Here is a 65383-nt window from a genome sequence, read left to right as displayed (position 1 = left end):
TGAAATGAGGGGGTACAAGCCGACAGGGTGACCTCTAGACCCATTTGTCTCTCTCTCCTTGGTACCCTGTGCCCCATGCTCATGGCTGGAGCTTGGGAATCTTCTCCCTGCCTCAGTTTCCCCTCCCCAGTGGGCACCCTCTTCCAGGCAGTTTTGTGCCCAGGGCAGCAGGGGAAGTGGGGGCTGTGCCTCCGGGCAGGGCAGGGAGGAGGGGAGGGAGGAGAAGCGGCTCTCGGGACCTGCTGCCCTCCGGGCGCCCGTGGCACCCGCGGGGAAGCGGCGACAGATGTGCCCCAGGGCTGGGGCAGGGGGCTCATGGGCTGTGCCACCACATCTGCCACGCCGCTCTCAGCCCCTGAGGAAAGCAGATGTCCTCCTCCCCTGCTCAGAGCAGCCCGCGGGACGCTGGGTGGGCTCTCTGAGCCCGCTGGACTGAAAAGCTCAGGGGTCGTTGTCACCATGCTAATTACGGGTTGGAAGTGCCCGCGAGGGTCGCGCTGGGCTCCGCGCCGGTGGCATCTCCCGGGCTGAGGCCGGCTGGCTGCAGGGCTTTGGCACCCCCTGCAGAGGCGCAGGAAGCCGTGCCGGCGGCTACCGGAGCATCCTGCCGCGATTTCCTCTGCCGGAGGGGGCTGGCAGCGGCTCGGCCTCCTGCAAGCCTTTCTGTGCGGGATAAGTGTCATGAGAATTGGAGCTGGGATAGTGGCAAGTGTGGCTACCACGCTGTCCTGTGCCGTCCCACTCACTCTGCCTATATCCATTGCTGTGGCTTGGGATTGGGGAATTACAGGAGGGTCTGGGATGGAAGTGACCTCAAAGATTCATTCCAGCCCCCTGCCATGGGCAGAAACACCTTGCACTAGCCCAGGGTGCTCCAAAACCTGTCCAACCTGGCCTTGGACACTTCCAGGGTGGTCACAGCTTCTGTGGGTAGCCCAGACCTTCCAGAGTAGAGGGGATCCTAGAGGGGATCCCTTGGAGCAGCTTTGTGGCCTCCTCTGGACTTTGTGCAGCAGCTCCATGTCCTTCTGCTGCTGGTCCCAGGGCTGGGGCAGCTCTGCAGGTGGGGGTCTCACCTGAACTCAGGGGCAGAGGGGCAAAATCCCCCTCCCCTGCTGCCCGTGCTGGGGGATCAGCCCAGGGCATGGGGGGTTGCACATGACTGCCCATGGTTGGGTCATGTCCAGCTTCCCATCCACCAAATCGTCCTCAGAGCTGCTCTCCATCCCTTCATCCCCCAGCCTGTGTGCATACTGGGGGTTGCCCCAACCTGCAGATCACCAGTCCAGGTCCATCCTGTGAGGGTGTATGTGACACCACAGAGACAGTCACCAGCTGTCCCTTCTGACATTCGCAGGTGCTGCAGAGGGGCCGTGCCAGCAGAGAGGACATTGACAGCTGGGAACACCGCCATGGCCAACCTGACAGCCACGAGCAGCGGGAGGAACTCGTGCACCTACCACGAGGAGTTCAAGCATGTGCTGCTGCCCCTGGTGTACTCGGTGGTGTTCGTGGTGGGGCTGCCCCTCAACGCCGTGGTCATCGGGCAGATCTGGCTGGCGCGGAAGGCGCTGAGCCGCACCACCATCTACATGCTCAACCTGGCCGTGGCCGACCTGCTCTACGTCTGCTCCCTGCCACTCCTCATCTACAACTACACCCAGAAGGACTACTGGCCTTTCGGGGACTTCACCTGCAAATTCGTGCGCTTCCAGTTCTACACCAACCTGCACAGCAGCATCTTCTTCCTCACCTGCATCAGCGTCCAGCGCTACCTGGGCATCTGCCACCCCTTGGCCTCGTGGCACAAGAAGAAGGGCAAGAAGCTGACGTGGCTGGTGTGTGCGGCCGTGTGGTTCATCGTCATCGCCCAGTGCCTGCCCACCTTCGTCTTCGCCTCCACGGGCACGCAGAGGAACCGCACGGTCTGCTACGACCTGAGCGCGCCCGACCGCTCCGCCGCCTACTTCCCCTACGGCATCACCCTCACCTTCACCGGCTTCCTGCTGCCCTTCGTGGCCATCCTGGCCTGCTACTGCAGCATGGCCCGCATCCTGTGCCAGAAGGACGAGCTGATCGGCCTGGCCGTGCACAAGAGGAAGGACAAAGCCGTGCGCATGGTCATCATCGTGGTCATCGTCTTCTCCATCAGCTTCTTCCCCTTCCACCTCACCAAGACCATCTACCTGATCGTCCGCTCCTCGCCCGCCCTGCCCTGCCCGGCCCTGCAGGCCTTCGCCATCGCCTACAAGTGCACGCGGCCCTTCGCCAGCATGAACAGCGTGCTCGACCCCATCCTCTTCTACTTCACGCAGCGCAAGTTCCGCGAGAGCACCCGCTACCTCCTCGACAAGGTGAGCTCCAAGTGGCGCCACGACCACTGCATCACCTACGGCTCCTAGGAGAGCACGAGGCCACCTCGGTGCCACCGAGGCACGGAGCAATTTGGGTCTGAGCTCCACAGAGCAGAGATGGCTTCCCCGAGGACATGCTGGAGGAGAGGAGGGTGGCACATCCCCAGCTGTCAGCACTTTCAGCCCATCTCCAGCCTGCTGGTGGATCCACCTCCATTCAATGGTGCAGTGTTAACTCCATCACAAATCCAGTGTTCTCTCCCTTGCTCACTTGGAGCAGCAGCTCAGCACCTTGGTGGTCAAGCCACCGATGCAATAAAAATCCACTGGGACCGTGGAGAACAAGATGGAGCTCCATGGAGGACACATCCCTGGCTCAGGATGAGCTGCTGGTGGATGATTTGTGTCCATGCTCAATTAAAAATTCCCTGATGGGGACAGCATGAAGGCTGGGGAAGGTTTGGTTCAGCCCATACCACATCCATGTGTTTCTCCAGCTCAAGATCAGTGTCACAGGTGGTTTTAGTGAAACATCCTTTTTGGGACATCCCTATCCCCCAGTGCCTGGAATGAGGCCACACCAGCCAGAGACACAGGCTCACTGGTATTGCTGGTGCTGCAAAATGGTGGAGGAGCACCCCTAGATGGACTGGGAACCAGGAAAGGGGACATCAGGGCAACTGGAACACCAATGCTGGATTTCCCACTGAAGCCATGACCATGGGCTGGGTTAGGCAGCATTGTCACCTGCCTGGGGACCTCCATAAGTCCGAATCCAGCTCCCTATTTAGCTCAGCACCCCAAGTCTGGCCCATCCTGGTGTCAGTGGTGCCCTGCTGTCACCTCCTAACCAGGATCCACCACAATCAGAGCCAGCACACGTGGACACAACACCCAGAGTTGGAAGATGCATTCCACAGAGAGCTACTCAGTGTCCTGGCCACGTCACCATACATCCCACAGCTGGCTTACCCTCTCCATGGGGTTGGGACTTGAGCTTTGCTCCCCCAGCCTCTGTTGGGATGCTGCTCCCTCACAGCAAGGAGGGATTTGCGAGGTGCATGCAGCACTCATCGCTCTGCGGGTCTTCTCTAACATATAGGATGTATAGAATAACTCCCTGCTCTCTCTCAGATGGGTGTATACACCCACTGTATGTACAGACATAGAATATATCCGAGCAGAGGGAGGTTTGTGGCCCAGCCCAGGCTCTGCAGTGCAGAAATTCTCTGCCTGAACACCGTATATGTATCTATACAGCGTGTATATATATATATATATATAAAAATATATATGTGGATGACTGCATTTTTCATGCCTGCTTATAATAATCATACCTGAGGGGATTGAAGTTATTTGCTTTAAATCTCCAGGGTTGAGCCCCCCTCCAGCTTGGCTGCCTGCAGCTGGCCAAGCGTGCAGCTCCATCCTGACTTGCTCCCTGCAGGTACACAGTGTCTCCTCCTGCCTGGGCACCCAAGCATCCAGTGCTGGCAGTCCCAGTGTGTCTCCTTGCTGTCATGAGGATGAGGAGGGTGTCCAGAGTGGTCACAGGCTCTTGGATGATGCTCAGAGATCTCAGCATCATGGCTGGGCTGGAACAGAGTGTGATCCTGCAGCAGCATTAACTCAAACCACCAGGTTTTGCAGGAGTTTCGTCCCTGTCCTGACAGTGACAGTGACTCTGGGTTGGAGCACAGTATGTGATGGAGGAGGCAAAGGCAGCCCCGTGCTTTCCCTTGGCCTGAGCTCACCCACGCCAAAATCCTCTCTGATGCATTTTTGGGGTCCTGCAATGGAAGGGCAAAACGCTGGGGGGCTGCAGGAGCGGTGGCTGGGGGGACAACCCCAGCCTGACGTCCCCATCTCTTCCCAGACAGGAGGAAGGTGACAGAGTGGGAGGGCCGGGCCACGCCATCCGGACCCAGGAGAGGGCGCAAAATATTTAGATTTGGAGAAATCCGGCTGATCTGTGGGTGTCCACCTGGCTCCAGGGAGGGAGGGAGGAGCCCTGCACCATCAGAGCGCCCAGCGCCTGGATAGGACCCATGGGAGGAGGTGGCCGAAAATTCGAACCACGATAAAGCTCTGAGGGGGGAAAAAAATGTAATCAGCTTCCAAAAAGTCTGGTGGTGGCTGCAAGGGCTGCATGGGCTCGGGTGGTAACATCCAACAACCTCAAGATGATGTTCCTGATACTGGAATCACTAATTTGGAATGTTTTTGAAGAGGAGGGAGCACACAGAGCTGTCTCTGGATCTCGCCATGCCCTGCCCTACCCTGTCAGCAGTTCCCTTGGCACCACCAAGCCTGGAAGTGATGGGTATAAAGGGATGCCTTAGAAATGGGGTGAAGGCTTCAACAAGTCTCCTTTGCTTGCCAGATGCTCAAAGCCAGCAGCTGAGGAACAGCCACCACTGAACTGAGCGAGGATGAAATACACAAGTTCATCATTTTCATACAATCTTCCCAAAATGCCACCTGGGGGGGACATTGTGGGGACAGGAGACACTCAGGCCTGGGGTAAGCAGGGAAGCAGGGAGAAGGGTGGGAAGGGAGAGCCAGGAAAGGAAGACTTGCTGGGGTGGAACATCTCACGGCATCACTGCGGGCACTTTTTAGGCCTCGAAAAAGGCATTTACAGGAGGTGCTGGATTTTTTTTTTTTCTCCCCTGTTTTGTACCTTGGGGTCAGAGCCAGAAATATCTTCTACGTGGCCAGAACACCTCTGCAGCCCCATCCATGTCTCCAAGGCCACAGCTCACCCACCAGCTGTCCCAGCCACCTTCATTTTTCACATCCCCAGCGATAAATCTGCTGTCTTGGGGGGAAAAAAGGGTTATAGGCTTCAAATAGCAAGCGCTGACAAGCGCTGCTGAAAACCCACGAGAAAGTCTGTTCACGGGGCAGTGCTTCCCTGCAGAGCTTTGCAAGTTGGGAACAAGGTGTTCTCTCCTCCCTGAGATGAGCAGCAAAGCAGGGTCTGGAGGAATCTCCTGCAATGGCAAGAATCTTTCACTGGCACTCACATTTTTGGTTATTTGTCCTGTTTCCCCCTAAAAAGAAAAAGCTGGGAAGGGATGGAGGGAATCACAGAGTGGTTTGGGTTGGGAGGGATCTTAAAGACCACCTAATTTCAACATCCTGCCATGGCAGGGACACCTCCCACTGTCCCAGGTTGCTCCAAGCCCTGTCCAGCCTGGCCTTGGACATTCCAGGGATCCAGGGGCAGCCACAGCTTCTCTGGGCACCCTGTGCCAGGGCCTGCCCACCCTCACAGGGAAGAATTTCTTCGCAATATGCCACTTAAATATCCCCTATTTTAGTTTAAAGCTGTCCCCCCTCATCCTATCACTATCTGCCCTTGTAAAAAGTTGCTCTCCCACTTTTTTATAAGCCACCTTATAAAAGGGAAGGGGGATGAAGGATGCTGGGGGAAAGGGGGTGCAGAAGAAAGGATGCAGGGGGTAATGAAGGATGCGGGAGGGGGGTGAAAGATGCAGGGGGGTGCGAGGTGCTCCTGCTTAGCCCGGGAGCGAGAGGGCAGCTGTAATGCCGCCTTTCTCTCCCCCCCCCCACCCCGCTCCCCTCCAAAGAACAAAACAAAACAAAAAAAAAAAAAAAGAAAAATTAAATAAATAATTTTTAAAAGGGAGCAAAACTTCAACCCTCCCCCTCTGCGGGAGCAAACCCCGCCTCCGGGGAGGAAAGTTTATTTGAATGCAACAAATAAAAAAGCAGGGGGTGAGGGAGGAGGAAAAGCCAAAAAAAAAAAAAAAAAAAGAAGGGCTGGGGGGGTGGGGGGAGAGAGAGAGCGAGAGAGAGAGAGAGAGAGAGAGAGAAAACAAAGCGGGAGGGATGCAGCCCGCCGGCAGCCCGGAGGAGGAGCGGGGCCGGGCGGTGCCTGCGGCGGGGCCGGGGCCGGGGCGCGGCGGCGGCGGGGCCGGGGGGCGGGCGGAGGCGGCGGCGGCGGCGGGGGGGCACCGACAATGGCGGAGGGGGGCAGCGGCCGGGGGGTAGCGGCGGCTCGGTGCCTCCTGCCCGCCTCCTCCCCGCCTTCCTCCTCCTCCTCCTCCTCCTCCTTCTTCTTCCCGGGTAGGAAAGTTTCAGCGCCGATCGCGGAGCAACAACCGGGCCGGGCTTTTGGCAGCCTGGCCCCGTCGGTACGGCAGCTTTCGCTTCGTTTCACCGAGCCGGAGCCGACGGGCCCGGTTCATGCCGGGGCTCAGCCGCCGTCCCCGGCTCCACCGCCGCCCCCGCCGCCGCCGCCGTCGCCGCCGGGCCCGGGGTTAAACGCGGAGCCGCCGCGCTGGCCCAGCGTCCCGGCGATGCGGAAACTCTTCGGGGAAAGCTGCCGGCAGCCGACGGCGGCGACCGGGAATGGGATGGGGAACGGGAGCGGGAGTGGGAGCGGGAGCGCCCGCGGAGCTCCCCCGCCGCCTCCGCCCCGCAGCCGCGTCCCGCACCCGGCGCTCCGCTCTCCCCGCGGAGCTCCGCCGGAGCCCGGCCCGCATTCCTGGCATAACTCGACTCGACCGCAACCACCCTCCTCCTCCCCATCACCCCGCTCCAATGGGGACGATGAAGCCGCGGCGGCCCGTTCTCCCCGCGCTTCATCGGGCAGCGAAGGCGAAGGGCAGAGCGCTGCCCTCCGGCCCCGCGCCGCACGGAAGAAGAAGAAGGAGGGCACGGCGGATGGCGATGCCGAGGCCGAAGGCTGCGCTAGGGTGGTCCCCCTCCACCCGCTGCCCGTGGTGGCCCGCGTCTCCAAGGTGAACATCCTGCCCTTCGGCAGCCCCGGCGGGTCACGCAGCAGCAGTCGTTATTCCAGCACGGAGACGCTGAAGGAAGAGGAGCAGTTTGGAGTCTGCTGGCCCGGCCAAGGACGGACTCTCCAGGCAGGTTATGGTATCTATCGATCGCCCAGTTTCGGGGCCAGCGATGGCCTGGCCTGGGGACAGCCGGGGGTCCGCGTCCGCCCCAAGCTGCCCCAGAGTGTGGCCAGGGCAAAACCGGACTGTGGGAGCGAGAGCCCGCACCAGCCGGGGCTGGAAGGGGAGCGGGCCAAGCACCGCAAGTCCTTGTCCAACCCCGACATTGCCACCGAGACCCTGACTCTGCTCAGCTTCCTCAAATCAGACCTCTCGGAGCTGAAGGTGAAGAAGAAAGGGGTGAGGATTGGCCTTGACGTGGGCTCCGAGGGATGCTCCAGCAGTGCCAGCCCCTCCCAGGGCGGCTGCGGTGCCGCTCATCCCCAAAACCGCTGGGCGCCGGGCGAGCGGCCAACGCTCAAGGACCTAACGGCCACTTTACGTCGCGCCAAGTCCTTCACCTGCTCTGAAAAATCCGGGACACGGCGGCTTTTCCTGCAGAGCACCATGAAGCAGAGCTCCTCCGAGCTCCTTCTGGCCTCTACGGACAGCCAGGACCGGGTGGCTCCAGGTGGGGAACAGCAGGGGGACGAGGATCCTCTCCCCATGGTCATCCAGGACCAGTACATCCAGGAGGCGAGGCAGGTGTTTGAGAAGATCAGCAGGATGGGTTCCCAGCAGGACTACAGCTTTGGCGCCGAGCAGAAGGACAGCGGAGGTGTGGAGGGCGCTGAGATGGTGGCACCGACGACGGGGACGACGGACACGACCCTTCGGGAACAGGTGGAGACGCGGTGTTTGAAGGACGTGGAGCTGGAGGAGAACCTTGCTCACAGTAAATCCGTGGAGGAGCTGTCTGGTCACGAGTCGAGTGTGACGGACGAGGGCATTGTCACAGAGCCAGAGCCTGTGGGGTTGCCCTTCCAAGACCTGCATGAGGCAGTGGACGCCTGGATGCTGCCCAGTGCCAGGCCGGCAGCGGGTGGCTCCGAAACGCCGCTGCCCGCTCACCCTGTGGCGGCGGTCGAAGACCTTCCAGCTGGCAAACCCGAGACGCCGAGCACCCCCGGCAGCCAGCGGCGCCGACGTAAGTTCCCGTCAGCAGGCACCAATGGGATGGAGGGCAGCAGCGAGGGTGGCACCGAGCCCTACCGCTCCCTCAGCGACCCCATGCCTCACCGGAGACGCTCGGTGGCGGAGGAGGCCAAGAATTTCTCAGTTGACAGCAACCTGCTGGGCTCGCTGAGTGCCAAGGCGGGCATCCCCCAGCCCGCCGCCATCGCGGGCAGCGCGGGCAGCGCGGGCAGCGACCTGTCCCTAGGCAGCGATGGGCCCCGGGACTACAGCAGCCTCATCCGCACCATTGTCAGCCAGCCTGGTGCCATGGCCAAGCTGGGCGACGACAAGGCCAATGGCAAGACCATCAAGAAGAAGTCGCTGAGTGACCCCAGCCGCCGCGGCGAGCTGGCGCCTGGCGCCTTCGAGGGTCCCGGTGAGGCCATCAGCGAGCTGGAGGCCAGCATTCCCCCGTCCAGCAGCGAGCCCATCCTCTCGGCACAGCCCGCAGCACCGGGCACCGGCCGCGGCTACGGCTTTGACCCCAAGCTGGCCGACGTGCTGTCCCCTCGCATCGCCCGTCGCAGCTCCAAGAAGCGCTCCAACCGCGCGGCTCACCAGGAGAACCAGCCGCCCCCCGCGCCCACCGTCCTCGCCAAGAGCCGCCCGGCCACCAAGCACGTCCGTCACACCAGTGAGCCCGCCACCTTCGTCCCCATCGCCGTCCCCGAGCCGCTCGTCCCTTCTGGCCACCATGGCCACCTCCCTGCGCCGGCTGCCGGCCGCTCACCTGGGAAATCCTTCCCGGCCCTCCAGCCTCCTTCGCTGGAGGATGTCACCAAGCGGTACATGCTGGCCCTCAACTCAGGTGACTCGTCCCCCGCTCCTGGGGATGGACCCCGCTCGCCACCCACTGCCCCACCGCCCCGGCTGCCCCGGTGCTCGCGGCTGCCCGACGATCACAGCCCCAGGACCAAGCCACAGGTGGTAAGTGCCCATCCATCCTAAAAGCACCTTTGTTTCATGGGGTGCACCATCCAGCCAAAGCGCTGATGGCCTTGGGGTCTGTCATGTGTCCCTTATGGTGGACAAATTCCCATCTGCAGAGGCACTGCTGGATGGCCAAGAGCCCTCCCAGCCCTTTCCGGTGGTCCCCAGGGGATGAGCTCTTGTTTGTTGGGCAACCTCCCTGACGAAAAAGCAATTTTTAGATGGGAAAAAGCAGTTTTCAGGTTAAATAGCACCACGTTCTGCTGGAAGAGGGGTTTAGAAATGTATTATGTTTATATATAACATCTCTCAGTGGTGCTATATAAGGTACTGATAAATATTGACCATCCCTGAGATGCTGAACCAAAAATTGCCTTTTCCTTGGCTGGGAAAACTGGGAAATGATCCTTCTTCTTGGGAATCCAAATGCTACACCCCTCATTGAGCAAAACTGCGTTTTCCTCCCCAAAAAACCATCATCCCTCTACTTGAGATCATGAGCATTGCCATGCTGGTGCGTGGGAAAAAGGGGGGAAAATATTTTTGTGCACGCACTGAATATTTGATTGATAGGTGAAAGTTTGATCCTCTCTGGGGAAAAATTTGTGCAGTCTGGGGGATGAGAAGGTGCTCTGCTCACCCTGAAGCACAGCTGCGTGCTTTGGGATCTTTCCTGGGATGGGTTTTTGGCATTGCTTGCCCCTTGGCTGTTGTTTGAATGTTGACTTGGGTTCCCATCACTTGGGGTGTTTGTGCCGGGAAGGGCTTGGAAGCATCACCTCCTGCTGCGGCACAGCAGTGCCAGCACCCACGGGGCTTTTAATAGCTCTGGGAGAAGCCCAGAAATACCCGTTCCCGTGGGGGATCTGCCGAGAGCTCGCAGGAATGATGCTGGCAGGGCTCTCTCCCCTGCTCCAAACCGATTTAAGAGGATGGGCTGGACCATTCCCTTCCAGCAGCCTGCCGGCAGCCAAGCGTGAAGTCCCCGGGGCTGAGCCCGGCGGTGTAACCCTTGCTGGCCAGGGCAGAGCCACGTGGAGAGAGGCTGCTTCTCTTTGGATCCTCCCAAACCCCCCCAGCATCTTCCCCCCGGGGTGTTCTCTTGGAATCTGGCATCCTCTTCACAGGATATTCTCTTGGGATCCAGCAGCCCTGCAGCATCATCATCCCCAGGAGGTTCTCCTGGGGTCTGGCATCCCCACAGCATCATTCCCTCAGGTTATTCTCTTGGAATCCATCATCCCTGCAGCAACATTCCCCTCAAAATATTCTCCAGGGATTTCTGCTCCCCATCCAGCTCCTTCTCCTGTTGTTGTCCCCACTGCCAGACAACAACCATTGGTGGCTGAGAACAGGATGGCCACTCTTGGCCACTGTGTGAAACATCCTTGAGGATGTTTTGGGTGAGTTTCTGGGCAGCATTTTTTGCCTGATGGAGCAGTTTAGGTTTATTTTTTTTGTCTTCTCTGATTGTGGGCTGAAAAGCACTATGAAACCATCGAGCATTATAATTAAAATGGGTTAATGAGGAACCTCCTGGAGCTTTGGCTGGTGCCGCCGTGGGGACATTGGCAGGTCCCCAGGACGAGGCTGTGCACCTAGTGGCATTTCTAAATAATTAATATGTTTAGTTTATGTAATATATGGTTTATCTCAATAATTTATAGAGAGATATTTCTTACTCAGGCAGGTCCCTGTGGTGTCCTGGGGCCGGTACCTGATGGCCCCAATATCAGGGATGCTCTGCTGACCCCACACCCCAATACACCCCCAGCCCTGGTCTGATCCCAACTTTGGGATGATTTTGGGTGGATTTTTACCAGCTAGGAGCCTTGTTTAGCCAAGCATGTCCTCAGGTGGATGGGCCAAAGCAGACCCTGAGGATGCTGCTTCTCACCTTGCCTGAACCCTCCGGCCCTGGGGAGCAGGGTGCGAATTTTCCCTTTTAAGGGCAACACCACAGCTGTATCTTCAAATCTCTCTCCTGCCTTGGGATTTCTTTGTGCTCCAGCCATATCCTAACTGAAACCAGGATTTTTATTTCTCCTTTTGATTTATTAGATGGTGGAGCTGGGATGTTTTATTTCAGATGGCATCAGCTTTTCCTGGGGGGGGGGGGCGAGGGGGACCAAGCCCTGCAAGGGGGTTGCTTTAATCCTAAGTGAGAGCACCAAGGACCGGATATAACTTGGCACAGGGATGGCTGGCTGGGAACAGGGGTTTATCCCTGAGCAGCAGAGAAGAAATCTCCTTTATTTTTTACTTTTAGATTTTTTTTCCCCTCCTTAACTCAATGGGAAGGGCCAGCGTTGCAAGGCTGTGAGTCTGTATGGGGAAATGGCTACATCCACTTGGGAATTTTGGGGGATGGGAGCATCCATCCTCTATCATGGTGGTGATGGTGAGATGGTGTCCATCTCCAGCAGACTGTACTGGGATTCATAATAGGGTCTGGTACCTCTGGGATGATGCTCCCTTAAAATATTCTCTCCCAAAATCTTTTACCCTCATGATATTCCCTTGGGGTTGAGTGTCCCTGCAGCACCATTCCCCCAGGACATTTTCCCAGCTCCCATGGTTTGGTGGTGGCTTTGGCAGAGGTGCATCTGGCACATGCCACCCCGAGAGGTAATGTGGTGTTCTCCCTCAGGGGCAGCACTGTTTGTCCTGGGTGCTTTCCAGCAATTCTCCATGGGGCTGGAGCCATCCAGTTCATCCTGGGGCAGAAGAACTCCTTCACCCTGTGCCTGATGATGGGCACCAGGCTTTTAATTCCTCGGGGGTCATTAGCAACACATCCCACTCTGGTGGATCCTGTGGGAGAAAAAAACCCCAAAACTCCAGATAAAGATTTTTCCCTGCTTCCAGCATCCCAAAAGCTGCTGGAATGGGCAGCACACACAATGTGTATGCACCCATATGCAGCCCCACAGGGCCTAGCAGCAAGCCAGGATGCATTTAGGATGCTTTTGGGATGGATTTGGGGTCCGTTTGCTGCTCAGGATGCCAGACTGGCAACCCCTCGGATCTCTCTTCCCCCCATGGCTGAATCCATCTGGGGATGGAAAATAAGGTATGCTCGCTGTCCTGCTGTGTTTGTTGACTTAGCAGCACTTGGATTAAACAGGAAAATATTGATTTAAATATAGCACCTCTGGGGAGCACGGGAGTCGTGGGAACACGGCCTTCCCCACCTGCCGGTCCCCGCGCGGGGCGGCCGCACCCCGGAAAAGCCATCAGGGATGGAGGGGGATCCCGCAGGGAACGGCGGGGTCACGTTCCCAGGGAAGCTTGCGTAAATTTCCTCCCCAGCATCCTCCCTCCTGGCTCATCCCCCCTCCTCCAGAAGCTCCTCCTCGCTGTGGGGACAGCTCAGAGGTCGGGTCCGTGCACTGCCCATATATTCCTGAAGTTTGTCATCTTTGGGTTTAGATTCCCTCCGTTCCATTTGTGTGAATCCCCAGGTTTGGGGCTGTGGCTGGGAGTTATCTTGGTGTTTTTGGTGTCGCTGGAAATCTTTAATTAATTAAAACAGCTGCAGGGGGGAGGTGGGAATGGGCAAATCTTGGTTTTCCTCTCCCTGCTCCAGTGGTTTGCTGGGTTTTGTGTCCCTGGATCTGCTGTGCTCAGCGAAATGCTGGAGTGGGGGGAAACTGAGGCAGCCCTTCAGAGAGGTGGGATGTGGGATGGAGCGGGGAGAAGTTGGCTGGGATCAGGTGATGCTGCCTGTCAGTGGCATGGAGTGACCCTGGGAGCAGTGGCAGAGGGCCAGGGGGGTGGCCCACCTCAAATCCCCTTAACTCTGCCCATTTTTGTCTCTTTCTTTCCCCACTGCCAAAATCCCTTATCTTTGCCCATTTCTTATTCTTTCCTTCCCCTGTGCCAAAGTCCCTTATCTTTGCCCATTTTTTACCTCTTTCCTTCCCCAATGCCAAAATTCACTTAACTCTGCCCATTTATACCTCTCTTCTTTCCCTGCTGACAAAGTCCCCTAAACTCTGCCCAATTTTTACTCTTCCCCAGTGCCCAAAATTCCCTTAACTCTGCCCATTTCTGCCCCTTCCCTTCCGCACTGCCAGCGCTTTGAACAGGGCTGCTTTGTCCCTTGTCCCCCCTACTTTAATTAAAAGCCTCTAATTAATTAGTCAGCAAGCTCCACTGGGGGAGGGGGGATGATCCACGTGGGATGTGCATCCTTTGAGGCCTGTGCTGGTGGTGTGGGGCAGGATCCAGCCTTGGAGTGACAGGGTTAGCCCTGGGCTGAGCTGGTGCTGGGGGCTGGCCTTGGCCCGTGGCTGCCTGATCCAAAGGTCAGGCTCTTGGCAGGATCCAGGCACTGCAGCAAGGGTGGGAGGCTGGAATGGGCTCCCAGCCTCTGGAGGGACCCAGAGTCCTGCAGCTGGGATGCACCAGGGGCTCCCTGGGGCTGGGGTACACAGGGAGAGGCTGGTTCTGGAGCTTGTGCATCCAGGGAAATCCTTGGAATTTTTGTGGATGTGCATCCCTGCACAGGGAGACCAGGAGTGCAGGGATACACATACAGGGTGTATGGAGAGGGCCTGGTACAGGCATACATGTAGGTATGTATGGGACACTCACACAGGGAATTTCGGGGAATTTGGCAGCATTTTTTGCCTGATGGAGCAATTTAGGTTTATTTTTTTGTCTTCTCTGATCATGGGCTGGAAAATGCTATGAAACCATCGAGCATTATAATTAAAATGGGTTAATGAGGAACCTCCTGGAGCTTTGGCTGGTGCTGCCTTGGGGACATTGGCAGGTCCCCAGGATGAGGCTGTGCACCTAATGGCATTTCTAAATAATTAAAATTATTAAGGGAAGAGGTCCCTGGTGCAGGGATACACACATGGGGGTATGGAGAGGGCCCTGGAGCTGGGATGTATTCTCAGAGATGCACTGGGCAGCCTGCCTGCACCCTGCCTGCATCTGTGCACAGATGCCTGGGCTTTTCCATGGAAAATCACATGCCTCCAAAGCTTCTGGGAGGAGGTGGCCTTGTTCTTCCATCTGCTCTTGCCAGGGAAGCAGCAGGTCGGCCTCCCTGTGATGTAACCTCCAGGTAACCTCCTGCCAAACCCAGCTGGGATGGAAGCTCAAAGCTTCCCAGGCCTTGTTCCTGCAGCCTTAATCCATCATTGCAAGGGTTGTGGGATCCTTGGAAGTGTTCAAGGCCAGACTGGGTGGGCCTTGGAGCAACCTGTTCTAGTGGGACGTGTCCCTGCCCATGGTAGGGGGTAGGAACAAGATGAGCTTAAGGTGCCATCTGGTCCAAACCACTCTGTCATTCTCTCACTCTCTGATTTAGAGCCTTTCCCAGGGATAATTCTGAAGAGGGAGCTTGCCCCTGGATATTGATCCCTGTATGAGTGTCCAGAGAGGTGGTGTGCTGAGGTCTCTTCCCTTGCTGAGCTCCCTCACCTGGTCACAGCAGTTCCCATGGGGCATCCAACAGCTTCAGAGCTGCAGCAGGAGCTTCTCCTAAATCCAGGATGGAGAAGGAGGTGCCCTCACACGAAGGGAAGGTGCAGCAAGGCAGCCCTGGGGTTTGGCCAGTACAGTTTCCTCTTCTCTCAGGGCAGGCCCTGGAAAACAGGGAAAAGGAGACTCCCATCCTCCTGGAAAACAGGGAAGGAGGCTCCCATCCTCCCATCATCCATCCATCCATCCATCCATCCATCCATCCATCCATCCATCCCCCATCCATCCACCCGTCCATCCATCCACCTGTCCATCCATCCATCCATCCATCCATCCATCCATCCATCCATCCATCCATCCGTCCGTCCGTCCGTCCATCCATCATCCATCCATTATCCCCCATCCATCCATCCATCCATCCATCCCCCATCCATCCATCCATCCACCCACCCATCATCCATCCATCCATCCATCATCCATCCATCCATCCGTCCATCCATCCATCCATCCATTATCCCCCATCCATCCATCCATCCATCCCCCATCCATCCATCCATCCACCCACCCATCATCCATCCATCCATCCATCCATCCATCCATCCATCCATCCATCCATCATCCATCCATCCATCCATCCATCCATCCATCATCCATCCATCCATCCACCCATCTTCATCCATCTCCTCCCATCTCCAACAACCTCCATCTGTGTCCTTGCTTCCATCCAGCCATCCCCCTCCACCCATTCCCCACCTATCCAGGACTGTTGTCTCCAGGCATGATTTTCCAAGAGAACATGGTCCATCTTCCACGATGTCTCCTCCTGAAGGCTTGCACTGACAGAGCCCACTAAAACAAAGCTTTGCCATTTCCACCATGGTGCTTCCAGGCCAGGATGTGTCCAGTGAGGAGAAATCAGCCCCTTCCACCCCCTCTCCCTCAGTGTGGCTCTTTTTAAAGCTCTGATGGTTGGTCCCGGTGGGGCTGTTTCTCCGGACTCCCTTGGTTTCCATGGAGAGGATGAGTGAGGAATTTCAAAGGGAATGGCTCCAGTAAATGAACTCTTCTCTAAAAATAGTGTGTTTGCTTTTGGTTCTTTGGGAACTGCAGCCTGGCCAATGGGAAGGAGAATGAGAATCAGCATCTGGGTAAAAGTATTCCAGTAACTCCCTCTTTGTGCGAATTCCCATTGGAGCTGCTTGGCTTCCGGGGAACAGGAGGCTGATCCCAGTTCCTGCCCTCATCACCACCATGCCTGGGTGCAGCTGGGGGCTGTCCCCGTGCCTGCTGCTCCCCTGTACCTTGTGCAGGGTATTTTGAGTAGAATCCCTTTAATCCAAGTGGTGGGAGGATTGGAGGGAGCAGATGTTAGGCTTTTGTGACCCTCATGTCCTGCCTTTTCCCAGAAACCCCAGGCATGTCCCTTTTTGGGAACAAGGAGATGGCCACCACCATCTTAGACCCACTGGTGACATCCAGGACACCAGTGAGCCCCACCAGGACATCCCTGCATGGATGTGCTGGGAGAAGGACACCCGTGGTAGTACCCACCACCAGGTTTCCTCTGGAGGAGTCACCATCCCAGGGAGGGAACAGCCACCACCAGGTGCCCCCTGGAGGAGCCACCATCCTGCTGTGGGGTCACCAGCATCCCTGCACGGTCCCTGGGGCTGGAGGAGGTTTCCTTGGTGGTGCCGTGGAGTTGCTATTTGTGACTGGCTGTTCCTGAGCCCTCTGATACTCTCCAAAAAAAACAAAAAGGGAGTTGTTTGCATGGGAAGATTGGCATCTCCGAGCCTGGGATATGGTTTCCTGCTTTTTTTAGCTGGAGTAGCAGCAGACTCGCTGGCCTGCCCTGATTTGGCATCCCTCTTCTTGCTCTTTTTTTTTTTTTTTTTGGAAGAGTTTCATCCTGACCCCTCGGCAGAAACACCGTCGCTAGCGGTAGGGGATCGGGTTTGGTCCTTTTGGTGTTTTTTGGGTTGCCCAGAACCCCGGTGAGATGGGATGTAGATGGCTCAGAGCCTCGGTGAGCGGAGAGGGAACTCGTCCCTCCATCGTCCAAACCTGGCGCAGGTCAGTGGATGCTGAACCCCCCCTGCTCCCCCCCTCCCCCCACCCCAGGGTGTGCTGTGACAGTGACAGGGCAGGGAAGCTGTCACCTCTCGCCCTGACTGCGATGTGACGTGGGCTGTGGGCGTTCCTGGAGAGGTCTATGGTTCCCCCCCCTCCCCAGATCCCTGCTGTCCTGCTTGCAGCAGGGTGAGGGGACCCACGGAGCACCAGGCTCTGGGAGTCTGTGGGACACAGCTGGCTGGAGGCTGGTGGCTGTACCTCCGGGCATGGATCCAGGCAGGAGGGACAGGAGAGGTCCTGGCAGGGCCATGGAAAGGGGTGGTCAGGTCTCCTACCTCCTCTGGGTGTCCATCAGCTCCTGGGTGTTTGTGGATTTGTAGATGCCCACGGACTTCTAGCACCTGTTTGATCCTAAGAATCCATCTGTCAGCTCCTGGCTATCCGTCTGCAGCTGGATGAGATTTCTGGGTGCCCATGGACTCCTGGTACTGGTTGGCACCTGGGGGGCAATCAGCTCATGGGGGGCGCTGATTACTTCTGGATTTGTGAGTGTCCATGGACTTCTGACACTTGTTAGATCCTTGGAATCCATCAGCTCCTGCATTCCCATTCCCTCCGGGTGCCCAGTGGCTTCTGGGTGTCCGTGGACTGCTGGGTACCTCTTGGATGCTGGCCATCCATCAGTTCCTGAGTGCCCATGGCCTCTGGATGCCTGTGAGTGTCTGTTGCCTCCTGGGTGTCCTTCAGCTCCTTTGTGCTTGTGGATCCGTGGGTGCCCAGAGTCTCTTTGGGATCCTGGGCATCCATCTGGGTACCCAGGGAGTTCCCATTGGCTTCTGGGTGCCCATGGACTCCAGGGTAGCTCCTGAGCAGCCATCAGCTTCTGAGCATCCATCCTCTTTGACTCCTGGGAACCTCTTGGCTTTGGGTGTGCTTGGAATTCTGGCTCCACGTGGAGACCTGCATCCCCATCAGCTCCTGGGTACCAAACAGCTCCTGGTGCCCATCACTCCCTGCATGCCAGGCTGGCTCCCTCCTGGCTGTCCCAAGACTTCTGGCCCCATTCCAGCAGGCAGCCAGGGCACCTCCCACCCACCTGTGCCAGGCTGGCATCCAGCAGTGATGCCAGGGACTGCCAGCATCGGGTACCCCTCTCCCTGGCTTCCTTGTGCCCCAAAATCCTCATAACCATTGCTTTTGGGGTGGCCTGGGATGCTTTTGGGGAGGCTTGTGCCAGCAGCAGAGGATGCAGGTGGGGCATCCAGGGATTCCAGTGAGCTGAGGGGGTGGAATTGCTCCTGTCCCGGTGGGTGCAGGGCCAAGCCCACTGGGAGGCAGCAGGGAAGGAGCAGGGGGAGGGAAGAAGAGCTGGGCTGACCTCAGCATCTGGAAAGCTGCGCTCTTGGGCCGTGGCCTGCGTGCCGAAAACCGGAGGCAAAAAAAACCTTCCATATTTGGTGAAAGTTGCTCCAGGACTCGGCAAAGGCTGGCAGCAAACGGGGGGCCACAAGCCCCCAGCTCTGCCCTGGACCACTGCTTTTGTAAGGGCTCTGCAAACGTGCCAGGGGATGGATGGTAGTTGGGGAGGGTTAAATTGGGGTGAGCATCTCTAGTCGGGTGGGAGGGGGGGCATGGAGAGGGGGGGATCCGTGGGATGCTGCCAGCAGCTCAGGGAGGATGCAGGAGATGCACCAGCACAATCCTGAGCTTCGAATTTTGGCAGAGGGGAGAACCCCTCACCCCAGTGCCGTTGGTGAGAATTTCTAGTGAAAGTCCCACAGGAAAAGCCCCACTGTGCATTTCGAGGAGGAATTTTTGTTGCTTTGGGAGATGAGTCTCCTGCAGCTCCCCCTTCCCAATCCCACTGGCACTGCTCCCAGCACTGCTGTTCCCCTGGGCAGCGCAGGGATGCCCAGCATCCTTCCACCCTGCCTTGGAAAACTTGCCCCAACTCCTTTATTTTTTATTCCCTTTTTTTTTTTTTTTCTCTCACACTTTAAAAGCAGAATTGCAGCCAGGCCGTGTCCTCCCGGGATGAATCACCACAGCCGAGAAGTCCAAGAAGGGAAAACAACTGAATTCCCGTGCGCTGGGGCCGAAGCTGCCCTGCTCCTCCTCCTCCTCCTCCTCCTCCTCCTCCTCATCCTCCTCCTCCTCCTCATCCTCCCCATCCCAGAGGAGGTGGTGCTGCTGGGTTTCTCCATGGGAGCATCCCTGACCAAATCAATGCTCCTCTGTGAGCTGGGAGCCTGGGAAAAACCACGGCCAAGGGAAAAGCAAACATCTCCAGCCCCGGGCCTGCGAATAAACACGGGAATATTATTAGTAACTGAAGCAGGGCTGAATCAGAGCTGCTGATTTATGCTCTTATTTCCTTTCAAGAAGTTACTCTTTGGAGAGCAGCTCGGACTTTCCTTACCCGTGGGAGAGCAGGGAGAGGCTGGGCAGGGAGGGAATGCAGCCCCGGATGTGATTCCCTGCGGCGTCGGGCAGGCTCGGGCACGGCCCCTCTGCTGTGCCACAGGTCCTCCTGTTCCCATGGCAGTGGCTTCCCCAGGACCTGGTGGTCCCAGGGATGGGTTGGCTTTTATTCAGAGGTGAGAGGCTGGTAGCAGGGAGGGAGGGATTGGAAGCCAGGGATGGGGTGACACCTGGAAAAAGAGGCGACTTGTGCTCGGGGATGGAGGTGGTTGGCACCAAGGGATGGGCTGACATGCCCCAAAAAGGTGACTGGCACCGTGGAATGGAGGTGATTGGTACCCAGGGATGGGCTGACATGCCCCAAAAAGGTGACTGGCACTGTGGAATGGAGGTGATTGGTACCCAGGGATGGGCTGACATGCCCCAAAAAGGTGACTGGCACTGTGGAATGGAGGTGATTGGTACCCAGGGATGGGCTGACATGCCCCAAAAAGGTGACTGGCACCATGGAATGGAGGTGATTGGTACCCAGGGATGGGCTGACATGCCCCAAAAAGGTGACTGGCACCGTGGAATGGAGGTGATTGGTACCCAGGGATGGCAGTGGCTGCCATCCCCCAGCTTTATGGCACTTGTGGGACTTAGGGCAAAGCATCACTGATGCCAAGGGAAAGGCTGCTTAGGTTTGAAAGCCCTACAAAACCCAATCCGACCTCCTGCTTTAATACTTCCCAAGAGGACAGAATGTGATTTTTTTTTCCCCAGAGTGATTTCCTGCCAGAGGCTGAGTGATTGAGGCAATACAGGATTGGATGGAATAGCATTATCCTGTTTTGGGAGATGGTGCCAGCCAGGGGCTTTTCTGGCTGCACCAGGAAGTTTTAGATGCCAGGATGATGCTGTTTGTTGCAGAGGTGTTTGGTCATTGCATTGGGATGGATGGAAGTGAGTCCAGTTTATTTCCAAGCCTTTTCTTTCCGGAGATTTGGTAGAAATAGAGCTGAGGATGTGTTAAAATTGTTAAGCTTGGGAATTCACCGTGCACTGTCCCGGTGGACCAGTGGCTCCCACTATGTCCCAGCTCCCTCTAGTGGGATCTACCCTGGGAACAAGCATACAGGGAAAGAAAAGGTGCAGAAATTCCAGATTCTTTCAAACGGAATGGAATGGAATGGAATGGAATGGAATGGAATGGAATGGCAATGCTGGTTTCAAGGAGGTGCCAAGATTCAGGCAGCTCCTAGCACAACCCTACTGCGATGCCCTAGAGAATCTCCCATCAGGAGCTGGCAGCAGGAACGAGCTGTAATTGAGGGAAAAACAACTTGTATTTATTTACTCTTAAAATTTTGGCGTGTTTCGGAGGGGTGGGAATAATTTTGTTTGAGGCAGGGTTAGCTCCTCCTTCAGCAGCTGCAGGAAGGCCCTGAGCAGCAAACCCCGCTCCCAAAGTGGTCTAAAACACTCTGTTTTCCCCCCCTAAATCTGGATATTTTGGCCCCAGAACAGGGGCTCAGGGACAAAATCCTGCTGCAGCTCACTCAGGCTGTGGCTGCGTGACTTTACACCAAAGAAAGGAACAAACACTGAGTGCTGTGGATGTGGGAATTTTGGGATGGTCTCTGGGGATGCAGAGATCCTCCTTGCCATGGGATGTGATTTTAGCATCCCAGATGAGGTGGTGGTGACAGCACGAGGAACACCCTCCCACACTGACCCAATCACCAGGGTTTGGGACAGTGGGGGGAGTGCTCAGAGTGGCTGTGGAATCATCATCATTCCATGCACTGATGTGTGCAGGGGCTCAGCAAGGGCCAGAATCTGTGTGATGGCTGTGATCCCTCGTGGAATGTACATTCCTACTCTCCCTTTGGCCTTTGTTTGTTTAAAAAAATGGATGTTTTAGGACTTTCCTCCATCCATGCCTCTTTGTTTGCGGGGGAGCAGGCAGGACACAATATGCCATGGCCTTTTCCAAATGTTTTAGGATGTTTTTCAAATCCCTGGGGATGCTCAGACTCCTCCTGCATTGATATTCCTGCTCAGGGAAAAGCAAATGATGGGGCTGCTCCCTGAGCCTAGTTAAATAAAATAAATCAAGATGGAAGAGTTCCCATCCTTCTTCAGGGTTGTATTACCAGTGCCAGAGGGAAAGCTGGGGCAAAAAGCTTTTCCTTGGCCCCCATCCCAGGTTTGGGGTGCTGCTGAATCACCCCCAAACCCCTGGTGCAGGATCCTCTCCATCTTTGAGTTTTCAGGAGCATTTTGCCATGCTGGCACAAGCCTTGGGATGGGGGATGAGTCCCTTGGCTCTATCCCAAGGAGCTGGCACGCGTTTCCCAGGAGGGTTTGGGGTTTTGGGAGAGGAAACGCTCAGGTTGGGAAAAAAAAACAAACAAAAACAACAGGGGCTGGTCCGAAAGGAAATCTAAAGGTGTTTACAAAGAGCCGCGCTGCTAAAAATAACCGGCTCATATTTTAGACAGCCCTAAAAATAGGCAGCGCTGTTGGAGTGGCCAAACACTCCCAGGAATTTCCTGTGGGCTGCGGGCCGCCTGCAGGGGGGTCCGGGCTCGGCTGGCCGGCATCGCTCCGGGGTTTGCATCCCGGGGTGATGGAGAGGCGAGCCCCGAAAGCACAGCGGGGTTCGGTCAGGCTCCTTCCCCACGCCGGGCAGGACGGGTTTAACCCTTCTGCTGCCATCCTCCGTCACATCCCGAGGGGTTGGGTGGGTGGGAGCCAGGGGTCCAAACCCACGGGAGGAAGGCTCAGCAGGAATGCGAGTCCCCTTGCAGTGTTCCCGGGACACGCTGGGTGGGATGAAGGGCTTGAGCCGAGGGTGGCGTTCGGGGAGCGGGAAAGGCTCTGCTGCGGTGGAGGGGACGGGCGGTCCCGGGGGAGGGCTCGGGGAGTGGCTGCGGGCGGAGCCGCCGGGTCACGGCAGCGCCGGGACCAGCTGGGGCTGAACCGGGCAGGGACCGCGACGGGAACGGGAATGGGAGTGCCCGAGGAGTGGGAATGGGAGTGCCCGAGGAGAGGGAATGGGATTGCAAACCAGAGAGATTGGCGATTGCAATGCGGTGGGACCCAGGTTTGCACACCTGGCGGGTCCGGGATTGCAGGTGGAATGGGGTTGGGATTGCAGCTCAAATGAAGCTGGGATAGTAAAAGGGATGGGATTGGGATTGCAGCTCAAACGAAGCTGGGATAGTAAAAGGGATGGGATTGGGATTGCAGCTCAAATGAAGCTGGGATAGTAAAAGGGATGGGGTTGGGATTGCAGCTCAAACGAAGCTGGGATAGTAAAAGGGATGGGATTGGGATTGCAGCTCAAATGAAGCTGGGATAGTAAAAGGGATGGGATTGGGATTGCAGCTCAAATGAAGCTGGGATTGTAAAAGGGATGGGATTGGGATTGCAGCTCAAATGAACCTGGAATTGTAAAAGGAATTGGATTGGGAGTGCAGCTCAAATGAAGCTGGGATAGTAAAAGGAGTGGGATTGGGAGTGCAGCTCAAATGAAGCTGGAATTGTAAAAGGAATGGGATTGGGATTGCCGCTCAAATGAATTTGGGATTGTAAAAGGAATGGGATTGGGAGTGCAGCTCAAATGAAGCTGGGATAGTAAAAGGAGTGGGATTGGGAGTGCAGCTCAAATGAAGCTGGAATTGTAAAAGGAATGGGATTGGGATTGCAACCCAAATGAATTTGAGATTGCAATGCGGTTGGACCCAGGTTTGCAGCCCTGCTGGGTGCAGGATTGCAAGAGGAATGGGATTGTGATTGCATCCCAGATGGATCTGGGGTTACAGTCCAAACAGGTCCAAAGCTGCGAGCCAGGTGGGTCCAGGATTCCAACAGGAGTGGTTCTGGGATTGCAGCCCAAATGGATCTGGCATTGGCATGCACATGGACCCAGGCTGGCTTCCCTGTTGGGTCTGAGATTGCAACAGGAATGGGGTTGGGATTGCAAAAGGAATGGGATTGGGATTGCAGCACAGCTGGGTTTGGGGTTGCAGTGCAACTGGAGCCAGGTTTGAATCCTTGGTGGATCTGTGATTGCAACCCAAACAGTTCTGGAATTGCAAAGGAATGGGGTTGGGATTAGAACTGGATGGGTCTGGGGGTGGAACCCAAATGGGCCCAACACAGATGGGGCCCAGGATGGCAAATAAATGGGTCTGGGATCGCAACCCAGAGTGTTGCAGCCCAGCTGGGCCTGGATCTGCAACCCAGGTGGGTTTGGGATTACAGCCCAAAAGCACCCAGGACTGCAAGCAGAAGGGTCTGGAATTGGAATCCAGGTGGACTTAGATCAGCAACCCATTTTTTTTCTGGGATTGGAACCCAAATGGATCTGGAATTGCAACAGAAATTAGTCTGGAACTGGAGCCCAAATAAAACAGAAATTGCAACAGAAGCATGTTTGCAATAGGATTCTAGCAGAGCCCAGGATTTTATCCCTATTGGATCCCAGATTGCAATGTGGATGTGCCCTGGATTGCAACTGAGATGGGTTTGGGATTGTAGCCCAAATGTGCCTGGGGTTACCACCAAAATGAATCTGGGATTGGAGCTCAGAACAGCCCAGGTTTTCAATCCAGATGGCTCTGGAATTGCAATGCAGATGGAGCCAAGTTTGCAACAAAACTGGTTTTAGGATGGCAGCCTAAAGGAATCTGAGATTACAGCAGAAATGGGTCTGGGATTGGATCCCAGAAGAGCTGAGGTCTGGATTGCAAACCAAACAAACCCAGCATTCCAACAGCTGGGATGACCAAGGCACTGCAGTTGCAGTTGCAGGAGCTGCTGCTGCCTTGAGAGCAGCCTCATTACCTGGGTGCAATTAGCATTCCCTCCCCCTGATCCCTGGGCGCATTGGCAGCTGCTGCAGCTCCCATTACCTGCCCCGAGTGGTCCGTTCTCTGCCACGCACCCTTCCCGGGGTGGGGTGCTCATCATCCTCACTTCCAAGAGGAAATTTACTGGCTGCAATGAGAGGATGCAGCCCTGCTGCACGCCGTTGCTGTGGAAACGGGGTGAGCGGCTAATTAGATTTAATTAACGAAGCAGGAGGGGAGCGTTACAAACAGATCTGGGCAGGATGCATCACCCGGCCAGCAGGGATGTGGGTGCCGAGGTGATGATGCCGTGGGGGGGGGGGAAGGGGGCGTGCCTCAGTTTCCCTGCCTGCAAGGTCAGGGGGGGGGATGTTCGCCGGGATGGAATCCCTAAGGGTGGCTGAGCACCCCAGCATCACTCGTGCGTCCCTCCTCCCCAAAAAATCTCATGCCCCAAGAAAACACCAGCTCCCCCCACCCCACTCCCCAGCATCCTCGCCGGGCAAAGCCCTTCCAGCAGCATCCCTCGGCGGGATCCGGCCCTGCCCGCATCCGCGCGTGTCTGTGTGGGCACGGCTCAGCCTCCCGCCCGTGCCTGGCCAGCTCCGGGGGCCGGGGACCCTGGCGTGGCCGCGGACGCAGGCGCAGCCTCGCAGCCCGCTGCCGCTCTGCGGGAGGGCTTTTTATACATCCCCGTAGTTCCACATCCACAGCGAACCCCGGCGATATAAATAGCGCTTCGCTTCTATTCCCCTCCCCGCCGCATCCCGGCGCAGCGTTCCGGCTCGGGGCGGACACCTGGGGATAGCGGCAGGGAGGTAGAGGCACAGAGGGGATTTCTGCGCGATTCCTTGGGCCGCGTGGGACGGACCGACCCCCGGGAGCCGCATGCTGCAGATGGTGAGGACTCTGGCGCAGTTCACCATCGCGCTGGAGGACATGCGAGACATCGGGGACGGCATCGACGCGGCCTTCGCCACCTCCGGGCTCAGCGGCGCGGCCGAGGAGCTGCCGGACAAGGGCTGCGGCAGCCGCGGCGGCACCGAGGTGATGCCAGAGGGACCCCCGGGGGTGGAGCGGGGGGCGCCGGTGGGATGCGGGGGCGAGGTGGGGGCGCAGGGATGCGTCACGCTTGGACACGTGTGCGGCACCCGGCACCTGTGGGGTCTGCGCCGCGATTGCCGTGGCAACCGTGCCTCCATCCTCATCCTCATCCTCAGCTCGGCACCCCCGGGGTGCTCTGGATCGCGGGGAGCGGGGATGCTCCCGCCCGGAGCGGGTGATGGGGGGGCTGGAGCCATCGCTGCCGCCGCCCCCCCAGTGCTGATTTACACGGCGGAGGCGTCGGCTGGTGGGAAATACCCCGGTTCCAGGGAGGCAGGGGCTGATCCCGGGGGTGCTGAGCAGGATGAGGCTGGGGTGAGGTGGGGGCGTCCCCGGGGAGAGCAGATGGAGGCTGAAGCATCTTCAGCCCCCCCAGCGGAGAGGCTTTGCTGGGGTGAGGAATGCAGTGGGGCACATCCTGCCTTTGCCCACGGGTGGCTTTGCCCTGCTGGGATGGTGCCTTTCCCCCAGCTCTGCTCATCCCAGTGGGAATTTGCCCCTGCCAGGGTAATACTGGTGCTGTAAGGGTGGAAAAAATCCCCTTGCCAACAGTTGGGCCTCATCTTGCGTGTCCCCACTGCTGCTGGTGCAGCTGAGCCTGTGCAGCTCCTGGGTCTGACCCTTGGCTTTGGTGCTGAGCTGGGACAGCTCTAGGAAAAAAAAGGACCAGCAGGGAACTACAGGCTGGGTGAGAGTTGGGGAAACTGAGGCAGTTTGGGGTATCAGATTCCCCTAAGCTCCATCCTCCAGTGAGTGCCCGTCCATCCGTAATTACAGCTAATTAATCCAGCAGTGAGAGTGTTCATAAGCTCTCTAACCAAGTGGGGAGGTCTCAGCTGGTGTTCCCAATATCACCATGGTTTCCTGATTCCTGGAGAGCCTTGGACCCGTCACCAGCATTTGGCTCTAGACAAGAGTTTCCTCCATGCTTGGTTCCATCAGCAGCCTGGTGGGGAGTGGGGAAACTGAGGCACAGCTCTGTCCTAGAGCGGGATCTGGCCAGGATCCCTCTCCATTGCTCCCTGGGGACCACGAGGGGCATGGTGGCCTCTCTCCGTGGTGAGGATGGTCACATTTCTTCCTGTGGCTGCAGAGCAGCTTCACAGCTCATTGTGTCCCCTCTAAGGAGGACACAGCCCCATGTATCCAGGGGCTCATCCCACAAGACTGAGGACATTTGGGGTGTCTCACATCCAGGGTCTCTGGAGATTCTGCACATGCAAAACTTTTGGGGTATCTGTGCACTCAGGGCATCTCTGCACTAAAAGCTTTTGGGATGTCTCTGCACCTGGAGTCTCTCCTTCCCCTGCAGAACCTTAGGGGTGTCTCTGCACCTAGAATCTCTGGGTGTATCCAAACACAAAACTTCTGGGGTATCACTGCACCTCTGGAGCATTTCTGCATCCAAAACCTTTGGGCCCCAGGGCCCTTGGGGCATCTCTCACCAAAATCTCTTGGGGTGCCTCCCACCCAGCAGCCTCGAAGCATTTCACACCCAGAACTTCTGGGGTGTCTCTGCTCCCAGAGCCTTTGGAACATCTCACACCCAAAGCTTTTGGGGTGTCTCATGCCCTGGGCTCTGGAGCACTGGCCCCCCAGGCTGAGCTGCAGCGAGTGCACACGAGAGGGGGTCCCTGAGCCCCACAGCCATGAAGACCCCGACCCATCTGCTTCCCAGGGCTCCCCACCACCCCACTAATGGCCTCCCGTGGGGCCACAGCCCAGCCCCAGGGTGCCCGGGGTGCTGGGCGGGAGGCGAATTCCTGCGGGTCCGCTCGGAGCGGAGCCGCTGGAGAGCCAGAGGGCTCCGGCTCCGACCCATGTAGGGCTGTGAGCTCCAGGGCGGGCTCCTGACGCGGCCGCGGAGGAAACCAGGCGTCTGTGCGCTCGGTGTCATGTACTTCCTAATCCTCCCGGATTCCTCCATCGGGCTGGAGAGGCAGCGCAGGGGAGCTGGACGCCAGCCGGGCTCCTCCGGTGTTCAGCCTCCCCAGGCAGCCCCAGCACGCCGCTCCCCCAGCCCGGCTCACCCCAAAACGCCCGTGTGTCTTTTCCCCCTCGGCAGGACATGAGGAAACACGTCATCATGACCCTGCTGGACACCGAGCAGTCCTACGTGGAGTCCCTGCGCACCTTGATGCAGGTAAGGTGGCACGGCCGCGGTGTGACACCCCGGAGCGAGGCACGGGGCACCGTGCTCACCCCAAATCCTGGCTCTGCGGGCTGTGCCACGAGCTGGGTGGCACCGGGGTGGCTTGGGGTGACGGGGGGATGTTGGGGACAGCGGGAGCAGAAGTGAGAGCGCTGTGACAGCAGTGTCAAGAACGGGGTGGGTGTGGGTGTGTGTGTGTGTGTGGGTGTGTGTGTGTGTGTGTGTTACCTCCATGCCCCTGTGACATTCCCAGTGTGCTGTCACCTGGCAGGTAGCCTGTCCCCAAGTCTCCTGCCGTGCTTGCCTTCCAAAATCTCCTCCTCATGTTGCACCCCATGTCCCGATGGCCCTGCCATGGTGGGGGAGCCCTGAAATCCCCCATTCCCTCGTGCTCCCGTTTCCTGCTGGGATCATCACCTGCAGACCTGAGCCAAAGGTTTTTCTCGGGCTTTTTTTTGCTGAGCTGGTTCCAAACCCCCTGGAGCAGCCTGGCCTGAGGGTCCACCCCGCGTTTCAGATGTTAATGAAGGTGTTTCAGCAGGTTAATGATGGTCAACGCCCTGGAGACGTCACCTGGCCGAGGTGTGGCTTGTCTAACCACATCCCTGCAGGGGGAAACAGCACAAACTCTGAGCTCTGCACGAGCAGTGCCTGTGGGACCTCTGTGACCGTCCACAAGGGCATGGGGCACTCCATCCCACACTGCCGTGGGCTCTTCCCATAAATGCCCCAAAAGGATGCCCCCAAGGTGGACACAGATGTGCTGCAGGAGGGGAGGACCCACTGGCTGCTGCCCGTGCAGACCTTGGCTTAGAGGGGCATGAGGACCCTGGCTCTGGGGCTGAATTTGAGGGGAGCTGTACAGGGTTTGGAACCTGGGGGTGTCCCTGCTGGTCTTGGCATGGGGAGAGTCTGTTCCATGGTCTGTGCATCCTCTGAGGTGGGAGGGACACGGGTGGGAGCCACGGGGTGTTAATGCCTGAGCTCTTGTCCATGGCACCTGTCCTGACACAGTGCCACCGGGGGGACCTGGCTTTCTGGCAGGGATCAGAGGGCTCCAGGTGTCCCCAGCTCCCTGTCCCAGCTGGGACAAGGTGCTCAGATCCTTGTCATGGCTTGGTGGCACTTAGCATGGGACACCTTGGAGCATCATCCTGCAGCCAAGACAGATGGTGCATGGGCAAGCCCTGCCTGCTGTCCGTGTGTGCTGCAGCAAGGGCTGTCTCCATGCTCCTCTGCCCAATGTGGGAAGCACAGGATGCATGGCACAGTCCATCCCAGCTCCTGCTGCAGGTGCTGGACACAGTAGGACAGGTGAAGGGGGTTAGGAGCCTCAGGCTGAATTTGGTCCTTCTAACTTGGGTCTCCATGAGATATCTGGCATCAGCTTGAGGAACGTGATCCCTGGGGAATGACTCCTTCTTGACCAGCTTGGTTGGAGAGGTCTGAAGCCACTGGAGATGGGTCCTGTCCTCACTGCTCAGCTCCGTGATCCTCCACACATCCTGAAAGCCACCAGCACCCTGTACTGGTCAGACTGAGCAGGTGGCAAGGCTTGAGAAGACCTTCCACATCCCGCTGCATCCCCTGCAAATCCATCTCTCCCATTCCAGGGGCACTCCTCCTCTCTGCAGCTCTGCCCCATGGATGGAGGAAAGGGGTTTCATAGCAGAGCCACCTCAGCCATTGCTGAGGACCTGCTGGCCCTGAGTATTGCTCCTTGGCCATTGTGTGGCAGTCCAGGGCATGATCCAGTGGGTGCATCCTGCTGGTCCAGCCCCTCCTGGCTCCAAACACCCTAAATCCCACCAGGAACACTCCGGCATTTGGATCCTGGGGTCGTGTTGCTGTGATTTCCAAGCTAGGTCAGGCAGATGGAGGTGCTGAAGGCTCATGGCAGCAAAGGGCTCTGAAGGCCCTGGGACAGAGGATCCTGTGCCATGCAGGTTCCTCGTGCAGAGCTGTCCCCCTCCCCACCCAGCTGTGGGGATTCACTGACTGCCATGGGACCCAGGAGGGCTGAGTTGCAAAACCTGTCTGGTCCTGCCGGTGGGTCCCACAGCCCAGCATCCCCTGGAGGAACCCCCTGCTGCAGGGTGCCATCCATCCCCGTGGTTATGTGGGCTGAGGGATCCAGACTGGCTGGGGAGGGAGAGGAAACCTCCAGGGATGCCGGTGCCTCTCCTTGCCCGCAGGGTTACATGAAGCCGCTGAAGCAGCCGGAGAACTCCCTGCTCTGCGACCCTTCGCTGGTGGACGAGATCTTCGACCAGATCCCCGAGCTGCTGGAGCACCACGAGCAGTTCCTGGAGCAGATCCACGACTGCGTGCAGAACTGGCACGAGAAGCAGAAAGTGGGCGACCTCCTGGTGCAGTCGGTAGGTCCTGGCGGGGCGATTCCCCCCGGGAATGCGGGTGTGCCCGCTCCTGGGCACAGCCCCAGAGCAGAGGTTTCGGAGCAGGAGGCAGAGGAGTGATGAAAGGATGGGCCAAGCAGGCCTGGGATGGAGAAGAGGAGACGATCTCCAGGCCTGCTGTCTGCTTAGCATAAGGGTGGGAGCTGCTGCTCCCGGCTGGCTCTGCAGCTCCGCGTTTCTGCCTCGGGAGCACAAACGTCAGGGCTGAAAAATCGAGGTGGGCGGACAGCGGGTGAGCCCTCCCTGCGCCAGCCCAGAGCCAGAGTTAACCCTTGGGGCAGCTTCTTCCAGGCTCTCCCAGTGTGCCCACCATCCATGCTGGATCTAGCCCTGTTTTCCCCCCCACCCAGTTCTCCAAGGATGTGCTGGTGAACATCTACTCTGCCTACATTGATAACTTCCTCAACGCCAAGGACGCCGTCAGGATCGCCAAGGAAGCCCGGCCGGCTTTCATGAAGTTCCTGGAGGTGGGTCCTGGTTCCTGTCTCCATAGATCCTGGCCACGATCTCGAGCCAGGCAGGATGGGAGTTAATGGGAGCAGATTTATTGCCAGACTGGGAATTTCCCCCCGCACTGCTTGGTTTTGTTTCAAAGAGGATCAGTTGGGATGAACCAGAATCACTCCATATGGTGTGGAAGTTTGGACCCCAAACCACAATGGGTGATCCTGGCTTAGTGGGAAGCTGTGTCCCTGCTATGTCCCACCAAGGGGCCCATCCCTGTCCCTCATGGGTGTTTTGCAGCAAAGCATGCGGGAGAACAAGGAGAAGCAGGCCCTGTCAGACCTGATGATCAAGCCTGTGCAGAGGATCCCACGATACGAGCTGCTGGTGAAGGTGGGTGACACCAGGGTGGCAGTGTCACACCGGCAGCGGGGAGGCCACGACTCCTCCTCACCTCCACGCAGCTTTCAGGGCTCGCAGATCTTTTCCCACCCCTTGTCACAAAGTTGGTGTCCCCAGGTGTGCACATGGCTCTGCCCTCCTGGAGATGGTTACTCCAAGGACAGTCACCCTGCTGCCCCCCTCCACGGTCCCCTTACCCTCAGCCTTTCTGCTGGACATGTCCCCCCCTCCCCAGGGCTGGCTCCCATCCCCAGGGGCTGGGGCAATGGCAGTGCCAGTGTCCAGGTGCTGCCAGAGGTGACAGCCTGGCCCTGTCCCCCGGCAGGACCTGCTGAAGCACACGCCCGAGGACCACCCCGACCACCCTTTCCTCATCGACGCCCAGCGCAACATCAAGCAGGTGGCCGAGAGGATCAACAAGGGCATGAAGAGCGCCGAGGAGGTGGAGAGGAACGCCCGCATCGTGCAGGAGATCGAGTCCCACATCGAAGGGATGGAGGATGTACGTGGGGGGGGCATCACGTGGGGTCACGCTTTCCTTCTCCTCAAAATGTCCTCGTTTCTGCTCTTTTGGGTCACCCCAGGCCACTTGGGTCACTTGTTTTCTTCTCCAGGTCCAGCTTTCCCCATTATCGTTTGGTCTATGTGGGCTCCTGGGGGTTTGGGAAGGGGCTGAGGTCCCAATTCTGAGCTGGGGGATGCAGGGGCAGGCATGAAGGCCACAAAGCTCCCAGCAGTGGCTTCCCAACCATGGGTCTCCTTGTCCCCACAGCTCCAGGCTCCGCTCCGCAGGTTCCTGCGCCAGGAGATGGTCGTGGAAGTGGTGAGAGTGGGGTCTGTGGGGCCATGGGACCCCTCTGGGGGGGCAGTGGGAGGCTGTGAGTGCGTCATGGGGTGCCTGTGTGCCCATGGGAGGATATGGATGGATGGGTGGATGGATGGATGGAGGGAGGGAGGGAGGGATGGATGGATGGATGGATGGATGGATGGATGGATGGATGGATGGATGGATGGATGGATGGATGGGCGGGCAAGGCAGCACATGGGGAAACCGAGGCAGGGCCCTCTCCCAGAAGTGGCACAGAGGAGGGATGGTCACTAACCCCCTGGTGTCTCCCACTGCTCCACAGAAGGCGGTGGGTGGGAAGAAGGACCGCTCCTTCTTCCTCTTCACGGACCTGCTGGTGTGCACCACGCTGAAGCGCAAGTCGGGCTCGCTCCGCCGCAGCTCCATGAGCCTGTGAGTACCACCAGGCTTGGGGACACCCCCTGGGTGTTCCTGCCAGCTGGCCTGGCTTTGGGGGGCTGTGGCTGGGGGTGCAGCTCAGCCATCCCCCCCAACCTCCCAGGTACACGGCGGCCAGCGTGATCGACACCGCCAGCAAGTACAAGCTGCTCTGGAAGCTGCCCCTGGAGGACGTGGACATTGTCAAAGGTCTGTCACTGCCTGCTGGGGTGTCCCACCTCACCCCAAAACCCATGGCTGCCCCTGGCTGGTAGTGCCAGGGAGGGAGGGGTTAACGCTGTGTGTGTCCCCACACAGGTGCCTCACAAGCCACCAACAGGGAGAGCATCCAGAAAAGCATCAGCCGCCTGGATGAAGACCTCAACACGCTGGGGCAAGTCAGCAAGCTGTCAGAGACCCTCAGCTTCCCCCACCAGGTATGGGGATGGCGGCCCTGCAGCTGTCCCCTGATTGGATACATTCCCAGTGGGAACACACTGTCCTCAGCCACAGGGGACAGCCTGTGGCAGGGCTGGTGGCCATAAGTATCCTAAAGCCACAAAAGAAGTTGGGGCAGCCTCTTTTCAAGGATGCCAGGGGACAGACAGGGGATTATCAAGCACATGGCTTGTGGTGGCCCGTCCCTGAGAGCTGAAGTGTTTTCCCCATCCCAAGGGCCTGGATGACGTGATTAAGGACCTGATGGCCGCCATCCACCGGGAGCTGTCGGAGAAGCAGTCCCTGTCCTTCAGCATGGCCTTCCCCCCCAACAAGGTGGAGCTCAGCACCACCAAAGCTGACGGCACCGAGTCCTTCATCTTCGAGTTCCCCAACCCCGACGCCCGGCTCGGCTTCGAGCAAGCCTTCGAGGATGCCAAGAAAAAGCTGGGTAACAGCAGGGAGGGGGGAGCTGGATGTGGTGGTGGGCTTGGCATCCCCCCACCCCGCTTTGGTAGACCCCTTTCCTCCATCACTTCTTGATCCCCCAATCTGATTTCCCCAGCTTCCAGCAAAAACTGCCTGGACCCGGAGTTCCTCAAAGCCATCCCCATCATGAAGACGCGGAGTGGGATGCAGGTACTCAAAGTCTGGGCTCAGGCACCCCGCAGGTCCTCCCCACCTCAGTGGTCTTGCTGCCAGACGGCTCCCGTGTCACTCCTGAATAGCCCAACCTTCTTCTGCTCCCTCGCAGTTCTCCTGCGCTTCTCCCAGCCACGGCAGCCCGGAGAGCTCGCACGAGGTTTGGGTTTGCAACAGCGACGGCTACGTGGGGCAGGTTTGCCTGCTGAGCATCCGCAAGGAGCCCACGGTGGAGGCCTGCATCGCCGTCTGCTCCGCCAGGATCCTCTGCATCGCCTCCGTGCCCGGCCTCAAGCGCGCCTACAGGTAGGGCGTGCCCGGCCCCGCGGCGCTGGAGGGCGATGCTGGAGGCGCAGGGCGATGCTGGAGCTGCTTCTCTCCCTCCTTCTCTCCCTCCTTCCCTCCCCGGTGGCGGCAGGGAGCGCGCGGAGCCGCTGGGCAGCCCCTCGGCGGAGCCGGGCCCGGCGCCGCCGGAGGACGCGGGGCCGCAGCCGTGCCTGCACATCTCCATCTCGGGCTCGTCGCTGGAGCTCTCGGAGCCCGTGGAGGGCGGCAACAGGGAGCTGGTGCCCTTCGACAGCGATGACACGGATGATGAGTCCTCGCCCAGTCCCTCCGGGACGCTGCAGAGCCAAGCCAGCCACTCCACCATCTCCTCCAGCTTCGGCAGTGAGTCCTCCCCAGCCCCTGCTAAGGGAGAAATACAATTTTTAGCCCCAAAATTATGGGCAGCTCCATTGTTTTGGTCTCTCTGCCTTGTATTCCTCGGGGGAGTCTGCAGGTGGAGGCTTTTGAGCCTGGGAAAAGAGATGTTGAGAGGCATGGGCCCAACAGTGTGGTTCTGAGATGGGGGGACTTCAGGTGAAGCCTCGTGTGTTTTGGGGCTCAGCATCCCTGTGCCATCCCTTGGGCTTGTCATCACCCATGGTCTCTTCCCCGTGACTTTGGAGGCTGTTGGATGGTCGTGGTCTGAGCCATTCCTCCACCTCCGCAGATGAAGAGATCCCCAGCTGCAAGGAGGCAGCAGTGGAGACGACGAGCTCGGAGGAAGAGCAGGAGCCTGGCTTCATGCCCATCTCTGGCACCTACGGGCAGAGCCGGCACGGCGAGAGCCCCACGGACGGGCGGGCCCTGCGCCGCTCCAGCCGCGGCTCCTTCACCCGCGGCAGCCTCGAGGACCTCCTCAGCCTCGACCCCGAAGCCCACCAGAGCTCCATGTGGCTGGGCACCGAGGATGGCTGGTAGGTCCCCTGGGTGGGAATTCCTGCATGGAATTCACACCAGTCCCTGGGGCAGCCTCAAGCTTTGCTCTCCTCCTGCAGCATCCACGTGTACCAGTCCTCGGACAACATCCGGAACAGGAAGAACAGCATGAAGATGCAGCACGCTGCCGCCGTCATGTGCATCCTGTAAGTGGGCAAGGGGGATCTTCAGCTCTGGGGCAGGCCAGAGCAGGGGATTTTGGGCTTCTGCAGCTGGATGTCAAAGGTGGTTTGTGCCCACAGGTACCTGGATAACCAGGTTTTTGTGTCCCTGGCCAACGGGGAGCTTGTTGTGTACCAGCGGGAAGCAGGTGAGGTTGCATTTGGGATGTCAAAGATGCAGCCCCAAAGTGGTGGCTGTTGGAGGGCGGCTTGGGCAGCCCCTGGGGAGGGATGCTCGGGGTGGCATCCCTGAAGGGATGCTGGAGACACCACACTCAGATGCAGGTGGAGGTGGGCATCCTTCTCCTGGTCCCTGCCTGCCACTGGAACCTCATGGTGGCACCAGTTTATGTCCCCTCTGAGGGGTGACCCAGAGAAAGTTGTCTTCAGCCACCACACCCCATTGTCCGTATGGAGTTGGACTTTCTTTTGGGAACTCTTTAACTCCCCACCCCACTCTCCCCACCCTTTCAGGCCGCTTCTGGGACCCCCAAAACTCCAAGTCCCTGTCCCTGGGCTCACCGGGGAGCCCCATCACCAAGATGGTGGCGGTGGCAGGGAAGCTGTGGTGCGGCTGCCAAAACCGAGTCATCGTCCTCAACACCACCACGCTGGCACAGGAGGTACAGCAGAGGGAGGGCACTCTGGGAGGTGTGACGGGCACCGGTGGCATCACTGGTGGCATCACTGGTGGCATCACTGGTGGCATCTGTCCCCCTCAGCACACGCTGCAGGTGGGGCAGGACGGCGGGCGCAGCGTCACCTGCATGGTGAGCGCGGGCAGCGGCGTGTGGGTGGCTCTGCAGGGCAGCGCCCAGGTGAGGCTGTACCACGCCACCACCTACGAGCAGCTGGCAGAGGCAGACATCACCCCCCCGGTGCACAAGATGCTCGCTGGTAAGTGACACCCGTGACGCGTCTCCAGAGGGTGCCACCGCCAGCTCCAGGGGGTGCCAGCGCCCCTGGGAAATGCCCTGAAGGGTCCAGTGCTGGGAGAGTGAGGATGCTGGGTTTGGGGAAGGAGATGTGAGGCCTTGTGCTCGTGTTGGGCAGCTGGGTAATCCCACGTGGAAATAGGGCAGCCCCTGGGGAAATGGATAATTCCATGGTGAAGCAGGGCGGTAATCCCACAATCACAGAATTGTGGAATTCCAGAATGGTTTTGGTTGGAAGGGACCTTACAGATCATCTAATTCCATCCCTGCCATGGCAGAGACACCTTCTATTGTCCTAGGCTGCTCCAAGCCCCAATGTCCAACCTGGTCTTGGACACTTCCAGGGATCCAGGGAGAGCCACAGCTGCTCTGGGAACCTGTGCTAGGTCCTACCCACCCTCACAGGGAACAATTCCTTCCCGATATCCTCTGGCACTGGGAAGCCATCCCCCTTGTCCTATCAACCCAATGTGATGCCAGCAGCCGGGGAGGGTTGTGAGCTCCCTTCCCCATGTCCCGTGTGCCACAGATCCCCCTGGGAGTGGATCCCTGTGGGTGGGGGGTTCCCAGCCCCGTGGGGCAGGACCAGGCACCGACGGGGCGATGCCCGGCAGGCTCGGATGCCATCATCCGGCAGCACAAGGCCGCCTGCCTGCGGATCACGGCCCTGCTGGCCTGCAAGGACCTGCTGTGGATCGGGACCAGCGCCGGCGTGGTGCTCACCCTGGCTGTGTCCCCCAAGGCGGCCCCCACACTGGTGGGGCTGTCCCAGGGCCACACGGGCCACGTGCGCTTCCTGACGGCCATCGAGCTGCCCGACGGCTTTGACGTCCTCTTCCCGCTGCCCAGGGACACGGGTAGGTGGGGTGGCTGGCACCTCCCCGTCCTGGCGCCTTCTGGGAGCAGTGCACAGTGTTTGTGGGGCTGGGAATGCTGTGCTGGATGGCCGGGAAATGTCGGAGTCCCCGTTCCATTCCTGCCTTGTTCAAATCCGGGGTGAAAAACTGGCAGTGGAGGGTGGGGGAAGCTGGGTGCTCAACTGCCCTCTGCCAGCATGGGCAACCCCAAATTTCCCGGGGAGACCCAAATTCCCAGGGTGCCACCCAGCCCAGCACTGAGGGGGAGGAGGGATGGGAGATGGGATGGGAGCTGGCAGTTTTGATGGAGGAGCTAATTTGGGTTACAGGGGCCAGTTTGGGCTGGGAGGGGCTGTTGGGGTGAGAGGAGGTTTTTGGGGCCGGGATGTGGTGCCTGGGAAAGCGGTGGAGGGCTGATGCGGAGGAGGGATCTGGTGGGGATCGGTGGGGTGGTGGTGACAGCATTTGGGGCGTTCTGCGCTTGGCAGGGGCCGAGAAGCCGAGCGAGGCGGAGAAACGCGACCCGTCGCGGCCCCGTGCCCCCGCCCTGGCCCTGTCCAAGCCCAAGATGTTGGTGATCAGCGGCGGCGACGGCTACGAGGATTTCCGGCTGACCAGCAGCAGCGAGACCGTGGGCCGGGACGACAGCACCAACCACCTCCTCCTCTGGAGAGCGTGACCTGCCCGGGCCCCCCCGGGCCGCCCCGGCCAGGAACGGGGGGTGCCGGCCCCCCTGTGTGCAGAGGGGGGGTCCCGGCCCCCTCCCCACCGCCCCCCACCCCAGCACCTCTCATCTCCGACCCGGCTGCTCTCTGTGTGCTCGGGGCTGGGGGGATGAGCCCCGCTCCCCCCGCCGCCCCCCGGCCGCCGCACTGGACTCGGGGGGGACACGCAGCGCTTCGGGGGCCTCCAGAAGATGGGGAGGGGGCGGGGGTTTGCTCGGGAAGGCGCGGAGGAGGAGGAGGAGGACGGTACCGAGCATCCCTGGGGACCGGCCGGAGGATGCCCGACAGCCAGGAACCTGCCTTGCTCTCCGGTTTTGTGTGTGCCTGCTTCACGGGGCGGGGGGGCGCGGGTCTGTCACCCCCCCCGGCCCCCGGGACCCCCGGCCACGCCGCGGGACCACCCCAGGGACAATCCGCCCGCGGTGTCCCCCCCGGCCCGGGCCTCCCGCTAACCCGCTCGCTCCATCGCCAGCACCCAGATAGCTCTGTTTGTTTGTTCGTTTGTTTTAAATATATATATATATTATATATATATAAACATCCTTATTTATTTGGGGGTTTGGGGGGCAGCCTGGGGCGTCATCGCCGCCCTGCCAGTCCCTCCACTCCGGAGCTGAGGGGTTAAAACTTCCCGGAGCATCGCCCCGAGGGAGAGCCTGACCCCGCTGGGGCGGAGCTGGACCGCGCTGCTGGAGGGGGGGAGCTGATGGAGGGGAGGAGGGAAGGAAATTTGGGTTCTCCCCCTCCTTCTCTGTGATTCCCAGTGGGATTTTGCAGCGTGGGAAGCGGGACGAAGGTGGTGCTGCTGTGCGAAGCATCTCTGGATGAGAACAATCATCTACAGCCACCAGGGCTGTCCCCCCACCCTTAAAATGGGGTGACAGTGTGGGGCACCCTAAAAATGAGACTGTGCTGGACCAGCCCTCCCCCATGTGCCCTTTTTCTCCCCCATTTTCCTGCTTTCACCCCAGGATCCGGGCGAGATCAGTGCTCCCAGATTGGGACACCCTGTTGTCCCCATGGGAGACGTGACAACCGTGGTGTCAGGGATGAATCAGGGTGTCCCCAATCCCACACAGCTGGGTGAGTGACAGGAATGCTGCCATCCCACATGGAGCCATCCGTCTGTCCGTCAGCGGGGTGAGTGGGTGTGTGCTATATTTGGGACGATGAGGATATTTTGGGAAAAGGGGTGGGGGGGATTTCGGTCACTTGGGGGCTCTTTGTTATTAAAGGTCACCCGTGCCAGAACGATCCCAGCGTGGTCTCGTCCTTCACCTCGGGATGGGGTGGCAGGGACAGGGTGAGGAGGGGCACGGCTCCCACCACCCCCTGGTGTCGCTGGGAATGTCACCCACCGGTGCCACTGGTGATGAAGACCCCGGTGGGAGATAGAAACCGCTTCCACCACGGGGGTGCAGTTATTCTGTCCTGGATAACCCCGAGGGGGATATCAGGATATCCCTCCCGGGTGCCACAGAGCATCGGGACGTGGCGCTCCCCGGGTGGACAAAATGCCGAGCAGGGGACACCAGGTCGTCCTGGGGAAAACCGAGGGGAATAGAAGGAACGCGGGGCCTGACGGCAACCGGGTGTCCCCGGTGTGGGAAAACTGTCCCCTAGGGAACAGGGCAAGGCATGGTGTGCTGTAGGACTGGTAGGAAGGCGAGGCGCAGCACCCAGGGGTGCCCCATGCGAGCCCACACTGGGAAGAAAGAAAAAGCAACCCTTTTTCTCGTGAGTTTAAATTCCTGCTGGGCCGGTAACACCCACCCCGATCTGGTTGTTCCCGTTTTCCCCGCGGGTGGGACAAAGCCCATCCCAAATCCCGCCCCCGGCCGCGATCCGCAATTCCCGCAGTCCCCGCTGCGGCCGGGAGGTGGCGCTGCCGAGGGGACAGAGGGGGCGTGGTCTTGCTGTGTGACGTCACTGAGAGGGCGGGGTTTGCGAGCCGCGCGCCCGTGGGTTCATTCATAAGGAGGAGGCGGGAGCGACGGGGCCGCCCCGGGGGGAGCCCGGGGGCTCCGCGGCGGGGACAGGTAGGGGACACCCCCGCCCAGGGACCCCTCTGCCCGGGGGGGAGGCTCGGGATATTCCCCTTTAAAGCCCCTTCCCCCATGCGGGCTCTGGGGTTGGGGTTTCCGCACCTTTTGGTTGTGCGAGGAGGGGGGGACCCTCTGGTGCTTTTTGGGATGCTTGCGCTGGAAAAGGTGCGCGGTGTTTCTGTCTCATTTTATCCCTAAAGCGCTGGGGGAGCCCCGCCGGGAGTGGGGGGCGCCCCGCGGGTCCGGGAGGCTGCGGCTGCTGCGGCGCCAAAGTAGGTTAAAATAAGGGATGGAGAGGAGAAAAAGTAGGTTAAGGAATACTCAGCAGCAGCTGCCTGGGAAAAAAGGTAGCAGCCTTGTCGGGTCTCTTTTTTTTTTTTTTTTTTTTCTTTTTCCCCTTTTTTATTTTTTGCCGGAGCTGGAAAATCCCAGGGCTCGGAGCCAAAGGGCCGGGGATGCTGCGGGATGCTGCGGCGCGGGGCTGCTCCCCGGAGCGGGGCCGGGACGTGCCGCTGCCGGGGCTGAGCGCCGCCCCAGCGCTCCCCGGGGATGGTTTGACTTTAAGGCTGGAATTTTGTGGCGGCCCGGTCGTTCCCAGCGCTCCCCTGAGGCCCGGGAGTGCGATAATGCCGAGTTTCGCTCCATCTGCCGGACAATCCCCTCCTTGTCCCAGGCTGTCTCCAGCAGCTGTTCCCCGAAGTTTTTCCGAACAGTTGCTCCTTTTTCCCTCCGTTTGTCTGCAGGAGCCATCGGCCGAAACCCTGCTCCCCCACGGGGAGGGGAAGCCCTCGCTGGAATCCCTGCGGGCAGTTTTGGATTACAGATTCTATTAAGGGGAGCTGGGATAAACGGCTCATGTGATCCGGCGGGATTTGGGGAGGTTTCCAACACCGAGTCGCCTCCTCTGGTGTGTTGGCACCGGTCAGGTGGGGTTCGGGGCTTGGAGTGTCCCCAAAAAGAGCCGGGTCTGGCACCGGTGGGGTATTTTTTGGTTTCCTCTGGTTCTTGGAGGGGCAAATTCTGTCGGTTTGAGGAGTGTGTCAGGGCAGCTGGGCTTCCCAGCATCACCAGCTGCGGATTTGTGCCTGCATACCCCATCCCCACTTGGGATGGCCCCAAGCTGTCCCCAAAAACGGGTGCTGAGTCCTGGGCAAAACTCCAGGGCCAACCAGGAGCTGGCACCCTCTGCTCCCTGCACCTCCTGCATCCCTATGGCTGAGTTTTGTTCATCTGAGGGATGCCCTTAATCCCTGGATTAAGCTTGGCCTCAAATCAGCTTTACCCATGCTCCTGGTGGTGTTTAGATCCAGTTATCCTGGTCTGGAATGCTCGTGGTCCCTCAGCCACAGTGGGACCTTCCTGTCTCCTCCTGAGGCCATTTCTTGCCCAGCAGAGCTGGTCCCCAGACATCTCAGTGTGTCCCCAAAGTGCTGGAATTGCACAGCCCCAGAAAATTAAAATGCTCCACATTAGGTTTAAACTCGAGTTTTATTGGATTATAGGGTGGAGAGCTTGCACAGGGTACCACCATCCCTTTGTGCTCAAGGGACACATCCCAAATCCCAGGGGGACTCAGGAGCTGGGCTGGCTCCGTGCTGGCATCCTGTGGGAGTGCTCCTGTACTGGGAGGAAACTGGAGCGCAGAGGATGCTCACTTTGGGTTCTGCTCACTTTTGGTGTCCCCACCCACATCCTATAAACACCCGGCTCACCCCCAGGACCCCCCTCACGTGTAATTAGCTGCATCTCAGCGTGGTGCTGGCCACTAATTAGGAGAAACTCATCAGGCCCAGGCTGTAATGAAGCTCTGCCAGGGCTCTCACAGGACCGTGACGACCAGGGGGGAATTTCCATGCAGGCAGCAGGATTTCCATGCAGGCAGCAGGATTTCCATGCAGGCAGCAGGATTTCCATGCGGAGGCTGGATCCACGTTTGGATTATTATTTATTTTTTCCTTCCTTCCTTCCCCTGTGCTGTCAGCCTAGATTTTAATTTTAACAACCAATTGCTGAGCCCAGAGAAGGGGGGGATGAGGCTCTGGGAAACACCTCTTGTTTTGTTCGAGTTTTTATTTAAATATTTTAAAATTTTTTTAGTGACTTCATTTCCTTCTGACAGATGCAAAAGGATTTCCTCCAGAGCAGGAAAAATCTTTCTTTAACTTTGTTTAGCATCATCTGCTCCTTGCATGAATGGTGTGACTCCACTGCTGAGGTTGGTCCCTCTCCAGTTTGGGATGGAGCTGGGATCTCCAAGGAAAGGGATGATGCTGGCCCTTCCACAAAATCTCTAAAACAACTTTCTGGGGGATGGTTCAGGAGTGCTGCTGTAGGGATACTTAGGCAGCATCCCAGAGAGGAGAAAAAGGGCCCCCAAATTACTTCTCCAGTGGGGTTTTCCCTGGATGATGACCCTGGTGCTCCCCTTGGGCAGGTCTCCCCGAGGTGATGAAGAGGAGCGGGTGATGAAGAGGAGCGGGATGCACTGGTGGCTTGTCACCGTCCTGGGGGTGAGTATGGCCTCGTCTGTGCCATCCCATCCCTCTGCTTCTCCGATGCTCCAGCACCACCCCATCACCACACAGGACACGGGGATGGGTTTGCATCCGTCCTGCGGCATCCAGTGAGTTCACATCCCTCACCCCGCTGCAGAAGCCCATCCGCTGGCTGTGGGGCAAGCGAGAGGGTGGCATGTGCCACCGTGCCACCGGAGCCACGGCGCTGCCGGCAGGGACAGCGGCATTGAGCGCTCTGATCCCCCGCAGGTGCTGAGCGGACCTGCCCGGGGTGCCGGCAGCTGCAGCGCCCCGGAGCAGGGCACCGCGGGGTGCCCGCCCGGAGAGGAGCCCAGCGGGGTAAGCCGAGCCCGGCGGGGTGAGCCGAGCCCCGCTGCGGCATCTCCAGCCGGAGGGAGGCTGCGGGACCGGGCACGGCTCACCCCCTTCTCCCCCACCGCAGGATCCAGCGGGGACGTGCCGAGCGTGTCCCCCCGGCACCTTCTCGCTGGGGGACGCGTCCTGCGCCGCTCACACGCAGTGCCGGGCCGGGAACAGGGTCCTGCTGGCAGCGGGGACGGCGGCGAGCGACAGCCGCTGCGGAGCCTGCCTGCCGGGGTGAGCCCAGCCGCGGGCGCCGAGCCCCAGCCCCGCCCGGGCTCGGGGGCCGTGTCCTGACCCTCCCCTCCCGCCCCGCAGGTTTCACAGCCCCGGAGGGGAGAGGGAGCCCCCGGGCCGGTGCCTGCCCTGCGCCGCTGCTCCCCGCAGCACCCCGGGGTGCCCAGGTGGGTGCTGCAGCCGGAGGTGTCACTCCGGGGATGTCACAGGGTAGGTCCGCCCTTGGGATGTCCTGGCAGCTGAGGACACCTCTGCTCGGGACACAAGCGGCTTCTGCTTCCCTGAGGTCCAACCCTGGTCCAGGGCTTCTGTGGAAATGGGGTTTAACCCCAACAAAGCCCCTCTCTGAGGCTGATCCCGTCCTCCCTGCAGGCCGGCGGCGAGCCCGCAGCCCCGAAATGCCAGGCCGGGCAGCGGGAGCCAACGGGACACGAGTGACCCTGCTGGGTGAGGAAGAGGAGGAGGCAGCAGCAGCACAGGCAGCCGTGCTGACCATCGTCCCGGTCTTCTGTGCCATGGGATTGTTGGGAATCCTGGTCTGCAACCTGCTGAAGAGGAAGGGTTATCACTGCACCGCCAGCAAGGAGCCCCAGCCCGGTGGCGCCGGTGAGCCCTGGTTGTGCCGGGACACCTTTGGTGATCCCACATCCATCTCATCTTGCTCTGCCCATTCCTATGGTCTCTGGTTCTTGTCCCAGGGCATCCTGCTCATCCTTGGGGTGCCTCATCCCCCATCACCGAGTTTTCCCTAACTTCTGCTTCCAGGTGCCAGCTCCATCTACCAGCTGGAGGATGCCAACGAGGACACCATCGGGGTGCTGGTGCGGCTGATCACCGAGAAGAAAGGTCAGGGGGTCCCTGGGAAGGGGGAGGAGGGGGTGACCTGGGCCAGAGCCCCGTGACCCCCAGCTCCTGGGTGTCCTCCCACACACAGAAAATGCAGCAGCGCTGGAGGAGCTGCTGAAGGAGCACCAGAGGCAGCAGCTGATGCCACCGAGCTGTGCCCCCCTCAATAAGTAAGAGGCTGCACTGAGCACTCCCCATGGTAGGACCACCCCCACGCTGATGGCATTTCCCCCTCCCCAGGCTGCACCTCCTGCCTCAGTTTCCCCCCGCCTGCCACCACCAGCAGCACCTGCACACGGTGCAGGGACCGGCCCCGTGTGCCCGCTGTGACCAGAAGTGGCCCGAGGTGCTGCCATCGCTCAGTGCCACCAAAGTCCCCAAACCCGGAGCTCATCCCAGCGAGGTGACCATCCTCTCCATCGGCAGGTAAGCAGGGACAGCCCCCTGGTGTGTGTCCCCTCTGCAGGGAGGGACAGGCTGATGTGATGCTCCCCAACAGGTTTCGGGTGTCCCGGATCCCTGAGCTGAGGAGCGAGGCCGGGGGGGAGCCCCTCCGTGGTCCCCTCCCCGCTGGCAGCGGGATGTGACCCCGTGATGGAACGGCACTGAGGGCCCCCACCAGGTGAGGGAGGGAGGGTGGTGGGGAGCCCTGGGGTCCTTCCTGGACAGAGGGGTTCTGCAGGCTGGGAAATGGAGCATTAACAGTGTGGGGACAGTGAGGCAGGAGGGAGGGGGTGTCCCTCGCTGCAGGGTGCTGGCAGGGCCTGGCACGGGGTGGCACGGCCGGGGGCTGCTCCGTGACTCATGGGCAGCTGCAGGGGCTCACGTGCCCTCGCTCACGTCCCCGTGTCCCCTCCTCCAGCAGCGCTGCTGCTGTGACCATCCAGCCCTGGGCCCCTCCCAACATGGACATGGAGGGGCTGGAGCGTGCCCAGGGCAGGGAGAGGAGCTGGGAAGGGAATGGAGCACCAGGAGAGGCTGAGGGAGCTGGGAAAGGGCTCAGCCTGGAGAAAAGGAGGCTCGGGGGGACCTTGTGGCTCTGCTCCCAGGCAACAGGGACAGGACAAGGGGAAACAGCTTCATCAAACAGTGCCAGGGGAGATTTGGGTTGGGTAGTGACAGCCATGAATGGGTGACACCAAGTGGCTCCTGCCACCCTGGGTGGTGCAAAGGGGCCAATCCAGGCTCACCTGTGGTCCATCCCTTGTCCTCCACAGCAGGCACCTGGCCTGGGGGCTGCCTCGGGGGTCAGTGACACCCACAAAGACCCCCTGGAGGGGTGGAGGACACTGGGCGTTGTGTGAGAGCCAGTCCTGCTCAGAGCTGCAAAGTGCTGGAGCTGGCAGCTCAGCTTCTGCTCCTGCCACCAAGGTGTCCAAGAGCAGCACAGCAAATCCAGCACCTCGCTCAGCTGGTGAGAAGGGTTCTCTGTCCCTGAGGCCTGATGGTGGCCACAATGTGGTGGCCTCATGGAAGGTAACTCCAGGAGCTGCGATGCCGGTGGTGGTGGCCACAGCAATCATCTTCTCTGGGAACCATGATGCCACCACACAGCTCCACTGGAAGCACAGAGGGCGCTGGATGCCATTTCATGGTCACCTTCTGGGTCTCTTGAACTCTCCAGGACCATCATGAACTCCTGATTTGCCTTCATCACCTGGTGCCAGCACTCAGCATTACAGGATAATGAATCACTGGATCACAGAATGACTGCCCTCTTCCCAACAACCCAGCTGGGGCATGGATTGCTCTGGGCAAAGCTGGTCTCCTGAAGCCATCCATCCATCCATCCATCCTCTCTCCAAAGTCCCAGTTCAGGAGCACACGGTGGTGATGCTCACCATGCAGATGACACATTTCACTTTCCATAGGAATTGCTTCTATGGGATCATGCTGGCTTGGCCGTGTTGGGACCACTGGGATAACCCACCCAAGGTTGGGTTGGAGACCATCAGCCTCAACCATCAACCCAAAAAAAGGGTTTATGGCTGGTCCCATTCACCTCCCCACGACATCACCGTGCCAAAAAACCAACCACCAAACCCTCTCGGGCTCTTTTATTTATTTATTTAATTTTTTTGGAAACATTTTAATAGTTATCGAATGTTCTACATCTTACAGTAAATATCGTACAGTTACAAACTCTTGGCTGAAATCTGTCAGGGAGATCACGACCTGATCTTCAGAACCAAAACCAGAACAGAAAACAAATGGGAAAACAACCCCAAATTTACACTTCAGATGGACAAACTGAGGCTGTGGGGCTCTCCAGGGCATCAGTCCAAGGCCATGTTCCCTTCACACCTGTGAGATGTAGACTTGGAAGACGTGGTTACTCTTGGGTTTAAATTTTTCCTGTTGCTGTTCTTTCAGGGAAATTATTTTTTTTTGTATTTATTTTTATTTAAGATGTCCAATTATACTTAAAAATGAGCTGGTCTGGTGGTTGAAATCAATTTAAAATTAATTACATAGAAAGAGGGGTGGGAGCCTGGTGTGGGTTGAGGCCATGTTGTGGAATGGGAGGGTTTGGGTGTGATCCTGCACCTTGCCGTGCTTCCCTACAAATCCTTCTCCTGACCCTGAACCCCTCTTCCCCCTGGAAAATTCCATCTCCCAGCTCCATCTCTTGCAGGAGGATGCAGGGAGGCTGCAGGTGGCCATGTTGCATCAAGATTATTCCCTGCAAGCAGCACAATCGAGCGCTTCCAAATGGGAATCGCTCCTGTCAAACCACAAATTTTGCTATTCCTGCCATGCAAACATTCCCACAAGTTCTTTTACCTGATTGCCAGAGAATCTCCAAGTGCCATGGTGCAACATGCCACAGAAATGCCTTTTCCAAGGATTTCCTCCCTCCCAAGCTCCGTCACTGACTTTATTTTCTTTTTTTTCCCCTCTAAGGGAATGCTAACACACAGCAGAGAAAATATTTGGAGGCTGATCCTGGCTCAGGAGCAAAGTGAAGGGAAGATGGGCAGAAGGTCACCACAGTTGGAGGGCCTGAAAATATTGGCAATTTTAAAATAAAAACCCTAACCAAAAATACCTGGATTTATGGGTATCCAGCAGCTGTTATTGCTATTGTTGGCTGGTTGGATTTTACCAAAAATAAAGCCTCAAATGTTGTTTTCCACCCTGCTGAAAAGCCAGGATCCCATTTCATGCCCTCCAGCTGGGAACCACATCCTCCCCACATTCCCAGAGGGGATGACAAAGAGTCAGGTGGGTCTCTCTGGGAAGGACCAGATTCAGTGGGATGCTGGTGCCTGGAGGAAAACCTGATGCTCTGAACACCCCTCGTTAAAACAAACCCCTTAAATAACATTTCCTGGGAATTACATCCCAAAACTGAAACTATGCTGAACTGAGTGATTTATTATTCATAACTTGCAGTAGCAGATCCTTGCCTGGAGGGTTCAGCCACTTGGAGGCATGATGGCCTCAGGCTTCAAGGGGCTCCTGGGCTTTGGGGGTCACCACCACCACTAAAATCCCATTTTCCCCCCAAATCTTGCATTGCAGCTTGTGTTTTGAAGTAAAGGTAAGGTCTGTGATGGGTTAATGGTTCAGAGTTATTTTTCCTTCCTCTTTAGCTGGAATTTTAATCTCAGACACTTCAGTGGCTGCTAAGGATGGTTTAACCCCTCGTGCTCTTTCCCACTGATGCCCGGTGTGATCCTTCACTGTGGAAAACCCTTTTCCTTAACCAACATCAGCAAAGCTTTGCTGGAATGAAATATCTGAGAAGCTGGTGGCTCCCATCACTGTTCCCCACTGTGACCTTCCCAGGACCCTCAGTTAAGCCATGACTTGACAAAGGGAAAGACTTGGGATCATCAAGGAAGGGGCAGGGAGCATCTCCCCACCTTGGGAAGGAGCTACCCTAGCCTGGCACTGTGTGGTGGCTCTGGTTCCACACAGTGGCTCAAGGCTGGTTACCAAATGTCCTCACTAAAGCCTCTGGCCCAACAGGTGGCAAATATTTCACCTCTCCACACTTTGGTTAATCAGTATTTCTGCCTGGGAATAATGGGGTAAGGAGCACTGGATCTGCTGTGGATCCAAGCAAAGAAGTTAAAACCCAACTGCCCCGTGTCAGGGCTCATAGTGGGAACACTGGGTGATCCACCACTCCTGGGGCTTTCTCCCCCACCTTTAATGTTTCTTTTCCTTCCAGGAGAAACCCCAACATCTCCTTTCCACACATGGGCCAGTATTTTAGGAGTGGTTCCTAAGGTGGTGCAGGCTGTCTGGGACAGTGGTGGGATGGTGTCTGCTGGTTCAGGTCGTTTGCAGAGCCCAGGCTGGGATCCCAAAGCTCGTGGACCCCACAAACCAGAGCTCCATCACGCTGGGAGACCTGACTCAATGCTGACAGACAGCTCCTGGTATGTAACACAAAGTCAGCCTGAGAGGGGAAAAAAGGGGATCTCAGAAGTCTTCAGTTCTTAGGATCTGGGGATTTTTTTGGCCCAAGTTTAACTGCAGTGTGCTACAAACAGTGCAAGGATGGTGTGTTGGTGTTATTTCCCAAGGTCCTGTTGCTCTTTACTAATCTTTGGCTTTGCCAAGCCACATGGGGAACCCACTGATGATTGGCTCTTTTTCTCTTTTTTCCTTCTCCTTTCCCTCAATACCACCCCAAAGTGCAGCCCAAGGGTGCCCCTTCCCCACCCCACAGCACAGTCTTCCCACACTTTGTTCCTCTCGAGGCTGAGGAGGTCAACCAGAGCTTTGCTTTAGATTTCCTTCAAAACCAGCAGAATCAATCAAATGACCCCCAAACAGAAGTGCCAACACCCAACCTGACAAACTTCCTGGGACCAACCAGTGGGAAGGAAAGTCCTCCTGGGATCCCTAGGCTTGTTACTATCCACCTGGCCCATGCTCAAGGGAAGGAGCTCCAGGAGCTCAAGCCAAGCTGTGAGACTCCACCGAGAGCACGGAACACTTTTGGCACACTTGAGGCAAAAATCAAAACCCAACCAAGCTTTTGTCTTAAAAAAAAAACCCAAAAAAGTCCCAAAAACCTTGTTTCTATGCTGGGTTTAGTGACAAGGATTTAAAAACAAACTGGCCACAAGCATTGTCTGCAAATCCAAACTGCCTCTGCTGCCCTCAAGACTTATTGCTCTACTTGGACACCCCGAGGGGGGATGTCACCAGCTTCCTGTCCCCATGTCCCCAGGTAAGCCAAACCCCCCCAGAATGACCCTGGTGCCCACAGCCTCTGCGTGCCTGGTGTCCCCCATCCTGGTCCATATCAACTGTGGATCACCTTCCCTGCTGTCACCTCTTCTCAGGTGCCTTCCCGTGAAGGAGGCGACGTGTTTATTGCTATTGCTTCCTCCTCTCCCACCTCTCCAAGCAGAGCAGGCAGACATCACCCCCCTCCCCGGCCTTTCTCCATGGTGCTGGTATTTGTGCTTGGATGAACATTTCTCCTGGAAGTCTTGGAGCTGTACCCCAAAGAATGGGAGGGGGACACCTCAACTGCCACGGAGGCAGTGCAGCTTGGTCTCAGCCCCACCAACACCATGGGTGCAAGCTGAAGCCACCCACCTTGCCCTCGCCCTGCCTTGAAGACTCATCTCCATCAACCAGACACCCTCTTTTCCCACACCACCATACTCTGGAGAAGCTCTTCAGACCAAATCCGAAACTTGGAGGAGCTCCTCAGACCAAACTCTGAACACAGAGGAGCTCCTCAGACCAAACCCAAAACCTGGAGGAGCTCCTCAGACCAAACCCAAAACCTGGAGGAGCTCCTCAGACCAAACCCTAAACCTGGAGGAGCTCCTCAGACCAAACCCAAAACCTGGAGGAGCTCCTCAGACCAAACCCTAAACCTGGAGGAGCTCCTCAGACCAAACCCTAAACCTGGAGGAGCTCCTCAGACCAAACCCTAAACTGAGAAAAGCTCCCCAGATCAACCCTTGGACCTGGAGAAGCTCTCCAGCCCAACCTTTGGACATCTCCTTGCTTCCCTCAGCAGCTGCCCAGCACATCTGTGCCTGCAAACAGCAGCCACGCAAGGAAGGAGCCGCCTTCTCCCTCACACTGCCCCAGGACGTGGCTGAGGGGGAGCATCCCGTTTTCCCAAGGGGTTCCAGATGCTCTCAGGGCATGCATCTTCCTGCTGCTCCCTTCCCATCACCCATGATCCGTGTGCCCAGTTGGAAAAAGCAGACCAAAGACCCGCTGGTGACCAGTCCTCCTGCTTCCTAAGACAAGTGTGTTACGTCGCTAATTATATTTATATTCTCTTACTCCTACAAAAAGAAGGGATGAGTTCAGAATTCCACTGCAGATAATGCATTTATAATCTATCACGACAGCTATCTGGAAGACACCAATTTTCTTGTAATATGTTATGAAAGATTGAATAATTTATATTCTTCAACTAAAAATACCCAAACCAAATCGGAATAAGCCTGCCTACCAGCGCTGTGCTTTTCACATAGTACCCTGAACATCAACCACTCTTACTAGCCAAAAAAAATCTAGGCTCTTGTCAACAACAACGACAACAGAAAAATAACAAAAAGAACCCAAACGAACAAGAAGTGGGGGGATCTTTGCACCACTCAGCTGGGCAATGCTGGAAAAGTGAAGATTCTGAGCTTTCAAATGATAGGACCGAAGAGAGAACTTGACTATTGCTCAGTGTCAGTATGTGTGTTACACAATTCATGTGGGAGGGGGAGGAAGGGGGGAAAAAAAGAGGCAGAAGATTAGAAAAAGCAGCTTTTACAAAAACCACTAAAGAATGCATAAAGTGACCCTTGCACTTTTTTTTTTTTTCTTTTGTTCTTGCAAACAGACGAGGCGCTGCAGCCCAGCGGCCGCAGCACCGATGTAAGACTTGTGTAGTTGCATACAATGTTTGACTCCGGATCTAGAAGAGAGCAAATACATTAAAAACAGGGAGTTAGAAGGATGTTTTCCTCTTCTCTGCACCCCTGCACCACGTGGAGCTGATCCATATGGAATTTAACCATCCCTGTGGGCTATCTGTCAGGCAAGGGAGCTGGTGGTATCAGACTCAGAGGATTACAAATATGCAGATGAGCTGCTCCCTGCTAATTGCACACCAATTTGGGAGGGGCAGAGATTTTTAGATAACCCCGGGGCTGGATGGGATCTCCACGGGCAGCATCGTGTTCCCATCAGCTGCCTGTGCTGGTAATTGGGCATGAAGGGCCAAGGGCTGCAGGAACAAGCAGCTGGGATTTCTGGGATCCCAGGCATGACAGGAACACACAGGCAGTCGCACGCAACAAGCCCCTGCTAATGAACAGCGTGATCTCCCAGCAGGGGAAAGGACATATTCCAGGGACACAAAGATGGGGAGGGACTCTTTGTCAGGGAATGCAGTGAGAATGGTTTCAAACTGCCACAGGGCAGGGTTCGATGGGATACCGGGAAGGAATTCCTCCCTGTGAGCCCAGAGAAGCCCCATCCCTGGAAGTGTGCAAGGTCAGGCTGGATGGGGTTTGGAGGCAGCACTCACATGGATTGGCCAGTGGTTTACCAGTGTGGAGGTACGTAGCTGTAGGTGGGGGTTCCTTGAGCCCTGTACGTTGGCACGGACACTGGATGTGCTCCGATGGCGGTGTGTTGGGGGGTGGTCAACAAGGTTCCTGCAGGGACAGAGAAACTCTTGTCACAGAGCAGAGGAGCTGGCATCCATGGCTACAGTGGGGCAGGAACAGCATCAGCTGCCTCCTTTTCCCTCTTCCCTTTTCCCTTTTTTCACTTTTCCCTTTTCCCTTTCTCTTTTTCCCAGATAATTCTTCTGCCTGCCTGACCTGATTCGAAGGTGTTGGACCCATGTGACTGGGATCAGCCAGCACCACAAACACCTGAAACTCCAGATTTTCCATGCTACCTCTGGCTCTTAACCTTAAGGGTTTTCCTTGTTTTTTTCCAGCATTCCTTGTCCCTAAGGACAGGAAGCAAAGCTGGCCACAACCTGCTGACATCTACCTGCTGAAAGCACTGGGCTAAACTGGGACAGCAAATCACTGCACAGATCTGAAACAAACTGGAAGGGATGAGGGATGCAAAGGGAGATGAGGAAAAAACCCAACTGATCTCCAGGGAAAATTAGGATGAGCCTTTTTCTAAGTCTGCAACTGGTCAACAGAGGGATTTTAGGTCAGAATTTGTACAGTGCCTTCGTGGGGAGGGAGAACACAGCCCTGGACTACTCTGTTCTGGGAGCAACTGGGTGCTCAAACCAAATTCTCAGTTTCTGGGTATCTCTCTGCAAATGTTATTAATGAAATTCTAACACATCCCATGTGAATTAATTACATTTATCCACTTCTCAATACAAGCAACAGTAAATCTCTCAGAGTGGTTCTTGTCACATCCAGGCTGCAATATCTCTGCTTGGAATGGGGATTGTGTCCCATTACAGACTCCTATTTCACAGCTAATGCAGATGCAAAAGGATGAATGATGCATTTCTTGGCATAATTCAATATACAATCCCAAGAATTGTTATGGAGAAAAATACAAGCTTTGGAAAAAATAAAACCAGCCCCTATCTTACTTAATGTGGTAATAATTTTGGTTAGAATCTGCATGTAAAATGTAGAGGAACTGGGATAGATAAAACAAGGTTAACATTCATTTTGTCAAACAAAAACATGACCATAAGTGTCTTTAAAAAAAGAGCTTGAGGGAAATACAACTACTTGGGGATGAACCAACCTGATTATTCCATCACTTACAGAACAGACAGAGGAAGGGACAATATATTTAAGGATACAAAATAATCTATCTAAGGATGCAGGAGTGAGCCACACCAAAGGTCTCCTCTGCCGAATCAGATCAGGATTTGGGGCAAATCACTGCATTTCTGCCTGCACAGGAGCAGTACCCAGCAAACAAAACCAGCAGGTGAATCCATGGGGAATTTCTTTGGCCAGGCCTCCTTACCTGCTGACATTGCCATGGTGGTGCCAGCCACCATGCCCATGGCCACGCCGTTGGTGCGGGGCGCGGCCACCGGCGCGGGGTAGATGGCCGAGGGGATGCTGTTGGGCTGCACCACCGTGGTGTGGTGGATGACGTGAGGCTGGGCCGCGTACACGGGCTGGGTGTAATAAGCTCCCTGTTGGAGAAGGGGAAAAAAAAGAATCCCACCATCATTCCAGGTTTTTTCCCAACCTAAGGAGTCCTTGGTTCTGTAAAAACGCTGCCCCAAGGGCTGGTGGGCGGTGTTCCCATGGATGAGCTCCTGTGCCTGTGATGCCTTGTGAAGGCTGAGCTAGAGCAGAGGCTGGACAGAGCTAAAGAATAAGTAGGAATTCATTAAAAGGATCTCCTCAATGGATCCACCTTGGGCAGCACAAGAGCCCAGCCAGGGGGAAACCCAAGATGAACCAAAATGGTCACGAAATGCGTCACCAGTCATGGGGCCTGTCACTTTTATAAATTCTGGTCCATTTGCATATTGAGGTTAATTGTCCAATTACAGCTTCAGATTACAAAGTCCCATCCTTGTTTTCTGTCTTCATGTCACTGTTGTTTGTGCTCTTGGGCCTGAATTTGGATCGTTCTTGGTCCCCAGCTAGAGAAGGAATTGTTTTGTCTCCCTACTCCATGAAGAGAGCTTACCAACACTTAATATGAAGAAGCTCAGAACTACACACCTGGGCAGAGCAGAATCTGAAAAACATGAAAGCTAAAACCTGAGGCATCACCTAGACACCTGAACCTGTATGGGGTATGCATGAGGAGGGAATCACCAGTCAAGGAGTTGATCCATCCAGGACAAACCCTGCTGCCTTCCTTTGGGATGAAACAGGGCCTGGACACAAACAGCTGCTGGTGTAGAAAAGGAACAAGAGATGGAATGAAAGGACAAGCCATGGTTCTTGGATGATCCCAAGGTGCTTGGGTCCAGGTACTGTGTCATAATCTTGGGTTTCACACAGGTCTCCAAAATCCAGGCTGCCAAGGCTCGCAGGGTTTTGAAACAAGGGAGAAGGATGCATGGGAATAAAAGGAGCCAACAGAAAAAGAAGAAAAAGCTTCACATAATAATGAAGAGCCTGAGATGAGGAGATGCACAAGGGAGAGAACTGCTGTCCCCAGGACAGCCAGCAGCACTGTAAGGACCTGCAAACCAGGCATGGGAGGAAAGAAAACAAGGATTTGAATCAGCAAAAGGGAGATTTTATTGTGCATTAGTGAAAGCCCCATTAGAGAACCTCTGAAGGTCTGGATTAAAGGGAGTGCAGGGCAACAATTCCATCACTTCTTTCTTTCAGGAGCTACAAAGGTTCACAGGACAAAGGGCAGATTCTGTGGCTGGAATTGGAGAAGAACCAGTGTGCAGGGGTGGCTTGGATTGCAATGGACTCAGGTGCGTTGGGGCGTGGCTGAGGGGACAGGAGGTGGCACCTGTCTGGGTGTACAGGTTCTGCTGGGGGTAGGCACTTCTGATGGGGACAGGAGGTGGCACCTACCTGGGTGTACAGGTTCTGCTGTGGATGGGCACTTCTGATGGGGACAGGAGGTGGCACCTACCTGGGTGTACAGGTTCTGCTGGGGGTAGGCACTTCTGATGGGGACAGGAGGTGGCACCTGTCTGGGTGTACAGGTTCTGCTGGGGGTAGGCACTTCTGATGGGACAGGAGGTGGCACCTACCTGGGTGTACAGGTTCTGCTATGGATGGGCACTTCTGATGGGACAGGAGGTGGCACCTGTCTGGGTGTACAGGTTCTGCTGGGGGTAGGCACTTCTGATGGGGACAGGAGGTGGCACCTACTGGGTGTACAGGTTCTGCTGGGGGTAGGCACTTCTGATGGGGACAGGAGGTGGCACCTACTGGGTGCACAGGTTCTGCTGGGGGTAGGCACTTCTGATGGGGACAGGAGGTGGCACCTAGCTGGGTGTACAGGTTCTGCTGGGGGTAGGCACTTCTGATGGGGACAGGAGGTGGCACCTGTCTGGGTGTACAGGTTCTGCTAGGGGTAGGCACTTCTGATGGGGACAGGAGGTGGCACCTGTCTGTGTGTACAGGTTCTGCTGGGGGTAGGCACTTCTGATGGGACAGGAGGTGGCACCTACCTGGGTGTACAGGTTCTGCTGTGGATGGGCACTTCTGATGGGACAGGAGGTGGCACCTACCTGGGTGTACAGGTTCTACTGGGGGTAGGCACTTCTGATGGGGACAGGAGGTGGCACCTACTGGGTGTACAGGTTCTGCTGGGGATAGGCACTTCTGATGAGGACAGGAGGTGGCACCTGTCTGGGTGTACAGGTTCTGCTGTGGATGGGCACTTCTGATGGGGACAGGAGGTGGCACCTACCTGGGTGTACAGGTTCTGCTGGGGGTAGGCACTTCTGATGGGGTACATCGCGGTCTGGTACGGGTTCGGAGACGGCGAGTAGGGAGGAGGGGCGTTGTTACTCTGGGTTGGTGGCACCTTGTAGGGGGTCCCCGCGGTGTACCCTGCCACAGACACAAGAGGGGTGCCAGTCAGGGCCTGGCATGGCTGCTCAGGGCTGGCAGGAGGGCTGGGAGAAACCATCCCCTGAGGGAATGGGCCCCGAAGACTGCGTGGGATGGAGAGGGGAAGGCAAGGCTCAGCCCAGCCAAAACACTCAAATATATTTAACTCAAATATATTTAACTTATTTACTCCACCACTGTTCAGCAATTAGAGATGGCCAAGATTTCAGGTCTAATATCCCACGTCATCCTCCAGGCACTGAAACAGGGTGAAGAACACATGGAGCTTTTAGGAACTCCCAAACAGCATCTCACCCCCTCCTGATTACTGCAGATTGGAAAAATAGGTGTTAATTAACGAGGGGAATAGCTGTGACTCTCTGCCTCACTCACATTAGCAGGAGAGCAACCATCTCCGAATGAGAAGTGGAAAAGGTTTGAAATATTGATCAGAGCAGAAGTGCAGCCTCCTCCATGAGGACTCCTCCAGGAACCCAGCATCAGCCACAGACCAACCAACCTCCTGATTTTACATCTAATGGACTTTTTTACTCTATTCTGAACTCGTTTTTTCAAACAAATACCTCAGAGGCTGCCATTTCTCAGTGTCACACTTCATTTCTGAGGGGTCTCTAGAGGTGTGGACCTGCTCAAGCCTGTGTGGTTTCACCACTTTGAATACCAAGACTTGCAGTGTTTCCTGATTGATGAATCACAGACAGTTTATCTCCTATATTAAAAAGGTATTAAAACACAATAACCCAGGCAGATCTAATCTGCTGTGTTTATAAACTGGGGAAAAAACAGAACAACCTGCAGGTAAAACAATGTGAAAACAAGGTTTAATGACACAGATGATGGAGGCTCCTCTCTGTCTGGCAGATAATTTTAAAACCTAATTATGACTAACACCTTATTAGGATTAGGCTGGCGTGGCCTGTGCTGCTGCCACTTTGTGTTCAGTAGCAGCGAGCCTTTAAGCTCCAGCTTCTATTAAAATTGCTGATTAAATCCCTCATGTCACTCGAGAAATCTCAGCTTTATTGATCCTGCAGCTCACAAGTGCTCTGGGTTGCACAGAAATACTTTTTATAAAAGGCTTCTTGGGGGGGGAAAGGAGCTCGGTGGGGAATTTTGTGTTGCTGCTTGTTTCCAGGGTTCACCACAAGCAGGATTCCTCAGCTGGGCAAGGAACTGACAGGATGCCCACAATTCTTCCCCTCTGCCTCCCTCAGATGAGAGCCCACCTGCAGAGCTGCCTCCAGCCCTGGGGACACAGCAGGAGCACAGGGAGCTGCTGGAGAGAGTCCAGAGGAGTCCACAGAACTGCTCCAAGGGCTGCACCGTGCCTGTTGTACAGCCCCTACCCCAAGGAATGGTAGGTATATCCTTTTTCCAAGAGAAAGTCTCCCAAAGGCTTGTAAAATATTTATTTTAAATAACTCCTTTTGTTAAAAAAAAAAAAATTACATTCCTCCTACCTTGTTGTGTAATTGATTGAATTTAGAAGGAAAAAGGAGTCTGGAGTAGCTGTAAGGTGAGGAACATTCTGACCCCACACCCTCCTGCCCCAGATTAAGCAGGGGCCATAGGACACCCCACATACCAGGGAAAGCATCCCAGGGTTTATCAGGGAGCTTATCAGCCCTCCTGGAGGCACTGCTTATCCTCTTCAGGGATGAGATGACAAGGCTGCACTGGAAAAGCCTGTTTGACTGTGATCCCTCAATGGCATCTCCTCCCCCTGCTCCTGCTCAGCCAGCCTGGGTTACAAGGTGGGAGTTTCAACAGTGCTCCTTGAAAATCAGGCTTTATTTTGAAGATCTTTCAGTTTTAAGGGAATGGGGAATAATGTCCCTTTGGAGATAAACACCTGTGAACAACCCCAGGTTGCTCCCAGGGAACAAACACTCAGCTAAGAGAGAGGTTTCACCTTCTCCACTGGAATTCCTCCTCTGCAGGAGCAGCAGGAGGGTCAGTGCTCTCCTTTTCATGATCCTTCATGGTTTTAATCCATCAAAGCCAGGCTGGATGGGGCTTGGAGCAGCCTGGTCTAGTCCAAGGTGCCCACAAGGCTTGGAGCAAGATGGTGTTGAATTCCCTCCCAACCCAAACCGGTCTTGGATTCTGCGATCCCAAAAAAACCCTGTCCACACATCACCCCCCAGCAGGGGAGGAAACAGGCACAAACCATCCCAGTAACCCCCCAGAAGGAAAGCTGATTTACTGAATGCTGCAGAAGAAGCCTGGTAGGTTCTGTTCTCGGTGCCGGTGTCCACCGGGAGGTGGAAGGTGCCCTCGGTGGCACAGGACGAGGAGGTCTGGGGCCAGGCCTGCTTCATCAGAAGTGTGGCTTGAGTGGAGACAGAGAAGAGGTGTCACACAGAGCAATGGGAGACAGCTTCCCACACTTATGTCACATTGGAATCACCTTGGTAATCTCTTCACTCCAGGTTCCTAGCCCTGAGGTGCAGAGCCCCACGGAAGGGACTTCAAGTCTCGGTCAGGGCTGGGAAATCTTCCTGGAGTCCCAAGGCTGAGCAAGGATGTTCCACACCCTCCACATCGGCTGAGACTCTGAATTAACCCTCTCTGAAGGTACAGCTGTAAATCTGGAGTGTCAGAGGGCTACAAGCTGGGAATGATTGGGATCAATCCTCTGGACTGGGCAGGCTGAGGAGGAATTGGCCCTGGGGCCACAGCCCGCAGCAGCACAACACATCCCAGTGGATGGAAATCCACCTCCAGAGAGTGCAGGGAAGCACTGCTGCAGGTCTGCTGGTCCAGCAAACCCCCCTGAGACTCTCCCAGACTCAGACAGGGATGGGGAGCGCGGAGGACACCCAGCAGTGCTGCTTGGCTGACCATCAGCAGCTGTGGGAGATACTGACGGGTGTGAGATCCACCCGGATGCTGCTCCACTGCTGGAGATGTGGAACCCTGCTCCTCCCTCCTCCTCCTCCAAGAGAAAACCAGGGGGTTTGTGGGAAGTCAGAGATTCAAGCCCAATTTCTCCTCCACTCAGTCACTGATCATTTTCTGCTCCAAGTGTCTGCCCTCTCCCAAAGGTCTGGGAGTTATTAAGGATTTCCAGGCTGCCTTGCTTTATTTTCCATGCTAGGCTGCACTCAGGAACATCACACTGGAGAGCAACTCCCAGTGCTGCCACACAAACACTCCCTCACTTATGCTTTTATTCAGAATCAGATTCACTTTTGCCTCTGGATTTCAGAGAGGTTTTAATCTCTGAGACTGATGAGACAATTCATTCCAATGTTACACGAATCCTTCCTCTGTGGTTTTCCCTCTCCACATTAAACCTGCCACAAAATCAAGGCAATTTGGGCTGGAGATGGCTGGGAGATTGCCACAGCTCTGCATGTTCTTTATAAAATCATGGGTCCTTGGAGAATCCATCACTTAAAACTACACAAAAGGTGGACCAAGGAGGCTTCCAGGAACATAAATACCTCCTGGTCCTTTGCAATAATTCACAGGGATCACAATCCAGCCATGGCTATCTAAAATCATTTAAGGGCTACCTCCAACCAGTGTCTTCTGGAGTTGGTTTACCCTCTCACCTAAATATAAATAAAATGAAGAGTTTTTATTACTTATCAGTTTAACCCCTGGCACATCAGCCAGCGGGAACTGAGCAAACAATGTGAGCTGTGGGTCTCTGCAGCACTGGGACTGCTCTGTTTTCCTGACAGGACCTTTAGATAACGTGGGAATGTTCAGGACATATTTTAAGTGGAAAAGACAAAAATATGAACCCTTTCAAAGCACTGTAGGATATCTTGCTTTCCTCTAACAACCTCATTTGTGATGGATACAGCCTCCAGCCCTGAACAAAGTTTGCAATAAGCTTAATTCCCTGGCAGTCCTGTGCCTGAGTGCCCCAAAATGATGAGAGCATTTATTCTTGGGAAGCCTGGTGAGGCACTACAGGACATTCACCTCTCCAGACCCCAAGATATCCCTTAGGGGACCCACTGGTGTCCCCAAAGAGTGGGTGGGCACCTCTAGAGGATGGCTCAGAGCACTGCTGATGCTGCAACTCCCTTCTGCAGAGCAGCATTTCCTCCAGGCAGGATCCAGGAGCAGGAATGGGGCATTGGAGCCTGCAACCTGTCCCATGATATTTCCATACAAATCCCTCATTTCTGAGGCTGATTTCAGTCCTGCTCTGTAAGGGCAAAGCCATTACTTCTGCCCTGCATTATTAACAAACACAGCTCCAGCCTCAGCCAGCCTCCACGAGCAAAGTGTGTGTCCTACTTTCAGGAAAATAAAAAAAAAGGGAGGCTTTAATGAAGGAAGTTAAAACAAAACAACCATGAGCAAGACAGAATGCCTGCGAGGGAACATGCACCAGGCATAATGAAGACATACATAATTTTATTTTTTTTTAATTGTGTCTCTTGCAGCAGAGTGATTTTAGATGCTCATTTCTGCATACTTAAAAGGGATTTTTAAAGAACAGTGTCCTAAAAAACCAGGCTTATTGCAAGCATGAGTTTGCAATGCTGTGTTTTGCCTTGTGTCCCTTTAAAAACTGTGGAAAATGGAGCAGGAAAATCACACAAGGCAGGAACTTGAAGTGGAATGGAAAGGAATTGATAGAATCACAAAACATCCTGAGTTGGGAGGGATCAGCAAGGATCATCCAGTCCAACTCGTGCCCTTGCTCGTAAGGCTCCTTTGGAATAATCAGGGCAATAATTTAACATCTTTTGGGCTCAAACACCAGCAAATATCTACTAGAAACCTGGCACTGGGAGAGGGAGAAATCAAGACTGGTTCCAGTCACCATTTCCGCTTCCTCACTGGAGGACTGGACCAAGGGGACTCCAGACTTCTCCAAGTTCCTCTCCTCGTTTCCCTCTGATGCTGTTGCAAAGCTTAGGTCACCACATCATTGAATTTCCCAAGTGGATGCCAGGATTTTGGGAACCACAAGGTCAACAGAAGAGCATGAGCATGGCTGAGTTCCAGTGAAGCATCAGGGAGTGTTTGGAGAACATCAGAGACAAAAGCAGGTGGGATTTGAAAACTGGAATTATCTTCACTCAGGGCTTGATCTCCTGCCAAGACTTTGCATGGAATCCAGCAAAATTCATGAGGTTTGAGGCAAGAGACATCTGAGAGGGAGCAGCAGCACCTTCAGGGTGGAGCAGAGAGGGTGATCGAGCTGGGACAGAATGGTTCTGTTCAAGAGACCTTGCTTGCAGGTACCTCCCAAGAATCCAGAAACCACAAGCTCTTCCCAGCCTTTCCAACCTCTTTTCCAAGCAGTACTGAGGGACACCTTTCCCTGGGTAATCTCCACATGGAGAATCAGATGAACCCTGGGTTTGTGACTGCTTTTTAGTGAGCTGGAGGGATTTCTGCCAGCAGGAGCCACCTCCTGCCCAGCCTGGGAGCTTTGGAACAGGACCTTGTCCATGGATGGGATGATCAGGAGCAGTTATTCTGCTGGGAACATGCAGCACCTTTCTTTTTCAGACTCAATGTCTAAAACCCCTTATAAACATATTTAGAATTAGTCTGCTGTTTGAGAAGCCCAAGATTTTAACCCCCAGTGTGTTTGAAGGACACCAGGAGCACATTCCTCTCCAGGTTTTTTCCAGCCTCCTGTGTGACAGCAGCTCCTTCAATTTGAGGAAACACTCTCTGTACTGATGAAGGTTTTAGCTCAGCCACTGAACCACAGAATTAGCTCAGCCCAATTCCATTTAACACAGTTGAGGATGCTGTCACTCTGTCACATGTCCCCACTGCTGGGAGATTTTATGGCATTTCTTTTCCATCACTTAGCTCTCAAAATCTCTTATTTTTTTCCTCCTGGAAGTCTGCTTTCCATTGAGAAGGGACCACTGAGTGTGGTGCTGGGAGGTCCTGAGCAGCAGAGCCTGCTCCTGCTCCCCAGAGTGGTTAAAATGGTTTAAAATCCTGCTGTGATATTAAATGGTATTGAGTTCAAGAGCTGCAAAAAGTGTTTATAACAGAACCACAGAATGGTTTGGCTTGGAAGGGACCTTAAGGACAGTTCCAACCTTTGGGCAGGGACACCTTTGCCTAAACCAGGTCTCTCCAACTTGCCCTCATGATTTATGGGAAACTCTATAAAAGTTTCAGCATTTTCATTCCAATTTTAATTTCTGAATTTTAATTTTCATAGTTTCCTTGCTAGTTTAGAGCTTAGCTGTGCTAACCACTGGAAGGTTTTTGTTCTCCATAAAAAATGACCTGTCAGCTCTCTGGACATCAAGAGATTTCCAAGATGGAAATTATTAAATGGTGTCTAAGATGTACAAGAAGCAAATCAGACCCCCCCAAAAATCCCTATCCTTCAGTGATTTGGGGTTTCCTCTCTCTTGGGTGCTCCCTTGGCCATGTGCCCACTCAGTGGAGGAGCTGCTGCCTCACAGCACAACTGGGGACAAGTGACATTTTGTAATATCCAGGCCAAAATGCCAGAATGCTGCAGTATTTTACATTCCTGGCTGAGCAGGGAGGACATTGCCAGCCTCTGGCAGGACAAGCTACTAATAAATTTATGGGCTTTTTCTTATTCTATGGAGCTGTTTTCATTTAATTCCTCCAGTGTTTTATCCTTCAGGGGAAAGGAGGGTGGCCAGCACAAATCCAGGGGAACAAAAATTGTTTCATGTTCCATGTTAAGGCTTTAATGGGAAGAAATGCAGCTAAAGACCTTATTAAAAGCACATAAACCCAAACAAAACACAACAGATCCCTTCCAGAACCATCCACAATAAACAGTTTTATGGAATATGTGTAAACTGTGATGTGAGGAAGACAAAACCAAAAGATTTTGGCAACAAACCCCTCATTCCTGTTTCATCAGCCTTGGAAAGCGCCTGAGCCTGGGGATCCACTGATTTTATGACAACTGGGAGACTGAAAACTTGGCAATTAAGGGGAAGAGAGGGTTTAGCAAGACTGGCACAAAGTCCAGCTTTGTGTTCCTTGTGCAAGCAGCTCTTCCTGCTGCACACTGAGCTCAAAAGGCAGCTTCATTTGGAAGTGCTAAAATCCTGCAGCTCTTCTGAGGCAGCACCACTCAAAATAAACATCGCAAAGTCGAATTGAAGGGTGAGATATGATTTTTCTTCTGCAGTGTGTGCTTGGAAAAGGATGAGCAAGGAATGTTTTCAGGCCTTTCTCAGGATTTTTACCTGGGGCGTAGCCGGGGCTGCTGGTTGGATACATGTTGGGATTGTAGGCTGGGGCAGCAGTGGGATAGCCTGTTGGATAACCTGAAAGGAGAGGAGAACAGCAATGAGGATTTTATCAATCAAGCAAGGATGGCACCCCTGAAGAGCAATAAACAACCTGTGAGAGCACAGAGGCCACCGAGGGGAAACACAGCTGGATTCTCTGGGGACAGGAAGAACCACGAATGTGCTCCACACGTGACATCATCAATATTTCATCCTTATTCCTGTAGGAAACAAGGATCAGAAGGCAGAATGCAGGTGTGCTCACTGTGCTTTGGAGAAAACTGCTGGGAAAATCCATACTCTGAACGTGGAATTCATGTACAAAACCCCAGCAGCACAGCAATATCAGAAAGGTTTTCCTGGGCTGCGTGGCAGCACTTTGGAGAGCTCAGCACTTCCATTAAGCAGAGTTTCTTGCTGAAGGGATGGCAGGGATCCTGCAGGAAAACATGCCAGCCTTGGATTCACCCATGGCTGCACAAGTGCTGTTCCCAGGAGGAACCTGATTACCTGCCAGGCCACCTGGAAGGACCCTGTGGAGCCACGCAGGGTTTAATGGGCACTTTGGGCAGGGCTGCAGAGCATCTTCAGCTTGCATCAGCCTCACTGGCAGAGGTCAGAGGGAGTTCAGGGGAACTGTGTGATGGAACTGGGGGGCTGCAAATCGTGGCACACCCCAGAGCCTGTGTGCACCCACACAGTGCAGGTGTCCAGCATCCAACTCCTACTTCCTTGGAAATTCCTGTCCTCTGTGGAGAGCACAGCCAAACCTCTGCACCTTGGTCTGCTCCTTCTCCACAGTCACACAATGTCCTGAGCTGGAAGGGACCCCAAGGATCATCCAGCCCAACATCCCAAATCCCACCCTGTGCATCCCTGGAGTGATCTCCAAATGCTCCTGGAGCTCTGTGGGGCTGTGCCCATTCCCTGGGGAGCCTGAGCAGTGCCCAGCACCTCTGGGGAAAGAACCTTTCCCTAAAATCCAACCCAAACCTCCCCTGGTACAGCTCCAGCCCCTCCCTGGGGTCCTGTCACTGCTCACCATTTTGCTTTTCATTTCCTTCCATTTCTTGCAGGTTTTCCCTACAGAAAAGAGCAACACCTGACTAACTCCATCCTCCTTAGGTGCTGCTGAGTAAATCCCCCTGGCAGAGGGAACAGGACAGGTTAACCCTGCTTTGCTGGTGGACAGTTTGGCTCTGCTGTGTGTCACCACTCAGTTTATCTGTGTGTCCCCTTGGCCAGCATCCCAGAGCAGAGCCAGTGCAATGGCCCTTGGAGAGTGTTTCCATGCCAAGCCCCACTGATACTGCCTGTTGGCTGCCAGCAAAGCTGGAAGGAGGCAATTAGCAGTGGATTTACACCCATCTTTTTTAATATTTTATTCTATTAAATAAAAGCCAGCGTGGGTCTGTACTTCCCTCTTCTGAGCACCAAGAGAGCCACAGCACAGTCCCCCCTCCCACACCCCAAATCCCACTGCTCCCAAACCCTGGCACCACTGACTTCTGTGGCAAAATGTTGAGGTTCATTTGAATAAATCTAATTCAACAATCATGGCCACTGTACTGGAATAAATGACTGGATGTTCTACCCTCTCATTTTCATCAGTGATATATTTGGCTTCTAAATCAGGTTAATTAAAAATTGCTGTAGTTAATGTTGGATAAGCAGCAGTTTAACAGATTTTTTTTGTTGTTTTTTAGGCTACACAGAACTGTTTTCATCGTACCCAGGAATATCTAAACCCTTTCAGCAATCAAGAAGCTCCTTAGAAAGTTATTTGCAGATCCAGTGATTGCAAGCAGAGCATTAATGATGAGGATCCTAAATCAGAAATATCCCTTCTCTCCAGTTCATTAGGAGACATCCATTTCTTTTCCAGGACATTCATTGCTCCACACTCTTCCTGTTTCCTCCTGACAATCTTGCCAGGGGTGCTAAACCAACCCCAGCTCACCTCCTGAAGTGCATTTTCCCTAAAATTGTGTATTTTCCTGTGTTTCTTCATGGGTTTTATCTTCCTGGCACGTGGTTTAGTGGAACCCCAGACTGGTTGGGGTTGGAAGGGACCTCAAAGACCATCCCAATTCCCTGCCATGGGCACAGATGGTGATGGCTGTGTGTGCCCTGGGGTTGGGAAGTCCCCTGCTCATTTGCAAGGGATCTAGATGACAGGTTCTTGGAGCTCCAAGAGGTTCTTCTGACCCTTGTTGCTGGAAAATTCCTCCAAATAAGCCCTGAATCCCACAAATTGCTGCAGCCTTTAGTAATAATCCTTAATTACCAGTCCTCAGTCACCAGCCACGACAAACACAGTCCTGTGTTGTCACAAATGTTTCACCTGTGCCCTCTGAGATGCCACCAGCACTCACCCACTGTCAAAATCAGGAAAAAACCCTCCTTCAATGGGAACCATAATTTGCAGCATTGGGGTTATACCTTAAAAAAAGAGCCTGAAATAAGTCAAACCACAAGAAAAGTGAGGGTTTGGGTAAGATTTTCCATCCAGCTGAGTGTTGAAGGATTTATTTCAGGCAGATGGAGGCAACTGTGTATTTAAAGAACCACAGAATTGTTTCACTTGGAAAAGACCTTCAGGACCATCAGGTCCAAGCCCACCCCAGCACTGCCAAGGCCACCACTGACCCTTGTCCCCAAGTGCCACATCCACACCTATTTTAAAACCCTCCAGGGCTAGGGACTCAATTGGTATTTCTACTTTTTTCTGAGGTTTAGTTTCTGCTTTCTTCCTTACTGAGGTATCTTTTGTTGTTCTGCAGGTAAGTTATGGCTGGGTTTGCATTCATTTCAGCTCAAATAAATACCATTTCTATCAAGGGAGCTTTAATAGCTTTGGATGCAAAAAGAAGGCCTGCACTGCACTATCTTCCACTCTGATCTCATAAACTTTGATAAGTGCCGACCTCCAGCAAGAAAACTTGTCCTTTCTATTTTAAGGCAAAGCAGAGATGGGAAAGGTACAGGAAAATTAGTGTGGATTGCTCCTTTTTTTGGACATAGTGAAAAACAAGAAAGTAGCAGAATCTGGGGCAATTTGTGCCAGAAGAAACATGCCTGAAAATTCCCAGCACTCAAAATCCAGCAGGTTTAAAAATACATGAGGCATTTTTTATTTAGCAGGGCCTGTTGTGATTGGACAATGGGAAAGGTTTCAAACTGCAGAGGGTTGATTTAGATTAGACATGAGGATGACATTTCTTACAATGAGGGTGATAAAACATTGGCACAGGGTGCCCAGAGAAGCTGTGGCTGCCCCTGGATCCCTGGAGGTGTCCAAGACCAGGTTGGAGATTGGGGCTTGGAGCAGCCTGGGACAGTGGAAAGTGTCCTTGCCCATGGACACTGGATGACCTTTAAAATGTCTCTTCTGACTCAAAACTACTCCATAATCCTGTAATTTTTATATCCTATTGGTTTTAAGCCTTTAGGATTTGTTTGTTGGCTCTTCTTCATCCCCCAAATAATCCCAAGTCAGCTCCCACATGGAAGAAAAAGCTGTGCTCCCCCATGATGGTCCCCATGCCTTACATTCCCTTGGGTCCAAACCAGGAATGATCTCAGGAGAGGTGACAACACCAAAGCATGCAGCATCCTGCTCTGATTTTCCCCCCTGGAAAACCCAAGACACCTCCTGTAAATTCCTGCTCCTGCTGCTGACAGTGCTCCCCTCCTGCCATGTCTGTCCTGCCTCGTCACCTTGAATGAAAAATAACAGCAAGAGGCTCAAGCCCACTTGACATATGATGTCAGGAACAGAAAGAAAATATCCTTTACTTCCTATGGATCTGCACATGACAGGACTCTGTCTCTTCTGGGCT

At 55.8% G+C, this 65383-nt stretch overlaps 4 protein-coding genes across 21 annotated transcripts in view; 3 read left to right on the top strand and 1 right to left on the bottom strand.

The window, feature by feature from the left end:
* P2RY6 (pyrimidinergic receptor P2Y6) overlaps positions 1 to 4704 on the top strand; it is an 8630-nt gene extending 3926 nt beyond the window's left edge. For all 4 annotated transcript variants that reach the window (XM_059871428.1, XM_059871435.1, XM_059871411.1 and 1 more), the window contains exon 2: positions 1358 to 4704. In XM_059871428.1, the coding sequence (XP_059727411.1) occupies positions 1413 to 2402 (990 nt within the window). In that variant the 5' untranslated portion in view covers positions 1358 to 1412 and the 3' untranslated portion in view covers positions 2403 to 4704. The remainder of the gene's footprint in view (positions 1 to 1357) is intronic.
* Positions 4705 to 6335: 1631 nt separating this feature from the next.
* Positions 6336 to 37351, top strand: ARHGEF17 (Rho guanine nucleotide exchange factor 17). Its single transcript, XM_059871402.1, has 21 exons — positions 6336 to 9268; positions 27218 to 27295; positions 29500 to 29682; positions 30072 to 30188; positions 30466 to 30558; positions 30893 to 31069; positions 31340 to 31390; positions 31698 to 31807; positions 31917 to 32002; positions 32111 to 32229; positions 32468 to 32681; positions 32796 to 32869; positions 32985 to 33178; positions 33291 to 33541; positions 33867 to 34113; positions 34195 to 34281; positions 34378 to 34445; positions 34771 to 34919; positions 35019 to 35193; positions 35846 to 36088; positions 36577 to 37351. The coding sequence occupies exons 1-21, from the start codon at positions 6344 to 6346 to the stop codon at positions 36765 to 36767; spliced, it is 5832 nt and encodes a 1943-aa protein (XP_059727385.1). The 5' UTR covers positions 6336 to 6343; the 3' UTR covers positions 36768 to 37351.
* A 1374-nt stretch (positions 37352 to 38725) lies between these two features.
* Positions 38726 to 45250, top strand: RELT (RELT TNF receptor). 7 transcript variants are annotated; one of them, XM_059871254.1, is made up of 12 exons: positions 38776 to 38852; positions 39602 to 39765; positions 41293 to 41368; positions 41624 to 41713; positions 41817 to 41971; positions 42053 to 42138; positions 42344 to 42577; positions 42737 to 42817; positions 42906 to 42987; positions 43058 to 43243; positions 43317 to 43439; positions 44035 to 45250. In XM_059871254.1, exons 3-11 carry the CDS (start codon positions 41324 to 41326, stop codon positions 43402 to 43404), a joined length of 1047 nt encoding a protein of 348 aa, XP_059727237.1. In that variant the 5' UTR covers positions 38776 to 38852; positions 39602 to 39765; positions 41293 to 41323; the 3' UTR covers positions 43405 to 43439; positions 44035 to 45250. The 7 variants fall into 7 exon arrangements, with proteins under 7 accessions (XP_059727247.1, XP_059727283.1, XP_059727237.1 ...); XM_059871272.1 differs by having other exon boundaries at positions 39602 to 39784; positions 44038 to 45250; XM_059871246.1 differs by having other exon boundaries at positions 39602 to 39784.
* FAM168A (family with sequence similarity 168 member A) overlaps positions 44865 to 65383 on the bottom strand; it is a 130843-nt gene continuing 110324 nt past the window's right edge. For 2 of the 9 annotated variants that reach the window (XR_009489832.1, XR_009489833.1), the window contains 6 exons: positions 61654 to 61762; positions 61497 to 61577; positions 54152 to 54294; positions 51770 to 51944; positions 50334 to 50463; positions 44865 to 49718 (listed from right to left, as the gene is read on the bottom strand). Coding sequence is in view for 3 of the 9 variants with exons in the window: in XM_059871197.1 (XP_059727180.1) it covers positions 50351 to 50463; positions 51770 to 51944; positions 54152 to 54294; positions 56522 to 56647; positions 61497 to 61577 (638 nt within the window). In the remaining 6 variants the exon portion in view is untranslated. Of the gene's footprint in view, positions 49719 to 50333; positions 50464 to 51769; positions 51945 to 54151; positions 54295 to 56521; positions 56648 to 61496; positions 61578 to 61653; positions 61763 to 65383 lie in introns of those variants that run through there. The other 7 variants (XM_059871197.1, XM_059871235.1, XR_009489834.1 and 4 more) reach the window with 5 other exon arrangements.

Source organism: Haemorhous mexicanus, chromosome 2 (genome assembly GCF_027477595.1).
Source record: "Haemorhous mexicanus isolate bHaeMex1 chromosome 2, bHaeMex1.pri, whole genome shotgun sequence".
NCBI classification, from domain to species: Eukaryota; Metazoa; Chordata; class Aves; order Passeriformes; family Fringillidae; genus Haemorhous; species Haemorhous mexicanus.
Note: the sequence above shows the minus strand (reverse complement) of the source record. Positions and strands in the feature narration are given on the sequence as shown.

Coding starts and splice junctions, on each gene's coding strand:
- ARHGEF17 (XM_059871402.1), top strand. CDS start 6,344: ATGGCGGAGGGGGGCAGCGGCCGGGGGGTAGCGGCGGCTCGGTGCCTC. Junction 9,269..27,217: donor CCAGGACCAAGCCACAGGTG/GTAAGTGCCCAT, acceptor CCCCCTCGGCAG/GACATGAGGAAACACGTCAT. Junction 36,089..36,576: donor CCCGCTGCCCAGGGACACGG/GTAGGTGGGGTG, acceptor TGCGCTTGGCAG/GGGCCGAGAAGCCGAGCGAG.
- RELT (XM_059871264.1), top strand. CDS start 41,324: ATGAAGAGGAGCGGGATGCACTGGTGGCTTGTCACCGTCCTGGGG. Junction 42,139..42,343: donor CAGCACCCCGGGGTGCCCAG/GTGGGTGCTGCA, acceptor TCCTCCCTGCAG/GCCGGCGGCGAGCCCGCAGC. Junction 42,578..42,736: donor GCCCCAGCCCGGTGGCGCCG/GTGAGCCCTGGT, acceptor TTCTGCTTCCAG/GTGCCAGCTCCATCTACCAG.